The sequence below is a fragment of the Molossus molossus genome, unplaced genomic scaffold (assembly GCF_014108415.1).
Source record: "Molossus molossus isolate mMolMol1 unplaced genomic scaffold, mMolMol1.p scaffold_m16_p_13, whole genome shotgun sequence".
NCBI classification, from domain to species: Eukaryota; Metazoa; Chordata; class Mammalia; order Chiroptera; family Molossidae; genus Molossus; species Molossus molossus.
Genome location: NW_023425348.1, coordinates 19,623,585 through 19,695,673, shown reverse-complemented (window position 1 = coordinate 19,695,673; position 72,089 = coordinate 19,623,585). Strand labels below are relative to the sequence as shown.

Below are 72,089 nucleotides of genomic sequence, written 5' to 3'. Positions count from 1 at the left end.
ACTCTGTCGAAGATGAGATAAATGAAATGCAGTTAAGCAAATTATCAGAGGTAATGATCTTGAGGAAGCTCAACAGCATGAGTAAGGACATCAGCACCATGAGTAAAGATATAGAAACATTGAAAACCCAACCAAGTGGAAAAGAAGAATGACATAGCAGAAATTAAGAACACATTGGAAGGACTAACCAGCAGAGTAGAGAAAGCTGAGATCTGGATCAGTGAATTAGAAGACAGGGTAGAAAAAAATCAACCAATCAGAAAACCAAAATGAAAAACAATTAAAAAAGGAAGATATCTTAGAGAACTATGGGACAACTGGAAATGTAATAACATTCACATCATAGGAGTCCCCGAAGAGGAAGAAAATGGGCATGGGTTAGAGAATATATTTGAAGAAATAGTGACAGAAAACTTTCCTAACTTCATGAAGGAAGAAGGCATTCAAGTTCAAGAAGCACAGAGAGCCCCAAGTAAGAATCCAAACAGGCCCACACCAAGATACATAATAATTAAAATGCCAAAAATTAAAGACAAAGAGAGAATTCTAAAGGCAGCAAGAGAGAAGCAACAGCTTACCTACAAAGGAATCCCCATAAGGCTGTCAGCTGACTTCTCAACAGAAACACTGCAGGCCAGAAGGGAATGGCATGAAGTAATCAAGGTCATAAAAAACAAAGATCTGAATCCAAGACTACTCTATCCAGCAAGGCTATCATTCAAAATAGAAGGTCAAATAAAGAGTTTCCCAGACTAAAAAAGATGAAGGGAATATATTAACACCAAACCAGCACTGCAAGATATGCTAAAAGGACTGCTATAATTAGTAGAAGAAATAGGAAGAAAAATAGAACCACGCTAAACAAAAATGGCAATAAATAAGTACATATCAATAATCACCTTAAATGTAAATGGTTTGAATGCTCCAATAAAAAGACACAGAGTAGTTGAATGGATAAGAAAACATGACTCACATAAATGGTGTTTACAAGAGACCCACCTCACAACAAAAGAGTCATATAGGTTGAAAGTCAAGGGATGGAAAAAAATCTTCCAAGCAAATGGAAAAGGAAAAAAAGCTGGAGTAGCAATACTCATATGTGATAAATTAGACTTCAAAATGAGGGCATAAATAGAGAGAAAGAAGGCCACGACATAATATTGAAAGGATCTATCCAACAGGAAGATATAACCTTGGTAAACATATAGGAACACCAAAATATATTAAAAATCTTCTGGAGGACTTCAATGGAGAAATCGACAGCCATACAATCATAGCAGGGTACTTCAACATCCCACTGACATCACTGGATAGATCATCTAGACAAAAAATTAACAAGAAAACACAGACTCTAAATGAAGCACTAGATCAAATGGATTTAATAGTTATTTGCAGAGAATTACACCCCAAAACTGCAGAATTCACATTCTTCTCAAGGCACATAGGACATTCTCAAAGATAGACCCCATGTTAGGGCACGAACTAAGTCTCTACAAGTTCAAGAAGATTGAAATCATATCAAGCATCTTCTCAGATCACAATGGCATGAAGCTAGAAATAAATTCTAACAGGAACATGCAAAGACATTTGAACACATGGAGGCTAAATAGCATGTTATTTAACAATGAATGAGTTACCATGGAGATCAAGGAAGAAATTAAAACTTCCTTGAAACCAATGAAAATGAACACACAACAACACAAAATCTATGGAATGCAGTAAAAGCTGTTCTGAGAGGGAAATTCATAGCAGTACAGGCCTACCTCCAGTAACAAAAAAACTTCTAATAGCCTATCTAACCTCACAACTTAAAGAACTAGAAAGCAAACAAAAAGGAAACCCCAGTACAAGTAGAAGGAAGGAAACAGTAAAGATCAGAGCAGAAATAAATGACATGGAGACTCAAAAAACAATTCAAAGGATCAATGAAACAAAGACCTGGTTTTTCGAAAGATAAACAAGATTGATGGACCCTAAGCTTGACTCACCAAGAAACAGAGAGAGAGAACCCAAATATACAAAATCAGAAATGAAAGAGGAGAAGTAACAACTGACACCATAGAAATACAAAGGATTGTTAACAAATATTATGAACAATTATACGGCAACAAATTCGACAATCTAAGCAAAATGGACAAATTTCTAGAAACGCACAGTCTCCCAAAACTGGACCGGGAAGAGATAGAAAACTTGAACAGACCAATAACATCTAAGGAAATTGAAGAGGTAATCAAGACTCTCCCAGCAAGCAAAAGCCCAGGCCCAGACGGCTTCATGGGGGAGTTTTACCGAACATTCAAAAAAGAACTAACACCCATTCTCCTCAAACTATTTCAAAAAATTCAAGAAGAAGGAAGCCTTCCAAACTTGTTTTATGAGGCCAGCATAATTCTAATTCCAAAACCAGAAAAAGACACTACAAAGCAAGAAAACTACAGGCCTATATTCCTGTTGAACATAGACACCAAAATCCTGAACCAAATACAAGCAAATCTGATCCAGCAATACATCAAAAAAATTATTCACCATGACCAAGACCAAGTGGGATTTATTCCAGGGATGCAAGGCTGGTACAATATTCGCAAATCAATAAATGTGATACACCACATAAACAAAATGAAGAATAAAAACCACATGATCATATCAATAGATGCTGAGAAAACATTCGGCAAAATCGAGCATCCATTTCTGATAAAACCACTCAGCAATGTGAGAATAGAGGGATCATATCTCGACATAATAAAGGCCATATATGAAAGACCTACAGCCAACATCATACTAAATGGGCAAAAATTAAAAGCATATCCCTTAAGAAAAGGAACAAGACAAGAATGCCCACTTTCGCCACTCTTATTTAACATAGTACTAAAAGTTTTAGCCACAGCAATCAGATAGGAAGAAAAAATAAAAGGGATCCAAATTGGAAAGGAGGAACTGAAACTGTCATTATTCGCAGATGACATGATATTATATGTAGAAAACCCTAAAGACTCCATCAGAAATCTACTATAGACTTAATAAATGAATTTGGCAAAGTACCAGGATACAAAATTAACCTTGAGAAATTGATAGCATTCTTATACACCAATGATGAAGTCACAGAAAGAGAAACTAAAAATATTGGTAGACAAATGTACACTTTACTACTCATGGGTCAAAGAAAAAATATATTTTGAATTTTAAATTACTTTTATCTAGACAATAATGAAAATACTGCATTTTAAAACTTGGGAATTGAATAAAAACAGGAAAATTTATAGCCTTAAGTGCTTATATTAGGAAATGAGAATGACTAAAAACGAATTTGTCCAATTTAAGAAGTTAAAAAACAAACAAATCTATAAAATAAATCCAAAAATAAAAAAGGAGAAAGATAATAGAGACCAAGCAGAACTCAAACAAATAAAAAAAATATATACAAAGAAATAAATGACTCATTTCTAAGGAAACAAATATCTGGAGAAATTGATCAAGAAAAAAAGAGAAGGGATCAGATATGCAATATGAAGGTGTGCAAAGGGGAATTATTCAGATACAAAATTGAAATAGAAAAGCAAATTAAACCCAAAGTAAGTAGAAGGATGAAAATAATCAAGGTGAGAGTAAAAAATCAATAAAATAGAAAATGGACATACTGGTGAGAAAAATCAATGAAAATAAGAGGTCTTTGATAATATAAATAAAAATAACAAATAATTAGCAACTGATTAAGAAAAATGGAATAAAAATACAACTCAGAAATTTCTGAAATTAAAGAAGGGGTTTTATATATTTATTATGCACATTAAATGGATCATAAGGAAATATTTAAAAACTTTATGCCAAGGGATTCAACAACTTGTTGGAAATGGACAGTATCTTTGAAAGATATACTTTCTGCCCTGGCCGGTTTTGCTCAGCGGTTAGAGGGTCAGCCTGCGGTCCAGAGAGACCCGGGTTCGGTTCCCGCTAAGGGCATGTACCTCGGTTGCAGTTTGTCCCCGGCCCTGGTTGGTCATGCGGGTGGCAGCCACTTGATGTGTCCCTTTCACATCGATGTTTCTCTCTCTCTCTCTTCCTCTCTCTCTCTCTCTCTCCCGCTCTGTCTGAACAAAAAAATGGGAAGATGTCCTTGGGTGAGGATAAAAAAAAAAAAAAAAAAAAAAAAGAAAGATATACTTTCTAAAACAGACAGAGGGAAAATAGAAAATCTGAATAGCTCTATGTGAATTAATTGGATTTGTAATTAAAACCTTTCCACGAAGAAAACTCCAGGCCCTGGTTGTTTCACTGGTGAATTCTATGAAACATTTAAAGAAAAAGAATACTGACTATTGACAAACTCTTTTATGTAACAGAGGAGAAGGACATACTTCTCATCTCATTTTAGGAGACCAGAATTAAACTGATATCAAAACCAGACAAACACAAGAAAATAAAATCCCAGGCTAATACCTCTTATGTACGTAGATGCAAGTATTTGAAGCAAAATAGCCAAATAAACTCTGCCAAAAATAGTTAATACATCATAACTTAGTGGGGTTTGTTCCAGGAATGAGTACAAGGTCAGTTTAATATTTGAAAATTATTTTATAAATTGTGAAACAAAATCTTAAAGCCTATTTAGTCATTTCAATATACAAACAATCATTTGACAGAATTCAACACCCATTCATGATAATAGAAGACAAATTCCTCAATTTGACAAAGAACCTCTACAATTAACAAACAGTTAACACCACACTTAATGGTGAAAGACTGAACGCCTGCCTCTAAGAATGAGAACTTGGCAAGGATGTCTGCTCTCCTCACTTCTAGTCAACATTGTAGTGGAGGTCCAAGGCATCAAGACCGGAAAGAAAAAAGTGGAATGATCTCCACATAAACATAATTGTCTATGTAGAAAATCTTAAGAACTTTATAAAAAAATCTACCATAAGTATAAAAGTAATTTGGTCAATCTGGCCCATGTGGCTCAATGGTTGAGCATTGACCCATGTACCAAGAGGCTGTCGGTTCGATTCCCAGACAGGACACATGCCCAGGTTGTGGGCCCGATCCTTATTGGGGGGTGTGCAGGAGGCAGCCAATCAATGTTCTCTCATCAATGTTTCTCTCTCTCCTTTTCATTTCCTCTCTCTCTACGATCAATAAAGGGAAAAAAAAGTAAATTGATCAATGTTATAGAATTCAAGTCTAATGTATAAAAAATCAGTTGTATTTCTATACACTACCAATAAAGAATTGGAAATTAGAATAAAAAAGAATACCATTTGCAGCAGGATCATATATATGAAATCGTGATAAATTTCATAGGATATGTTCAAGACCAGAACACTGACAACTACAAACACTGTTGGAAGACATTCAGGAAGCGGGAGATAGCTTTCCCTATCAGGAGCCCGTTTGCCATGTGGAATGGGATCAAGGCAAGAGCAGAATATGGGATATGGAATTGGGGAGTAGGGACTCACTGCAGTGATTTTGCCATCAGTATTGACAGCAATAGGGGATATCTTCAGATACTGTTTGATGAAATAATAGGGGAGCAATAATTTATAATCATTCATGAGAGACCCTCTAAAAACTCCCAGAACTGGTTATGAGGCATTTGAGTTAGGCTGGGTTTCCCTGAGATGATAGGGGGTAGCTCATCACCATGGTAGGGGGATCTAGGAAACACAGTTTATACAAAGGGCATAAATCTGGATTGACATCCCTAGAATGTAAAACTATCCGAGAGCCAGCATCTTTGGTTTCTGGAAAGGCTTTCATTATGGGAGTTCTGTTGTCTTGTAAGTAGGTAAATAAATATCCCAAATGAATGAAGAAAGAAAGTAATAAATCATTCTCTATCCCCCCTTCCCATATTGATAAAGACAGAGCCTTGGGTTGATGTGTCGAGGACATACAGACATATTGAAAGATCCAGAAACAGATTGTTAGAGTTTTTCATGTGCTCATCGCTTTCTTTGTTTGTCTTGGTGAAATTACACAGGTGTTTTCACTATAAGAAGAAAATGGATTTAAAAAAATATTGAAAGTTCTTTACCCCTATTTAATAAGTTCCTAGGCTACCAACAACTTTCTTCTAGAAGATAAATCCTTAAGATTTTGTGTTTTCCTTTTAGATTTGTGTACTAAGAAATGAAAAACCAAGGAAAAAAACCTTTCAAAACCTAAAAACTCTTGTTGAAAATTATGTGATGTTCTTGAAGAGGAATAGAAGAATCGATTCGTAGATTGACTGCTGAATAGTTATTAAAAAATTTGAGGTTATTCTTATCTGCTTTCTTATTCTTTAACTCATTTTTGCTTCGATTTCCATGGTAGTCTTGGAGATTGAGGGGGTGTGGACTCAAATGTTGCAATAACAATACAAGGACTATGATTCCAGAATTTCTATCTCCAGCTCCAAATTTTTCCATGAACCCAAGCTTTCATATTTATCTACCTAATTGGACATCTCCCCTTGGATGTCTAATAGGCAACTCAAGCCCAACAAATTCAAAATTTCAGTCTTGATTTCCTGCTCTTCCTCTAGTCTTTCTCATTTCACCCCATTTTCTCACTTGCCAAGGCCAAAAACCTTGGAGTCATTCTTGACTCCCCTGTTTTTTTCTTAAATCCCACATGCATTTTAGGAGCAAATCCTGTTGGCTTTACCTGGAGAAGTTTCCTCAATCTGACCATCCTTAACATCTTCCTTGATACTTCCTTGGTCAATGCTATCATTATCTCTACCCTGGAAAATGCCACTATATCCACTCATAATGGTTTTACAAGCTGCATGCCACCCAGCAGTCTGAGTGACCCTTTGAAACACAAGGGAGATCATGTTATTCACCTGCTCAAAAACCCTTCTTATCTCATAAGTATGAAATCTGACCTCCCTTGGTGGCCCACATGGCTCTCTATAGATTGACTGGCTTCCTCTCTAACCTCACCTCTTCTACTTTTCTTTTCCCTCACTGCCTCCAGCCACACTGGTCTTCCTGCTGTGCCTCAAATATGACCAATCCCTTCCTACCTCAAGGTCTCACACTTACTGCTTCCTCTACATGAAACCTAACCACACCTTCCTTCCCTTTACTCACATCTCTGCATAAGTATCCTTGACTCAGTATGTTCTTTCCCAAAATATGCTTTTATAAAATGACACTCTAACACCCTTTATCCTCTTCCCTGTTTTATTTTTCCAAAGCACTTTCAATATCTTTTATTGTACCTAAATTTGTTTATTCATTTTGAGTGTCTCTTCCATTAGAATGTAAGCTCCTTGAAGGCAGAAGTTCACACTAGAGAACAGCTGAGCCTAGGTTGGTGCCAACATAAAGTAAATGCTTAATAAATATTTTTTAGTAAATTAAAAATGATGTATTAAGTGGATATGGTGGGATACTTAGATTTCTCAAAAAAGATTGAACTGCTTATTTGTGGAGGTAAAACTATTTTAGGGAAGAGATAAAATCTTTCAAAAACTGCCAATTCATTTATGGACATATGTTTAAAATTTAGCAGTGACACATTACAATCATTGAGCAGTCTGCAATTCATGTGGAATGTGCTCTAGTAGGACTTTTGATGTCCCATCCTTTACAGACGCAGCTGTAAGCACATTTACTGTCCAGCCTCCAAAGCTTACATTACATTATATCATTGCATTAAAGGCCTGGGATTTTCCAAGAATAAACAAATTGCTGACTATCTATACAGACATTTATGTTTCTCAACTGCAGATGATCTAAAATGGATATAAATGTTAATTTCTCAACTGGTCTTTTGCAACTGTTCTCTTCTTGACTTCCTCCAGTCCTTGTCTCTCCTGAGCACTCCTATTCTCAGAACAACATGCTGCATTGTGTAACAGAAGTTTAATTTTGTCCCTGACCATTTAAAACAACATATTGAATTAAAGGAAAGGATGTTGGATTAAAATTAATGGAGAAGAGATTAAAATGAGGATATGTGCATTAAAAAAGTCTTTGTTTAGACCCCAAAGTCATTCACTAAGTTCCTACTATAATTTATTTACCAACAAGTTTTCCAATTTTATTTCTATTTAAGATCTGAGTTGAGGTGGTGAGAACAAGGTGGGGACCAGGGATCATGGCATTCTGAGGATAATAGGATGCACTTTAGTCTGGTCATGTTAATAAAGCACTTGGTAATGGTACCAAAGACAGACTCAGGAGAGGAAAGATGATCAGAAGATGCTGTTTCTTCCTTTCACTCAGGCTTATATCAGAGAAATGCAAAAAATCTTCATCCTAGACTTTCCTATGCTTTATCATGGGAGTCTAAAACTACAACCTGTTGACCAGCATTATGTATGTCTTCTCAAGTGGCACTTCATTGGAATTTTTTTTTTTATCTTCACCCGAGGACATTTTTGCATTTATCCTCAGATAGAGAGGGAGGGAGAGATGGGGGGAGAGAGAGAGAGAAACACTGATGTGAGAGGGACACATTCATTGGTTGCCACACACATGACCCCAGCTGGGATGGGGACAAACTGCAACCGAGGTACATGCCCTTAGCAGGAACTGAACTAGGGACTCTCTGGTCCATGGACCGATGCTCTAACTGCTGAGCCAAACTGGCCAGGGCTTCATTGGGAAATTTTAGCTATAAATATTCACAAAGAACCTGCAGTACCATTGCCTATAGAAGGAAATGACTGAAAACAGGAATAAAGACAAAACATCTGGATAATATATATCACTCTTGAAGATCGATCGTGTGATAATTTAAAAATACATCACCAGAATTCCAAATAAAAGACCTCATAGTTTGTTTGCCATCTGTTATGTGAAACTGACATCCAAGGTGTTTCAAAATAAACATGTGAGAACACAACAGGGTACTTAGCAGACAAAGTTGGCTCTGCTATTTCCCACTAGGCTAAATGGAAGTGAGCTTGGTTCCAGCCACAGACAATTTAATGTGGAGCTAGCTGTTAGGGAAGCTCCCCACCCAGGTGAATCCATTCATCCTTTAATAACCTTTCTGGTGCTTTCCAAGGGCTTATGGGCCACCCATAAATAGTCACTGAGGTTAATAGGACAATATATAGAGGTCATCAGAATGCAAACCCAGATCCCGAAAGGAGCAGTTCAACCTCACTGTGCTAAAAACTGCTATTCAACAAAACATTTTTGCATTCAGTTACTCTGAAGCCAAGTGAGGAGTCTATGTTGTAAACTATTTCTGCACAAAATTATTTTAAATGAGCATGTAAATGTTCTGATTGAGTTTTGACACAATCACTATTTCTTATGCATTAGAAAGACTAAATCTTTCCAAAATACATACAACTATATCTGGGAGCCAGGAGTTCTCTTATTCAGCAAAGAAATGACGATTTGTAAGAATTAGTTTTTGAGGAATGGGGGATACTCACAGTCAGTATATTATTTTATTATTGACTTAATTTGGAAAAAAAATTTCAGGTCACTGGTGCTTATGGTGCTAACAGCTCATCATGTCTTCAGCTATCTCAAGGGAAATATACAAATTCTCCAAAATATCTCAAAACAAAAATAATTCTAATTGCTTCAAAAACAATAATTATAGAGCCCCTGTAAAGTACCAGGGACTATCTATAAGCTTTGTATGTTTTGACTCATATACAGGGTGTAGCAAAAGTAGGGTTACAGATAAGGGGTTAATTTCCAATATATGTAGAGTGCTCATACAACTCAACAAAAGGAAGACAAAGAACCCAATTCAAAAATGGGCAGAGGAACTAAATAGACACCTCTCCAAACAGGACATACAAATGGCTAAGAGACATATGAAGAAATGCTCAACATCACTAATCATCAGAGAGATGCACATTAAAACAACACCTCACACCTGTCAGAATGGCCGCCATCAACAAATCAGCAAACAATAAGTGCTGGCGAGGATGTGGAGAAAAGGGAACTCTAGTACACTGCTGGTGGGAATGCAGACTGGTGCATTCCCACGATGGAAAACAATATGGTGTTACCTCAAAAAATTAAACTTCCATTTGACCCAGTGATCCCACTTCTAGGAATACCCTGAAACACCAATCAGAAAGAATATATGTACCCCCATGTTTGTAGCAGCACTGTTTACAATAGCTAAGATCTGGAAACAGCCCAAATGTCCATCAGTAGACAAATGGATAAAAAAGCAGTGGTACATATACACAATGGAGTACAATGCAGCTGTAATAAAGAAAGATCTCTTATCCTTTGAGACGACATGGAGGGACCTGGAAAGTATTATCCTAAGTGAAACAAGCCAAGCAGAGAAAGACAAATACCACATGATCTCACTTATTTGTGGAATATAATGAACATAACAGTCTGAGGAATGGGGTAGTCCCAGAGATGTGGAAGTGGGGTACAGACTGACAATCCCCAGAAGAGGGGGTGGTAGGGGAGAGATAAACCACAGAACTTATATGCATGTACATATGAACAATGGACATGGACAACAAAGGTGGGGGCAGGGTGGGGAGGGAGGGGGAGGGGGGAATCAGTGGGGAAAAAAGGAGAAACATCTGTAACAAAAATAAATAAATTAATAAAAAAAAGTGGAGTTACAGTTGTGAATACATCAAACAGTTTATTCTTTTATTATTTATCAATTATCATATTATTTTCCATAGGAACGACTGTAAACTACTTTTGCCCAACCCTGTATTTAAACTTCTAACTATCCCCAGGACATAAGAACTATTCCTATTCTAATTTTATAAAGGGGTAAATTGAGACAGAGATTAGGAATCTTGAACCAACATCACAAAGCTAAAAATAGGAGATATGGGATTTGAATCTAGAGAGTCAGACCTCAGAGCACATGCTATTTTTGTTTTCAGAAACATTAATTTATTTAGTGAGGTGTCTAAAATATGCATGTTCCTGGGCAAGCACTGAACACGGGGAAGGTAGAAGGTTTATTGAGATATAATTCACATACATACAATTTATCCATTTAAGGTGTACAATTTAATGGCTTTTGGTATATTCACAGAGTTGTGCAACCATCACCATCACTTTAAGAACACTGTCACCACCCCACAAAAAAGTTCCACACCCAGAAGTAGTCACCTTCCATATCCTCTCCCCAAACGCCTGACAAATCTCTATGGATTTTTCTATTCTGAATATTTCATATAAAAAAAATCATACAATATGTGGCCTTTTGTGTCTGGCTTCTTTCACTTAGTGAAATGCTTTCAGGATTCATCCATGTTGTAGCATGCATTAATCCTTTTTTTATTATTGAATAATATTCCATTGTATGCATTTACCACATTAAACAAATCCACTCATCATTTGATGGACATGTTTCCACTTTTTGGCTATTATGGATAATGCTGCTGTGAACATTTATGTGAGCATTTTTTGTGTGGACACGTTTTCATTTCTCATAGGTATACATGTAAGAGTAGAATTGCTGGGTTATATATATGGTAACTCTAGTTTAACCTTTTGAGGAACTGCCAGACCATTTTCCCTCCTTGTTTATTGATATTAAGAAGTTTTCCTCAGCTGATGGTTTTTGCAAAAGTGACTTTTCTAACTCTATAAAGGTAGTTGACACTGAAAAACTATACTTTCCTTCAATAGTCAAAGATTTAATATGTGGGCTGTAAATAGCTACTTCCAGTAATGGAAACCAAATGGAGAGCTTAGCATAACCATGAGTAACTGCCCCATACCTTTGTTAATACTAAGTGTTTTAGTGAGTGTATGACACAAATTTAATAAACGATGCTAACAATACTAGCTAACATCTGTTGAACACTGCAGATATTCCAGGCAGTCTATGGGGTATGTTAAATTTATTTTATTATCTAATTTTAGAACCACTAACATGTTTTTGAATTCTTACATTCTAGAGGGTAAGATTTAAAAAAATATCATAATGACAGGAATATTTTATTGGTATTAATGAATAGGTAGAAAAAAAAAGTTTAGCTTGAAATAAAAAAAAGTGAAACAAAAGGTGAACTACCTTCAATGAAAAACTGTTCATAAGAACCTCATTTAATGGGTTTAATTGAGGGTATTTTATTGTCAGGAAGTAGGAAATACAGTGAATTACTGTTATTTATTCTGGGTCTGTATACTTACAATACTATGTCAAGGTTTGAGTTTCTTATAGATACATAGAATGTGTTGCCAAATAAAAGATGATAAAAGCTACTAACTATTAACTGAAAAGACAAGTGAGTAATTGTTCTTACACAACTTTTAAATTGGCTTTTATTAAAAATTTTCCTGTTGCACAATGCCTATCTCTTGCCTAGTATGAAAATTCATTTGAATAGGTTTTTCCTGCCATAACCTACTTCAAAGACCAGTGAGTACACACAGTTAAACAAGCAAACAAACAATGAGAAACAAAACTTACACAGTATTTTGTTTGTATTATGTTTAAAGTACAAAGGATGCATTTATATTCATTATAACAAATGTTAAGGCTGCAAAAGCCACCACTTGTGAAGAATAATTATAATTTGTAGTATAATGACATTTCCTATAAAAAATGATAACACATGGCAGGCAACCCACAAGTAGGCTCTTCTTGGAAATAAAATCCAAAGTTATCAATTTGCTTCAAGATATTAGCTAAGAAAAAATAATGGGTGTCTAACTGAAGAGTATGCTGTGTTGATTCTGATTTTGTGTGAAGTTGACCACATAGAAATTTCTCATTTGGATTAAAATTATGAATCCACAATTATGGAAAAATTTAAAAGCATAGTTATTTTCAGTGAACTATAAGTTGCTCTTAGAATTGAGGCCATGGGAAGAATCCCTACCCTAATTTCTGCTTTAGTCCTTGGATCCAGCTACCAGCTGCTTGCAGTCATCTTCATTCCTTAGGAAAGTCTAGACCTTTCTATTTAGCAGCCAATCCAGGAACTAGCTTTCAGCACACTAACCACATCTTCCTTCTCTATATCATACTTGTATGCTTTTGGTCCTGAAAAGAAGTAAATGTAGCCTAAAAGAGACAAAGTTGAAATTATGGTTACTGAAAATGACTTGCAAATTTGTAAATAGGAGGATTTGTAACTGTAATTTTCTTGGGGTGGCACCAAAGGGGAATTGGGAATGTGTCAGATGGCAGCTAGCCAAGTCCTCTGCACAGTTCTCACTGAGCCCTATGACCTGACAGCCCCAGCTTCTCAGTCATCTCACATCTTTTCCTCTCTCCCAGTCAGGGTCCAGCCTTCTCCTTGGGGTCATCGATGGGTCAAGCTCAGTTATGCCTAGTGTTCCTGCTCAGGCTGTTTCCCTCCAGGAAGTCCCCTCCCCTTTTCTTTTCCTAGTCGGACCTCTCACCATTCTTTAAACCTAGCTGAAGTCCCTCCATGAAATCTCCAACTACGAATGCAATGTTGATCTTTTCATTCTCAGATCATCTTTTGTTATTATTGCGAAGACTACCGCACAACGCAATACCAAATTATAGATTATCTTGTTTTCTACTAATTTCATCAGTGTTGGATGAAGGGCCTTTCCCAAAGATACTAACCATTCTGCAAGAGCAGAGACCATTATCTGAAACTGTCTTTACACTTCTGAGGTGTCAGATCTGTGCTATATTCTCAAAAAGAATGTGTTGACTGACTGGTTCAAAAATTCAATTAAATTTATTTATTTATTTATTTTTTTACAGTTTCAAATTTTTCTTCAGAATTTTTGAGCTATAGTTTACATACAGTAGAATGTACACATTTTAGTGTACAGTTCTCTGAAGGTATACCACTATCATAATCAAAGTATAAAACAGCACCAAATGTCACCAAAAATTCCCTCATGAACATTTTAAATCAGCATCCCTCCTCATCCCCAGTTCCTGGTAACCATTGATTTTTTTTTTTATGTCCTAGAAAAACATTAATTTAATGGGGAAAGGGAGCATCTATAATACTTTCAACAATAAAGATAAAATTTTAGAAAGAATATGATATATCTACTCATTATACTGTTAGAAAATTATTAAAATAATGTTTTTCTAGATTTAATTAAACTTATTCAACACAGTTCAATTCAATTCACCTTTCCAAAATGTGCATTGAATTTCAGGAGTTGAGTGGTGGAGTGCAGAAAGACACTGAAAAAGTTGAGTATGTGCATTTTAAAGATAAAAATGGTAATTTTGACCAGGTAAGCCTTATAATGTAGCTAAAAGATTGAATTTATACTTAAAAAAATTTCCTTTCTCAAGAAAGAACCATGATGGTAGACCTTTTATAGTTATTTTTTCTAGCAGTTAATCTGGTTAGTTAAATTTATAAGGGACTCAGGGACAAAGATAAGAATGAAGGACTCCCATTTGGAAACCATTTTCTGTTATGTTGAAGCAGAGCCCAGATTTCTTAGTACAATTCTACAAAGAAAGTTTGGGGTGAAAACACTCACCATTTAATTCCACAGCAGCGTCTATTTGTCCATTTACTCCTGAAAATTCCTCTTCAGTATTCTTTGGATAGTCTTTTTCCATTTTCCTTTTTCGTTCATCATAGCTGTAAGAAATATTATTTTATAAAAGAAGTTTTTATTGATTGTAGATGACATGGTGCTGGTCAGGCATATTTAGTCAGGCTGCCTTATGACTTATTTTAAATCTCTCTCTCTCTCTCTCTCTCTCTCTCTCTCTCTCTCACACACACACACACACACACACACACACACACACACACACTCTATCACTACTCTCCCAGGTTCCTGAGATTCTGGAACTACCTTTCACTAAAGAGTTTCTTTTTTAAAAAATCCTCACCTAAGGATATGTTTCCATTGATTTTTAGATAGAATGGAAGGGAGGGAGGGAGATAGAGAAACAGAGAGAAACATCAGTGTGAAAGAGACACATTGATTGGTTGCCTCTCAAATGTTCCCGACCAGGGCCTGGGATCGAACCTATAACCCAGGTATGTGCCCTTGACCGGGAATCGAACCTGAGACCCTTTTGTCCACTGGCCAATGTTTTAATCACTGAACCAAACCAGCCAGGGCTAAAGAGGTTCTTTAAAAATTGTCAGCTATATTGCTTAGAATTAGTTATTCTATATATTATAGCAACATGTTTTCATAATTTAAAAAAATATTGCCTTTCGAAAGGAACTCCACATATATTTTTCATGCTTTATTTACTTTTAATTATTCTTTCTCTCTCTCTCTTTCTCTACCACTTTCCACGTATGAATTTCTTGGCTCACCAAACAGGTGAAGGTCTTCCATTAAGGGCTTTTATTCATGGGCTTCTTGTTATGCTGCACACATAAAGGTGGGATTGAAAAATTAATGCACAGTGAATGAACAAATGTATGAAAGACCAATAGGTAAAGATAAGAAACACTGAATAATTGAGCTCTGCTTTTACATTAATGTAATTGAACTAAATTGCTTTTGTTTTCTGGAAAGATTACATGACTGACCAAATAGATTAGGTATCTTTTTCTGGATCAGCAACCACCATTCTGCAATAATTCTCGATTGGTTAATCTCTTTGTGATCAAAATTACCCACCTTGTAGAAAAGACTGTGACTTGTATGAATCATTGTATGAATCATTGTATGAGTCCAGCACGTACGCAGAGCAGGTTCTCACCTCTTTAAAAAGGCTTCATTTAAAGTGCAAGAAAGCCCCTTTTTCATCAGTACAGAGCTCCCAATGATGGCATTCCCGGGGTGGACACGCATGTCCTTTCCCACCAAAAGGTTAGACAATTTTTTCTGGTGTCTAAGCCACTGGGCAGTTTCCTGTGGCAACAGATCACCCCCACTTTCTACGGAAATGTGCTTCTCATGTGGCTATAAATACGCAGGCCAGGGGACAGATCTCTTATGATACTGAGCAGAAGTTAAACATTGGGAAAGAAGTCAAGCTGAAACTAGTCAGACTGAAACTGAGTTGATGACTGAGATGCTTTATGGTGCTCTGAGGATAGGAGTGACAGCGAACTTTCTCAAACTCCCTTTCCAGGAGAGCCATTACTGTGGCACAAATAAAAATGCAAACCATTTACTGTACTTCATCTTCAGATGTGCCAACACAATGTGTGGGGACAGGGCACCTGTGCACTATTAGAAGGAGTGACTGCAAGGTATCAGAGTGGGGTTACGGAAAAAAGGAATAGTTGGCTCCCTCAGGGCCTACATTTCTTTTGTTCACTTTCTTCCAGAATCTGAAATCCGGAGTCCTTCATTAAATATGGAAGTACAGGATGTTCACATGGTAATCTTTCTTTTGTTTTGTTTTGTTAATCCTCACCTGAAGATATTTTTCCATTAATTTTTAGAAAGAGTAGAAGGGAGGGAGGAAGAGAGAGAGAGAGAGAGAGAGAGAGAGAGAGAGAAAGAGAGAAACATCGACACGAGAGAGACACATCAATTGAAGCCTCCCCTGAGCAGGGCTGAGGATCGAACCTGCAACTCAGGTACATGCCCTTGACTGGAATCGAACCTGAGACCCTTTGGTCGCTGGGCCGCTGCTCCAACCATTAAGCCAATAATGACTATTAATTCAATAGAAAGATCTGAGAAAGAAAATTTTCTTTTTTTATCTGTCTGCTTAGTTCACTGAGGTGGGTGGTGGTAACACCTGAAGTCTTATATGTATATATGTTCAGAGGATAATGGAGGTGATAATATTATATGTAAATAAAATTTCAGAAGAAAATTTAGAGAAGCAATGTCTAATTGCAAATTTTAATTATCAATCATATTTATAAAAAACTAGGCAAAGTCCTTGGCAAAATTATGGAATTATTGTTTCTTTTCTCCATCTCTTCTACCATTTATATGTTCAACAGTCCCTCTTCCTTTCTGTCCTCTTGCCTCCTATCCTATAACTGCTTTCCAGAGAGTATTATTCTCAACAAACTCCATTTCAAAGTATAGCTTGATGCAAGGATCACCATTTTGAGATTAGCCGATAATATATTAATATTTCATTTGAACCTTTTATGTAGACATTATGTAGTCAGGGTCTATATAACTAACATAGGGTTACTCACTTTTCATTTTACCAAATGAGAACATTAACATTAAACCATAAAAAAAAATTACCACCTATTTTCATATTAATTTCACAAAGTAAAGGAACTTTAACACCAAAAAGGTAGAAAGGACATCATAATCTCAGAATAAAAGATGGTTCTTGCTAATAATGTTTCTCTATACTGACACAGACACTGACATGTATAATAGTGTGCTGTTGTTCTTATTTTGCTGTGGACTTATAAAAACTTTATGATGAGTTAGCCCTTAGTTTGTGGACAAACATTTGAGGATTTCTGTTATAGAGCAAAGAGCACATGTTCAGTCACATGGCTCTGGATTTGAATTCTGACTGTTATTTGTTGGCTCTCTGATCAGGGGACAGTGCTTAGAGCTGTGAGTCCTTGGCTTCCTCATCTGGAAAACAGTGGTCATGAGGATGAGAGGCAATTTACATACATGCACAAGCACACACATATGCACATGCACGCATGTGCCTGGCACATGTAGACACTCAAGGTAGGTCCAAGCCATAAGAGTTTGTGGTTTATTTTGGTACCAAGAACCATTAACTCTGACTGGTTAGTATGAGGTTAAGTGAACTTTGTGATTCATTCTGGGATTCTAAATCATCAATGAGTTCAATGTTTAATCTTTAAACAGACTTTATCAGGATAACATTTTGCAGTGTTGAAAAAGGTGGAGAAAGGAAGCTGGAGAATGTTGGAGGTAGTCCAGAGAATTTAGCAAGAAAGGGATTAAGGTTAAGAAGGTCTCCTGGTATGTTGAGGATATTGCTGAGGGTAAAAGGAAAGGAAATGATATAATGAGGTAAGAATCATGAGCATGGGTATTTTAATTTATTTTAATCAACAGTAAATAAATACATGATGAAGAGAATGAAGAATGATTATATGGGTGAACGGGAAGGACATCTGAATTTGGATTCAGAGTACATGAAATCCAGCCTTAGATGGACCATATTTAGTTGTGTGACCTTGATCTAATTACTTAATCTCTCTGGTTTGATGTTTTCAACTGTTAAATGGAGATCTTATTTCTCAAGATAGTTTAGAAAGCAGATGAGAAAATGAAAGAATATGAGAACATACTCAGCATTGTTTATGTGTTTGAAATCTATGTGTTAGATTCCAAACACATAATAAATAATCAATAAATATTATCTGAATTGAAATTTTAGAAAAAAAGAACTGAATTTTTATTGTGAATATACTAGCTACCTGCTAAAATCAATTGCATATATTTTCTCATCTCTGAGGTCTTGTCTGTGAAACAAGAAATATCAACTAAATTATCTAAATACCAACTAAAATTAATTGACCTATAACTAAGTTTATTTCTTTATGGGCTTTTGTTTCATCATTTAATATTTATTATATGAGTACATATTAAATAAATCATTACTGACAGATAAACTTTACTAGCCATTTCATGATGCCATAGATATTTCATGTAGTTTCTTGAGATATATTATCCTGCTCTCTACTCATATAATACGAGGATTTGGGGACTATTTTGGTAAAGTGCCGGCGTGTTGATTTTATGCTCAGAACTCAGATTTGTTAGGATTTTGATTGTAATGCTGTTTATGGCATGTCAATGGCAAAACTGACTCTATTCTGCCTCCTTTGAAGTACTGAATGAGGCACTGTGTCTGCTAACAGGTGCCTTAAAAAATGTGAGGAAGGATTGCAAAGAAGTGGAATTTATTGATAAGGTATCTAAGATACATGTCTTCAGGAAGTTTCTTTAAAGAAATTTTTCTAGTGAAATGGAAAACTGGAATCTTCTCTGAAGTTAATAATCCACTTCTAGCCAGGCTTTCATAAAGGGGCCTTTGGAATGTACACCAGAGAACGGCAGAGGGGCGAGTGGTCAAAATAAAGGGAAGAGAGAAGAGTGAGAAGCTGCCAAGTACCATCCCAGACAAGAGTTCAGAAACCAGGGCCCCATGAGGTGAGAAGACTTAGAACAAAGAATTTGTAACAACATGGAAAAATATTAATGGCCTCAATTACAACCTGATTATATGGTGGATCCAACTCCAGCCTGAGTTCTCTGAGTTTAAGACCTGTATGTCCCTTCTCTTCTGGACATTTCTATTCTTGGGTCTCAACAGCATATTCTTTCCCCCACTGAATGGCTATAGCATCCTTTTACTTTTAATCTATTTGTATTTTTATTTTTACTTTTTATCTTTCTATATTTTATTTTTCATTTTATTTTATATTTGTTACAGATGTTTCTCCTATTTTTTCCCCATTGACACTCTCCTCCCCATTCCCCCCACCCCATCCCTGGCTTTGTTGTCCGTGTCCATTGATTATGTGTACATGCATATAAGTTCTGTGGTTTATCTCTTCCCTCCCCCCACCACTACCTCTTCTGAGGGTTGTCAGTCTGTACCCTACTTCCATATCTCTGGGTCTACCCTATTCCTCAGACTGTTATGTTCATTATATTCCACAAATAAGTGAGATCATGTGGTATTTGTCTTTTTCTGCTTGGCTTGTTTCACTTAGGATAATACTTTCCAGGTCCCTCCATGTTGTCTCAAAGGATAAGAGATCTTTCTTTCTTACTGCTGCATAGTACTCCATTGTGTATATGTACCACCACTTTTTTATCCATTCGTCTACTGATAGACACTTGGGCTGTTTCCAGATCTTAGCTATTGTAAATAGTGCTGCTATGAACATGGGGGTACATATATTCTTTCTGATTGGTGTTTCAGGCTTCTTAGGGTATGTTCCTAGAAGTGGGATCACTGGGTCAAATGGAAGTTCAATTTTTAATTTTTTGAGGTAACACCATATTGTTTTCCATAGTGGCTGCACCAGTCTGCATTCCCACCAGCAGTGTACTAGAGTCCCCTTTTCTCCACACCTCTATTTGTATTTTTAAATCTAAAGTGTGTCTCTTGTAGATAGCAAATAGTTGGATCTTGTATTTTTTTAAAAATTTTATTTAATGTGATAATCTCTGCCATTTAATTAGATTGATCCACTTACATTTAATGTTATTAATATAATTGGACTTACATTTGCCATTTTATTTTTTGTTTTCTATGTGTCTCATGTCTTTTTGGTTCCTCTATTGCTTTTTAGTGCTTTCTTTTGCATTAGTAAAAAAAATTTAATGTACCATTTAAATTTCTTTCATAATTTTTTACTATATTTTTTAGTTATTTCTTCAGTGGTTGCTATAGGGCATACCATATACATCTATATTTACCATAATTTGCTTCTACTAACTTAATTCCAGTGAGATATTAAAACATAATTCTTTATAACTCTATTCCCTGCCCCTTTCTTTGTAGTATTATTGTTATACATATTATATCTGTATATTATTGTTATTTTTATATACATATTATATAAACCCTAAAATATATTATTATGACTATTTTATATAAGGATTAATGTAGTCTAAAGAAGCAGAGAGAAGAGCAAATATATTTATAGCGTTTGTTATTATAACCTCTTATTTATCATTTCTGGTTCTCTTCTTTTGTTTGTGTAAATTTTTTTTTTTTTGGTATGTGCCCCTAGCAGGAACCAAACCCCGGGACTCTCTGGTCCACAGGCTGACACTCCAGCCACTGAGCCAAACTGGCCAGGCGTATTTGTGTGAATTTGAGTTACTATCTGGAGACATTTTCTTAGCTTAATACAGTTTTTCTCCTATCCAGCTCCTTTGTGCTGTTATTGACAAATATATTTCTATATCTTATAGGCCTAACAATATAATTATATACATATTATTTTATACAGTTAATTTTAAATCAGTTGAGAGAAGAAAAAAGAAGAAATATACATTTCTAATATCTTCTATAATTACATAATTACATTTACTGGTACTCTTTTTTTAAAAAAAACGTGTATTTAAATTAATGCCTAGTAACATTTATGTTTAGCCTGAGAAACTTCTTTTAGTATTTCTTGTAAGGCACATGTACTAGCAACAAATTCTTTCAGTTTTTGTTTAGTGGGAATGTCTTTAGTTTGCCTTCACTTTTGAAAAATAGTTTTTCTTTGAACATTTTTAATATGTTTCCTTCTACCTTCTGGACTAACTGGTTTGGCTGACTTTCAAGCTTGCCCTCCTCAAATGTAGTCACACTGCTGTCAAAGTGATATTTTTATAACACAAATATTATTGGGTCCTTTCTTCATTTAAGATATTTAATGATATCTATCATATCTAGAGAATAAGACCTATGATCTTCCTATAAAAACATGAGTAATCCATGATCTACATCATGCTTATCCTTGGGCCACCTCTCTCATTCTATCCATGTTTTAGTCTTAGAGAACTTCTTCAGGTTTTTCCCATACACATGGGCTCTTTGATACATCAGTGCCTTTGCTTCACTGCTCCCTGCCTGGAAGCCACCACAACCCCTCCTGCCTCCTGACTGGGAAACTCCTACTCAACTATCAAGATAAAGTTCAGTCATTGCTTCCTCTAAGAATTCTTTCTGGGCTATTTCCTCTTTGTTTTGCCCCACTGATCCCTGTGCAGCCTTCTATCAGGGCACTTGAATTGCTGTTAATTATTTATCCGTATATTAACTCTCAACTGTAAGACTTGCTGAGAGCATTAAGAGCAACCAAATGAATTGAGAATATTATATGACAGGCGTTTCACATTTTTTCATTCATTCCCACAACTCTATGATGTAGATATTATTTCTACCTCCATTTTGAAGATGATAAAACAGAGACAGAAAGGTGATCCAGGTTGCCAGATGATTGCCATTTGAGTTGAGATTAACACTCTCTTACTCCTACTCACAATCCAAACAGCAACTCTATGTCTCCCTTTTCAGTTCCTAGTACAGAGCCTGACACATAACTATGCCCGATGTATGTAGGTTGAATGTGGTCATTTGGTAATGCCTTTTTCAAAAATTTAAGATTAAAAAACAAGATTTTGAACTCTACTCATCTTTCTTATTTTTGTAATTTCCCTCTGGTGACTAACTATAAAATCTCTAAATAAACCTACCTATTTCCAGTATTCAGAAAGGGGAGAATGTGAAAGATTGTGTCCTACTTTGCATCAATTATGCCTTTAGTCTGTCTACATAGAAAGAGTGACTTAAGGGTGGAAAAGGGTTGAGACCTGCAGATTTGCAGATTGCTTTACATTAAGTTTAGAAGACATTAACTACCTCAAAGAATGATAGAGTTGCTGCACCCCCAGAAACTCCTTGGTGTGGCCTCTGCTCTGCTATTGGTAGGCGAGGAGAAATTAGCTATAGGTGGTGGAAGCAATGTAAAGAAAAAAACAAAAACAAAAACTGGCTGAATTATTGGCACCTGCTAGAAAGAGGTAAGAAGGAGTAAAAGTAGATGAACATATGGGGAAGTAGCTTAGTTTGTAAATTTTAACCAGTATGTCATTTCGTGATGTAGCATGTAATGGCATCAGCATGGTAGAGCCCCTCTTTTGGATTTCATTTGTAGTTTTCTGGAGGCTGCTCCCCTGTAAGTTGCTAATATGTTTATATGTGGGTTCTCACTCTTAGAATCTAAACCAACCTGGCTCCAAGCCAACCCTTAATCCTCAGCGGGGAAAGTTCCTCAATAGTTTTCTCAAGGCATTTCATTCATTAAATCTGGTCCCATGCCCTAGGAGTTCATGGAGAATTTCCCTGACAACAAGCATATCCATAGACTTTTCCTCCCTTGGCACATTATTCATGTCACAGACTGAACTAGCATGAGGACCAAAGAAGAACCTGAGGAATAACTAAGGGAAATAAGACCCACCAAGCTGTCAATGGATGTCAATATAGTAAATTCTTGGTCTATCACTTGAGGCTGTGGCCTTCTGAATCACTTGAGGTCTATGACTTGAGGCTTTGGCTTTCTGTATTTTTTAGTGTGGCCATGTGCTTTACATATTAAACCTCATTAGTTTGCCCTTTCCTCCTAGCTTTCTTCCTCTTCCTTCTTAGAACAGAGATGTAATGACTGAAGCTCCATTGGTCACGTCAAATCACATGGCAACTGTGAGAATGGAAACCATGTGTTAAGAATAGTTGAATAAGCCCAGCCAATGTGGCTCAGCGCATGAAGTGTCACCCCATGAACTGGGAGGTCCTGGTTCTATTCTTGGTCAGGGCACATGCCCAGGTTGCAGGCTCAATGCCTAGTAGGGGGCATGCAGGAGGCAGCCGATGAATTATCTCTCACATTGATGTTTCTATCTCTCTCTGAATAAGATATTAGAAGGGACTTGGGTTCCTAATGACTATGGACCCACCTTACCACCCCAATATCTGTTAAATTTCAGACATTTTACATATATGAGAAAAATAAACTCTTTCTATGTTTAAGCCACAATATTTTTGAGTCTCTGTTACTAGAAGTTGAATGAAATTTCTAGCCGATATAGGGCTTCACCTGACAATAAGATGTCATACAGGTGAGGCCCTGCTAAATACAGCATGTAAAATTCAGGCATGGGGGTTATTAATAGAGTGATGCAATAGTTTTTCTGAACTTTTGAGCTGTAAGTCAGGGGTGTTTGTCTTATTCCTGAGTGCATAAACCAGTGTGCGTGTTGGAGTGTGTAAAGGAGAATATTCACATTGTTGAAAGGATTGCCTACGCTTTGCCAAAAGCAGTCATTTCGGTGCAATGTCAAGGCCCTTCAGCCTTTAAAAAGAAAACTCCCATTGACAACCTCTTTGACTGCATTGCCCCTCAGAGAAATACTGAAGTTTAAACAATCATTGGTTAATTATCACAACTTTTTTTCTTTTTTTTTTAATCCTCACCCAAGGACATTTTTGCATTTATCTTCAGATAGAGCAGGAGGGAGAGAGGGAGGAAGAGAGAGAAACATCGATGTGAGAGAGACACATCAACTGGTTGCCACCCATACGACTCCAACCGGGGCCAGGGACAAAATGCAACCAAGGTGCGTGCCCTTAGCGGGAACTGAACCCAGGTCTCTCTGGTCCACAGGCCGATGCTGTAATGGCTGAGCCAAACTGGCCAGGGCTCAACTATTTTCTCTTTATTGATTTTTTTTAGAGAGAGAGGAAGGGAAAGGGAGAGAGAAGTAGAAACATTGATGAGAGAGAACACTGACTGGCCAACTCCTGCATGCTCCCCACTGGGGATCGGGCCTACAACCTGGGCTTATGCCCTGACCAGGAACTAAGCCGGCGACCTCTTGGTGCATAAGTCAACACTCAACCACTGAGCCACACTGGCTGGGCAATTATCACAACTTTTAATGCAATTATTTGTTAATTAGCATATATGCTTCTACTGTTACTGAACAATTTGAGCACCTACTATGCGCCAGGCATTGTGCTAAAAGTCTATATGCATTATTATATCACTTCATACTTTTAGTAACCTAAGAAGGTTAATGTTAAAAGTGCTTTCCATTGTTTTTGTCCCTTACCAGCAAACTGAGCTCTTTAACATTTGAGTTAATGCTATAGACCAACTTTCAAATGAATCTACTAATGGCTTTTCTTTAATAGACACTTGCAGGGGCCCAGTTGGAAAGGTTCAGTATTGTTTTGTCAGGGGACATCAGACATCATTAACATCAGAGACACTTTCTTTCTGCTAACTTAAATTTACAGATAATTTTAAACCTTTCCATCAAGCCTCTTGTGTTGGCTGTTAAGCCTCAGTCCTCCTGGGCTGGAGTTGCATGCTTTACTGTGGGTGTTGGTGGCTGGTGGATTACTCCAAAGCCAAGGTGATAAGTAGAGGTGAGATATAATGGGAGAATGGATAATTTCCTCATTGGAAATCAGGCTGGGAATGAGTTTTGATAAATTAGTTGAATAATCATAACGTAGCCCTGGCCAGTTTGGCTCAGCGGTTAGAGCGTCGGCCTGCGGTCCGGAGAGACCCGGGTTCGGTTCCCGCTAAGGGCACGTACTTCGGTTGCAGTTTGTCCCCGGCCCTGGTTGGTCGTGTGGGTGGCAGCCACTCGATGTGTCCCTTCACGTCAATGTTTCTCTCTCTCTCTCCCTTCCTCTCTCCCCCTCCCACTCTATCTGTACAAAAAATGGAAAAATATCCTCGGGTGAGGATAAAAAAAAATAATAATAATCATAATGTAAATGCCTTCACATTCCCACAAGCATGCTCATACATGTATTTCTTGATCTCATTCTCTAAAAATCCACAATGGAAATTGAGTTTCTTAATACTTATTTTTTTCTATGTCAGCACTGTGATTACAGCCACCTTATCTTAAAGAAAGACTTTGGAGAATCTGCCCACAGACATCAGAGGCTTGCCTAATAAATGAATTACTGTCCCTTTCAGAAAGAAAGGTCTGAAAGGAGACTAGCTGGCTTAATGGTTCAAACACTGGGCTGGAAGTGGCAGCACATGATACCACACGATACTTGGCGTAATGCTACCAGAGCTCTCAGTGACCCAGAAGAGTCAGCAGGGTCCATATTTGTTTGGCATTTATTTTTATAAAATAAAATTTCCTTTTAATGAAATATATCAATGCTCCAGTTATATTACCTTCTCAGATCCAAATTGAGGAAGATAATATGAGCCAGGCAGAAGATGACAAATATATATTTATAAATTTCTTTTAAGCCACAGAAATGGTTATTAAAAGTAGGTGATGTAAAATAAAATAAAAACTCTTAGGCCAAAATGTTTCTTCCTGCTTCCAACTAAACCCTAAGTCTAGTTCAACTGCTTAGAATATATATTTGCTTCTCTCTTTTGAAATTGAGGGAAAAAAGCAATGCTAAAGTGAGAACTGGGAATAGAGGGGAGGTGTGCAGAGGCAAAGCTTGGCAAAGAGCTGTACTCATCCTTCAGCACGAATCAATTCAGGATAGAAACTCAGCAGGTGATATGAGATGTGACCCTGTGCACAGTGACTGGATGACATCTGATACCTTATTCATATTTGCTTATAATAACCTCCTGCAAGACAGGCATGGAAATTATTAATTCATTTTGGATAAAAAGAATCTTCATGTTCTGTGTCGGATGAAAGGACTTAGTTATAAGGCCTGTTCTTTTTAGCAGAACTTTCTTTCAAAGAGCCCCACAGTCATGACTGTGTCCATTTTGCACAAAATCACAGAGTATTCTGAAATGCATTAGTACTCACATAACAGGGAACCAGTTCTCCCCTCAGGCATTCCCAGTGGGTAGTTATGCATTTGGGGATGTTGCATCCACTCTTTTAGGTTAGTGGGGCTCCAGTAAATGAGTGCATTGAAAGATCAGGATGTTTGGTGTCCTAGAGACCAAAGAATCATATTACATATTATTGAATTGATGTTTCACTTATTTGGATGGTTCCATATCTTGAAGACAGTGTCAACCATCAGTAAGTGGCACCCCAGTGGCCAAGAAGAGTCAATGGGCCTATTGCAAAATTGCCTGACATTTATGTTTGCAAAATGTTTTTTTCTTCCCATTGAATACATCTAGACAATCAAAAGGAGAAAAGCCGTACCTGTAGTATTCATCTCCCACAAAGAAAAGGGTCTTCTGAGCATCCTTGAGATAGACGGCAGCATCTATTCGCTGCACGTACCTTGGAAACCCAAAGTCATAAATAGTCCGAGGAGGGCCTTGTATTTGGAATCCTCTTGTTATCCAGTAGTGGGGGCCTGAAAACAGAAGTTAAAGTTTACAAAAACTCTGCACCCTTAGTGGTGCATTTCACTCGTGAGGCTTTCTATGCAGGACCATAAATCGGGCTAGTTTCTGGGATATTTGCGATGACTATAACCCAATAGGAGATATAAGCTTCTAATTATTCAATTCAGTAAAAGACTTAAAATCTGCCCTGAAGGCATCTTCCAATCACAAATAAAACAAAGATAAAATACCCTTGCATAGCAGCAGAGGTATTGTTCTCCTCACATCGAGTGCCATGTTGGCTTTTGTTAATTAGAGGCTCTCAGGAGGGTACACCATGCCATTCTGAGCGGAGGTCCTGGGGGCAGGAACCAAGTTTCTAGCTCCCTGGGCACTGTCCCTTAGCATGAAGCCTCACTAGGGTAAAGACTTGGCTCTGAGAACAGTTTGATAGCCATTGTCAGCTCTGCCATTGCTACAATGCAGTGACGTGGCATTTCATACCCCATCTGATGAGAAGGAGTGACCAAAACATGCTTCATGATCACTGAGCAAATGCCGGCAGTGCTACATGTTCTAAACACAGCAGGCACTGCAGCCTGCCATTTCTCCCTTTGAGGACTCTGTAGGGTACCTTTAAAGAAGTAAGCGGTGCCCCTCTCAGCCACTTCATAAGCTGCGTCCACATTGGACATAAGCTGGGGAAAGGAGCTGGTAATGGTGCTGGGCCGGATCCCTGCCATCAAGTGAACCTGCCGACGCCAGAAAATCCTAGTGGGCAATGCAAAAGAAATCAAGATCAAGATTGATTTAGATCTTTGACTGAGCTGAGATGCACTGCAAGCCGCACTTCAGAGTCCATTGCTAAATGCCTCTTGCCCTTGTCTTGTTTTTAAGGGGAACATATATTTTTTTAACCTTAGTAAACAGTTTCTTCTCCCTTTTCATTCTTTTAGCATCTCTACAATCCCCTCTCCATCACTTATTTAAGGATGGTCAAAATACTGCAGGATAGAGCAAGGAAATGACATAAGTGTTTACACATTTAAGCTGTGCATCTTCCTATTTGAAATATCATTTGATACAAATTTCTTTTTCCTATCATGATCATTTAAAAATTAAAATTTCACAAAGATAAATATGATCCAGGTGAGCATAATGCACATTATATAAATGAACTAACTTTGTGGTTGGAAGATACTAATTATTCCCAGTAAAAACAGCAAAAATGTTAATGATAAATTATCATGTTGCTTATATACTTATCTATTGAAAGTGTTTATATTTTTGAACTTGATGTCTAATTAACAGAAAATCTGGTAGCACACAAATTAATTTAAGGTTTAGCAACTCATACATCCACTTACCCAATATTATTTCCATAAAATAATGGCAGTAGACATGCGGGTTGTGGGTTGAAACTTTCAATGTAAATGTGGTCCATTTTGATTTTTTAGATACAAATTATTTTTATAAAATATGAATGGTTGACTTGACTCTATAGAAGCTAGAGTCAATACAGAAAATTATTTCTGGACAGGGAAACTGTAATAAAATTTTTACATTTAACTTTCCATGTAGTGACTTAAGGAACTCTACAAATTTTATGTTGGATTTTCCTATTTAATTAATTTAACAAGTATTTATGAAACACCAAGGATGAAACATTGAATGAGACCCAGGCCCTGTCCTTAAGGAGCTTGCAATCTAGTAGTAGAGACAGACAAGTGATTAGGACATTCTAATTCAGAGCAATCAGTTCTATAGAGTTAGGTTGAAGATGTTCTGGGAACACACAGAAGGATTACCCTATTGTACTTAGGGGTTTTGTGAAGGCATCCCAGATGAGGCAATTTAAATTGATGATGAAATCTAAAAGAGAGCTATATTGGGATGAGAAAAATAATTCTTTGTGTTTCCTAAGTGTCATCATAATGCAAAAGGAAAAGCACATTGTTTTAGAAGATGTAGGCTAGATTTCCAACTAATCAGTGTCTCCAAGACTCAGTTTCATCATCTCTTAACTGCAAATAATGCCTGGCCTAACTCATGACATTGTTGGGGATCAAACGAGAGAGTGCATATGAAAGTGCATTATAAACATTATATTTTATAATTATAAAAAATATTATTTGCTTAGGCCTTAGCTACCCACTAACTAGGCACCCACCACAGACCATTCACAGGTGGCAGGGGTCCACTTAGGATATACTGCCTTGCCTCAGGCCCTAAACATCACAGCCTTATCTAGAACATATGCATTACCAAGTGAAAAACTGAGACCCAGAATGACTGACAGACCCAAAGTTCATCTGGTGGTTAGGGGGAGACAGACCTGAATTAGACTTCAGCTGTCCTGACTTTCATCACATACCCTATCTCATCTACTTGCTCACTCTCAGCCTGTGATTTTGGTTTTTCTTTGTTTATAATTTGACCCCTTGTCCAATCAAGCCTAGCCTATTCTGAAAGCAAGAGGGACAACTTTCTCTTCTCTTTTTCCTCCACCACCACAAAATGAGCACAGGTTGAAGTATCCAGAAGAATTGGGTAGTGAAAAGAGATAAACAGATCATGTTGATAGTCCATAATCTGATCTTTGATAAGGTGGGCAAAACCACGGATTAATTGGGAACTTGAGAAAGAATCTGAAAAATAGGTATTTTCCAATTAATTCTATTCAATCCATAGTTCTGAAATACTGGTTCTGTTCAAGTCACTGTGCTAGATGCTCATGAAGGCAAGAAGTGTGCTTTTAAGGGGATTATCATGGTGGGGATGAGGAAGTGGGAAAACCGGCAGGGAGAGGAGAGGACACATCCTCTGATAAATAGGCTCAGTCTGAATTTTGTCTCTGATGAGGTACAGCTGACTTTCTCCCTGGGCACCATGAAGCTGTGATGCATTTTTTTTTTTCATTTCTCATTTAAAAACTGATGTGACTCTAGGCAAAATTGAACTCTATCTTTTATTTAAAGTCACGAGATACTGATGTTCCAAATGACTCAATATGAGATGTAGTAAAGTGTAGTGATTAAGAGTGCAGGCAGCCCTGGCTGGTTTGGCTCAGTGGTTGGAGCATCTGCTTATAGACCAGAGAGTCCTGGGTTTGGTTCCCACTAGGGGCACATACCAAACAAACAAACAAACAAAAAAAGAGTGCAGGCAAAGTAAATCCCTCCCATGCACCTGCCAACAGTAATCAAGACTCACTTACAACAGAAGGGTGTACAGTCCATACTAAGGGTGCACCTCAAAGGCCCAGCTAAGGTGATCAGGGATTGTTGTGCCACTGGACCCTACAGGACACTTATAACAATAGACCACCCTACGAAGCCTAGGAGACATAGTAACTTTACCTAATACATGGAAACAATCACAGGGAAGCAGCCAAATGGGGAGACAAAGAAACATGTCTCAAATGAAAGAAAAGAAAAAAACTCCAGGAAAAGAATTAAACAAAATGGAGATAAGCAATTAATCAGATTCAGAGTTCAAAACACTGGATATAAGGTTGCTCAAGGAACTTGGTGAGACATTCAAGAACTTAGTGAGACCTTGAAGGAACTTAAGGAGACCTCAATGAGAACATCAGCAACATAAAAAAAGACCAGTCAGAAAAGAAGGATGCACTAACCAAAATAAAGAATAATCTTCTGCCCTGGCCAGTTTGGCTCAGCGGCTGGAGCGTTGGCCTGCGGACCAGAGAGTCCCGGGTTTGGTTCCCGCTATGGTCACGTACAAAAAAACCAAAAACAAAATAAATAATCTTAAGGGAATCAATAGTAGAGTAGGTAAAGCCAAGAAGCAAACCATCAAATTGGAATATAAGGAAGTAGAAAGCACCCAATGAGAACAGAAAAAAGAATCCAAAAAAATGAGGATTGTGTAAGGAGCCTCTGGGACAGCTTCAAGCATGCCAACATTTGCATCATAGGGGTGCCAGAAGGAGAAGAGAGAGAACAAAAAATTGAAAACCTATTTAAAACAATAATGACAGGAAACTTCCCTAACTTGGTGAAGGAAACAGATATACAAGTCCAGGAAGCACAGAGAGTCTCAAACAAGAGGAACCCAAAGAGGTCCACACCAAGACACATCATCATCAAAATGCCATAGGTTAAATACAAAGAGAGAATTTTAAAAGCAGTAAGAGAAAAATGGTTAGTTACCTACAAAGGAGCTCCCGTAAGACTTCTTTCTCAAAAGAAACATTGAGAAATTTTCAGCTGATTTCTCAAAAGAAACATTGCAGGCCAGAAAGGAGTGGCAAGAGATATTCAAGGTGATGAAAAGCAATGGTCTATGACCAAGATTACTCTATCTTGCAAAGCTATCATTTAGAATCGATGGCTATATTAAGAGTTTCCCAGACAAGAAAAAGCTAAAGGAGTTCATCATCACCAAATCAGTATTATATAAAATGTTTAAGGATTTTCTTGATGGAGAAGAAGAACAAAAATATGAACAATAAAATGGCAATTAATACATATCTATCAACAATTGAATCTACAAACAAAATGAGCAAGCAGAACAGAAACAGGCTCATAGATACAAAGAGCTTTTTGTTGCTTGCTAGATAGGCAGGGGCTGGAGGGATGGAAAAACGATGAAGATATTAAGAAGTACAAATTGGTTGTTAAACTGATGAACCTCAAAGGGAAGGGGAGAGGGAGGGCAGGATGAGATAACCAAAGAACTTCTATGCATATATGTATAACCAATGGATACCCACAATAGTGTGGGGAAGGCTGGAAGGAGTTGGGATTGGGGATGAGAGGGTCAATGGGGAAAATAAGTGGAGACATCTGTAACACATTCAACGATAAAGATGTGAACAACAACAACAAAAAAGAGTGCAGGCAAACTGAAAACATACATTTTACTGGAGGTAGAATGTTAAATTCCTTACCACATAAACCTGGATTTAGATATTGTGGGTTATTGTAAGTACTAATTTGAAACAGAGTAGTTGTTCTAAACCAAGAGTGATTTTGTGCCCTGGGGGACATCTGGCAATGTCTGGTGACAATTTTTGTGTTACACCTGGGGCTGGGCAGTGCATTGGAGTCTAATGAAGGCCCAGGATGCCGCTAAGCATTCCATACTGCACAAGACAGCCCAACACAACAAAATATCAGTAGTAGCAAAGTTGAGAAACACCAGTTTAAACACTGTTACGATGTATTATATTGTATACACTGTCTGCCTAAGATAGAAATAAACTCTACCCATCACTTATATAAAGTATCACAAATGCCAAAAGGAATCCATAGCCATAACAATATTTAGTACTAATGAAGAAAACGTTTGTCTGGTGGTTAATAAAGCAACAGAATATACCTCAGAGGATTAACAACCTTAGAGCTGTAGAGTACAATGATAAATAAATTAAAATGGACAAAAAAGAGTATAGTAAGTAACCTCCTAATACAGCTGTACATGGACTTAAAATATAAGCTGCCCCCCCCCCCAAATCTATGAGCCAGTTGGAAAAGAACAGCTGCAGAGTGTATTGAAACTGGTAATAAAAACAAATAGATCATATCAATAGTCTGTAATCTGATCTTTGATAAAGAAGACAAAGCAGCCTGGCCGGTGTGACTTAGTGGTTGAGCATTGACCAGTGCACCAAAAGGTCACTTGTTCAATTCCTGTCAGGGCACATACGCAGGTTGTGGGTCCAATCCCCAGTGGGGGGCATGCAGGAGGTGGCCAATCTATGTTCTCTTTCATCGATGTTTCTATCTCTCTCTCTCTCCAAAAATTATTAATAATCAAAAGACAAAACAATGGAATGTATTGATATTGTGAACCTGCAGGTTAGATATTTAGATGTACTGTTTATCTTTGTGTGCCCAGGGGCCAATACTGTACCTGGAACATAGTCAGGGTTCAATAAATATTTGTTGGCTTATAAATGGGTGCCAGAGGGTTGAGTAGAACTTATTTGATCATTGATTTTCATGGTCTCTGAAATTTTTATTCCCTTTTACTAAAGAACAACAACTAATTCATCAAGTTTAAGATTAGGTCACTGGTAAACTTCACCTGGCCCTTTGTGGCTCTATGCCAGTCCTGTGAGATCCTTGGGGGCAGGGTCATGTATTAGTCATCTTTTAAACCTCTGTTTAGCAGAGTGCCTGGCACATCTAGGGACTTGATCCATGTTTGTTAGACTTGTGTCCTTTCTTCTGTTATACCCATCCATCTTTACTCTCACCCCCCTAAGCTGATCCTATCAGTTTTTCATTTTCAGGAGGTGCCTTCATCTCTGATTTGCTGGACTGTCAAGGTTATTCACACAAGGTGACGAGCACCTCAATTTTCCATTTTCTTCAACCTTTTACTCTCTTTGACTCTGTTCTTCTCTGTCATCCTGTCCCCCAGTTTCTAACCTTTTGATGCTCACAATTGAACTGCTGCTCCTCTGCCCTGAGGTTGGGCGATGTGGTGCAGAGACAGAAGCAAGGGATACTTGAAACCCTGTTTTATCATCAGATATATGACCTCATGAAAGTCATTTAATTTTTCTGAGGCTAAAGTACCTCTGTCACATAAGAATGAGAACAATAAAATTTGTGCGAATGCTTCAAAGGATCAATTGAGATAATGCATATGAAAGCATTTTATAAACTCTGGACTACTCATAATGATTTGTGGATACTTTAAAAAGACATGTTTTCACTCTACAAATTCATTAATTGATAATATATAAAACTTAAATTTAGAATTTATCAATAGAGCCAAGTTTCCTTCTAAATGTATCTCCCTGATAAAAAATATTTCTGTCACTGGCAACTGTGAAGTGCAAACTGTCACATCATTGGCTGAGAAGCCATTCATTTTGAGGCATTCACTAACCAGGTTTGCTTCTATCAAAATACTTTAGAAGCCAAGAAGTCAATCATGCATCATCTCACGAGTCCAAGCAAAATACAGCTTATAAAATTGAAAACTCATCTTGAGTCAGTGCTGTGGGTTAAAAAATAGTCAAAGCTGTGCATAGTGCTCTTAAATTATCTGTTTATAACTATCTGAGAAGACTACATTTATAAGTAAAAATCTGTGAAGATGTAAAGGACTCCCTTCTCAGACAGAAAGAGGGAGTTCAGAAGAAATAATGAGTCATGGATCTTAGTACAACTCTGCCTCTTTGTCTGAATTCTTAATACACAGCAGAGAATTGGTCTAAGTCAATACAGTGCCATTTGTTGACTTTCAGTGATGCAACCTTATAGAAAAGACACACTCCAGGGAGACTGTGGAGGAGGATGACTTCCTCTTCAGTTGTGTTGTTTTTCCTCCAGCCCACGGGACCCTGGGAAATACTAGATTCCAGACATAATAGTAGTGGTTACTGAGTTTAGAGTCCTTTCTTCCCACGATGCTTTGCATTTCTTTTCTTCTACTGGCTTCTTTTCATGTTTTCAAATATATCCAAGTATTTCCCATCTTTAAAAAAATCCTTATTTGACCCTATTGTCTATTCTAGCTATTGACTTAACCCCGCTTTGTTATCAACAAGATTCTCAAATGAATGATCTCCATTGGCTCCCACCAATGTTCTTTTATGCCACATGATCCGGTCTCCTTCCTCACTGCTCCACTGAAACTACATTCCTTAGTTGTCCTGGCCAGTCAATCCCTCTTCTTCAGTTCAATCTGGTGACCTTGGGCAGCATTTCCACTGTTATTCACTTTTTAAAAAAGCCTCTTTTCTCTGATTTATTTAGGACTCCACTATAGGGATTCTACTTGATATCAAGTAGACCTAGGTTAAAATTCCAGCTGGAGATAAGAACAGTGTGGATTAAATGAGTAAATATCTGTAAAATGCTTAGCATAACACACAGCACATTGAAAATGAGCATAAATTGTCAGTTATTATTGTTATTATTATTGGAGTGTATTTTCATGTCTTTAACTGTCTCCTCCATGTGGGAGATTCTATAACCTATGAAACCCTCAGGTCTCCTCTGAGCTTACTTCTATAAAACCCCTTAGAATCATCATCACCTGAAATTCAACACATCAACAATAAAAATTCAACATTAAATTTTTCTTCATGTGCCCAACAAATCTTGATTTTCCTATTTATGTAAATTATGCTGCTATTTTTGACTTTTTTCCCCATTGTTTCCCTCACCAAATTAGTGTCCAAGTCCTGCGGGTGCCTGCCTCAGAGTACCTTCCCATTCATCCTTGTCCTCAATTCCTTTGAGTACTTGCATACCCTTAAACATGGCTTTCTTTGCATTCTAATCTAAAATAAATAGCATCTCGCAAAGTGTGACAGGAGTGACTGTCATGTTTTTTTAATAAATAATCCTATTTTGAAAATAAAACAGAATGAGGAGAAGCCTATCAAACGTTTTGGGAAACTTAAATAGTCTAAGAACATCCTCCTCCTGTGGCCGTTTAGCTGACCGGCGGCCAAGGGCCCAAACGCCCAGGAGCAGCTCTGAGTGCTTTCCTGCTGATTCAAGGACATCAAGTCAAAAGGCATAAGTTCATCCAAGTCACTCAGTGCTTCTATTGGTGGTTCCCTTGCATAATCAGAAGGTTTTCTCTGTGAGACAGGACTGACTCGGGACTGGGAGTCAGAAGACCAGGGTTGCAGTGGAGGGTCTGCTGGGTGGGGAGACCTGGGTCTAGCTTTCTTACCTCTAAAACGAAAAATGTGGATGTGATCAACATGTATACTTATTCCATGTGCAAATGCTATTCTTCTTCTAAGGTCTATAGTTGATTGTGATATTCTTGATTTTATCCTTAAAATTATATTGTATAAAACTCAGAATAATCTGAGAGATACAAATATAATTTTAATATGGCTGTAATTCATTTACTACTTCTCCTCACTAAGTGCCTGAGGAAATATGAAATAGACTCAATATTTTGTCATCTATTATGAAGAATAAACATATGTAAATGAAATATATATGACTTTCTACTTATTACACCGGAAGTTCATTTCTCTCCAAACAGAACATCTGAATGTACCAGTGTACCTTAATACACTATGGAGAATATGTAACAATCTCACAGTGACTTTAAAAGCGACTACATTCCATCTTGCTTTGGAAACAAACAATGTGGTTATTACACCCACAATTTGAAATGTCTCATTAACAGATTATTGTTGGAGATGGGGAATTCCAGGCTTGTGGGTGGGAGAGAACAGACCCGGAGTACTTCCATAATGGCCCCCGGGTTGTCATTGTAACTGTGACTTGAAAGAATTTCTTTGTTCTTTGTCCAGCTTAGCAAACACTCTGGGACTTTTGGGGACAGCCGATAGGGGATCAGAGCTATAGCGTCATGGGATTGTTTCTCTGGATGACACAGGAGGAGGCAGTAGAGCAGGGGTGAGGAGCACAGGCCCTGCCTACTCATGTATATGTGGGTCCCAGTTCTATGCCTCACCAGCAATGTGTTCTTGAACAAGTTGCTTATTATTGCTGTGGCTTATAAGAAGAGAATAATAATTCATACCTCATAGGGCCGTTGTAAGAATTTGATACCAAAGTGTTTAGATAGTAAGTACTGAACACATTGAAGTCAAGATGAATGTCAGACAGAACCTCATTTTAAAATGGAGGAAGAGAGGTTCAAGTTCCCATGGCATGTTAGTGGCAAATTTAGTGCTAGGAGACCACTCAAAGTCCCTCCCTGACCATCATTTCTAAATATCTCTTGCATCTATGCCTCCCTCTCTATTCTGTTACCGCCCTCAGTATTTATAGTCAAAGCTTTGTCAAAAGACGTATCTACTTCAGATAGTCATTAGTAACTGCTAAATGCTCAGTTTAATAGAAGGTTTTTAATTTTTTTTTCTTTTTAAGAAAACAATTATATCGCCCTGGCCAGTTTGGCTCAGTGGTTGGAGCGTTGGCCTACGGACCAGAGAGTCCTAGGTTTGGTTCCTGCTAGGGGCACTTACAAAAAAAAAAAAAAAAAAAGAAAGAAAAAGAAAAGAAAACAATTATAATTGCAAAGAAAGACATAACATCCTTAACCTCACTGTCTCCTTTGTCCACACCACAGCCACTGATATTTGCCAAAAAAATAAGCTACATGCTACACCACGGCCAGTGTGTCATTTCTCTGTCACTGAACGAGTGTCACATGCACCTGTCTGGGCAATGTAAAACCTGACAGCATTATCCCTAGACACAGCCAGTGTTACTTAGCACGGTGTTCCAGGCTCCTCCTGCTCCATCTCTTCACACTCAGAATCAGGAGTGATTTGCTGTTGCTAATAGTCAATAAAAATGTCAATAATCAATGTCTTAATAAAAAGAACCAATGAAAAGAAATAATAATAAAAAGTACCTCAAGTTTTTAAGCCTCAGCACATTGTACATAATTTTTGATTTCCACTCCCAGATATTGAGTGATCACTATGTGTTTGGTGCATTAATTGCCCAGCATCACTTAATCAGTAAGAAACATGGTCAGAATTTAAGCCAACTTAGCTTAATGGGTTCCTGGGCTCTGCTCTAATTTTGCTTTGAAAAGTGAATGTCCCTCTATTGTTAAATATTTAATTTAAGCTATTTCTAATTTTTAAAAATTAGGAATAACCTAGATGTTCATAAGAATGGGATTAGTCATTGGAATGATATACAGAGTGAGGCAAAAGTAGGTTTACAGTTGTTCATATGTAAAAAAATACAATCATTAATAAGTAATAATACAAGAATACATAGTTTTGTGTACTCAAGACTTTTGTGCTCACCCAGTGTTCATATTTAAAATAAAGATAAAAATGGAAATTCATTGATATGGAAAACTAAGATGTTGTCGAGTGAAATATGTTTATAAATTATTTTCTTCACACTTCTAGGACAACCTCGTGGTCTTAAGCACATGTCAGGCTTACCGGTCCCTGAAGAACAGCAGCTCCTTCCCCAGCATTGTCACTGCATCAAAAGATGAGGTGGAGTCACAGAGGTCAGGATTATGAGGGGGGGCATTTGGCACAGTGGGCTTTCCTGGGAATGTCTTCCGAGGTCCTAGGATTCAAAGTGACTTGGTCAAATGGCATCAGGACTCTAGAGTCTGCTCACTGTATTTGACAAAGTGATAATGAGTGTGGCTGTCAATGGCAGGCAGACCCGGGTTCCAATCCAGCTTCACTAGGGACTGAGTTGTGTGATAAATGGGCAAATGATTTAACCTCTTGAGGTCTCAGTCTCCTTATGGGTAAAATGGGAGGGTGCAATAACAGTACCTACTCAGGTTTTTGTGAGAATTCAATAATGTCTGAAAAGACTTAGAGTGCTTGGCACATGGTAAATATTCAAAGAATGGTAGCTATTCTTTTATTATTAGACATAACTTTTTTGATAGCTACAGGGGTTCCAAGTTGAATGGAAACTGAAGGTGTTTGCTATTTAAAGGTATCACCTCTGATACGAGTAACTTCTGTGCAGAGGATAACTTCCCTAAGCTTTTGAACATATGGATAGAAGTGAAGCACTATGTGGTGAAAGGTAAAGGAACTAGAAGAAGCCTGCACATTTGTGTCACTACATGGAGAAAGGCTATCCAACAGTCATGCTCTCTGAACTAGTCTTTGCATGAGCGAGAAATAGATTTTACTGTGCATTGTTCTGAGCCACTGAGATCCTGCAGATGTTTATTTAGCAGCCAGGGCTTATTATTCTCACTAATACACCTCCTTCCATCCCCTGCCATATACATAAGAGGATAAATGAAAAGGAAAAAAAGGCACCTTCTGGTGGATTCTCTTTTAAAACAAGGACCCACTTCTCAGGAGAATTGCTGGGGAGTTTTTATCTCCCGCTCTGTGTTCCTGAGAGACTATCTACCAGCGATAGAAGACTGAGCTGGGGCTGCCTGAGCCATTGCCTCTGGGGACAAGACTGAAAACCTGCTCCAAGGCTTAAAGGAAAATCATTTTCTAGAATTTTCTGCCTTTTGTCCATTAAAGAAAAAGGTCAAGATCTAACAGTGTATCAAAATTTCTTCTCATGCCCAGCTGGTGTGGCTCAGTGGTTTGAGCATCATACCATGGACTAAGAAGTCCCAGTTCAATTCCAGGTCAGGGCACATGCTTGGGTTTCCGGGCTCGATCCCCAGTGGGGGTGTGCAGGAGGCAGCCAGTCGATGTTTCTCTCTCACATTGATGTTTCTATCTCTCTCCCTTCCTTTTTCTAAAAAATCAATGAAAAGATATTAAAAAAAAAGATTCCTTCTCATGAATGAACGAATTTGTCTTTCTGTTAAGGAAGTTGGATATAGAGTTTCTAATAATCCTTGATTACGTTTAAAAGAATGTTAGGACTTGAGATAATTTTGAGTATCTTGGGATACTTACTGTCTTTGAGCCTCAGCTTTCTCAGCTATCAAATAAGGAAAACACTTCACATGCCAAAGGCGGTAATGAGGATAGTGTAGGGTGACTCATGACACATTTTTGTAAATTGCAGATTGTCTATGCAACTGAGTGATGTAGTTATTATCATCATAATTGCTGTTTTTAGAAAAATAAGGTAACTTATCTGAAAATGAGTAAGTACCATATATTTGAATGATGAAATATATCCATCTTCTCCTAAAGTCTAAATCCTAACCTACACCCAAAAAACCAATGATTGCATTTTCTGTGGTCATCATGGGACCAATATGCTTCAGAGGAAAGATGTAAAATTTAATTGTATATCTTAGAAGAAAGCAGTGTTCTAATCTGGTAAATAAATTCTGCATAGCTGGAGTTTTGGCCTTTAGCTTAATCTTTACCTCTGCAGGTGACTCCTGGCAAAGTATATTTTCTCTAAGTTGGAGACTAAATGCTTGTCTCTTTCAGTTAGTTAACAAAGAAGTGTAGTGATTGTACCGTACAATGCCTGGATCCCTTTCACGTCATCCTTGGGGAGGTGAAATCCATAGGGATGCTGATACTTATAAGTTGGGTACATCAGTGCTGAGGGGTCTGTGGAATGGGCTAGGCCCAGTGCATGGCCAAATTCATGAGCAGCAACGGTGAATAAATTGAAACCTAGACAATATGAGAGAAAATAAAACAGCATCAACGCAGGGTTTTATTTTCAATACCTTCTGTCCTTACAGAGAATTTACACCCAAATCACAGTTAACTCATTTTCTTTTCATAACTAAATTATTCAGAAGTTGGTAGTTTATTCTGGCATTTAGCTTTGCTTATTTTAGTTCTTTTTGGGGGTGGGGAGAGAGGGAAATGTAAATGAACCGCTTTTGTTCATTGTCAGTGATACTTGGTAGACTGATAAAAAAAAGGGTCTAACTAGAGCCAAGAGTGGCAAAATGATAATAGTGGCAGTAATATTTAGATTTAGGTCACAAATGCTTAACTAGTTCCCTGCCCTTGCAGACTACTCCTTTTTATCTACACACGTTTCACACTGAAAAATTCCAGAGGACATGCTCAATGTTCTGCACTTTCATCCCCATCCCCCTAACTTCCCAGGAGAGCACTAATTCCCTGCAGTCATTTCTGAATGTAGCCTACTTCTAAGTACAAGTAAGAAACAAAATACTGTGGAGGTGAAGAAACAGCTGGATGGGGATTGCTGCGTTTGAGATGATATGCTATGAACCAGAGACCAGACAAGTCTATAGCACGACTCAGGGAGGGTCTTTCCCTTAGTGTTCCTTTTGGATTTTTGGCTTACTTGTTTTTCCTAGCCAGCCCCCCTACTTAAAGGGTGGCTTGGGACGTTGAACCTCAGGGTTTCATGATGGAGGCCCAGAAGAAGGTACAATATTTTCCAGGTTATGGTGAATTGTGCATATATACCATTCATTCCCATAGTCCACTTCTCAGCATTGTCGAAATGAGTATCTCCTCCCAGGCCTTCTCCAGGTGCAAATGCATGGGCTAGCGTCCCGCGGGGCCCATCGAATGGGTAGGAATCCCCATGATCTAACAAGTGGGGAGAAATGCCAACAGCATTTAGTCCTTCTAGCAACTTGGAAGGGGGACATAACATTACAGGGAATAGACAACTTTTTGAATAGCACTGACACTTCTCATATAAATAGATTTTCAATATTCATTTTTTTAAATAATAAGAAGTTCAATATCAATGAGTAGTCTGTCATCAGGAAAATTAAAAGGAGTATTTTGTATTTCAGAGAGAGAAAGCATTAAAAAAAATGTTCTTCTGTTATTGTTTTTATTGTGGTATCTGTTAATTGACACATGGCATACTGTGAATTGTGCCCATGCCATAGATTACAAAAGGAGAAAACACAGATGGTCCTTTGATAGCGGACTCCTCCACTGATAGGAATGTGAGCATGTTGATAGTGCACAGATTTCCACATCTGATTTAGCTAAGAGAGTGACAGCAAAATGAGCATGTGTGTGCTTTCTGTTTGTACAGCACAATATAATACAATTTGAGGAGTGCCAAAAATTTCTCTGTAATTTTGATATACTTTCATGTGCAAAACTCATGAAAGTAATAAAGGTGTTTATAAAATCCTAACCTTTATTTATTTATTTATTTATTTTTAATGAATTAATTTATTTTTGTTACAAATGTTTCTCCTTTTTCCCCCACTAATTCCCTCTCCCCCCTCCCCTCCCTGTCCCCAGCTTTGTTGTCCATGTCCATTGTTCATGCATACATGCATATAAATTCTGTGGTTTATCTTTCCCCTACCACCCCCTCTTCTGGGAATTGTCAGTCTGTACCCCACTTCCATGTCTCTGGGACTACCCCATTCCTCAGACTGTTATGTTCATTATATTCCACAAATAAGTGAGATCATATGATACTTGTCTTTCTCTGTTTGGCTTGTTTTGCTTAGGTAAAATCCTAACTTTTAAAGCTTCATATATTTTGGCTTTATCATCTCTATTTAATTAACAGTTCATTACAAACTTAATAGAAAAGGAGGAAGAATAAAATGGGGGATGGTGTAGAAGTTATGTTTCACAGTTTTCCAGGATTTTGGTAAGATACACTGTTTTATTAAAAACCAACACATATACATAACCCATTGACACAGACAATAGTGTGGTGATGGCCAGAGTGGGGGTCATGGGCTGGGTGGAGGTGGGCGAAGTGGTAGAAATGGGGACATCTCTAGTAGTGTCAACAATAAAAATAAAGTAAAAAAAAAATGTAGTCCCTGGCAAGTGTGGCTCAGCTGTTAGAGCATCAGCTCGTGCATCGAAGGGTCCTGAGTTTGATTCCTGGTCTACGGCATGTACCGGGTTGCAGGTTTCATCCCCCATCTCAGTTGGGGTGGGTGTGGGAGGCAACCAATGGATGTGTCTCACATTGATGTTTATCTCTCTCTCTCCCTCCCTCCCTTCCATTCTCTTTAAATATTAGTGGAAAAAATATCATTAACAACAACAACAACAAAGTAAAACCTCAAAAAAAGCTCCCCAAACCCCCAAAGTTCTGGTGTGTCATTTCCCAGGTCTAGGTGCAACACAGGTTACATGTTCTGAGGTACCTAGTAAAATGGCAGCACAGTCCCTAGTCAGCTTGTGTTTTAGGGGACAGGACACAAGAATAAAAGATATTAACTCCATGGTCCCCAAAGTTGCTCTGGGCCACATTGTACTGCCACTTTATTGGGGGTGGCCTTGGTCCTCTGTGAAGAACAGGACCCACCATGGGCCATCTCTAAAGCATTTGTATTCAGGACTTGCTTGATCTTCTCTTTCCTAGCTTCAAAGCATGGCTTTCCCCAGTGACATCAGATTAAAATTAAGATCAAGACTTGAAACAAGAGGGACACTTAGAAACGTTATCCTTGGAGGGCAAGAGGCAATGGAATGCACTTACCTTGCCCATTAGGAAGTTAAGAAGAAAAAGTAATTTCATGGCCTCTCCTTTCCGAACTAAACAAGCTTTCCCTGCAAAGGGCTCAGAGAGCTCCACCAATCTCTTTGCAAAGTTATGCCTCTACTCCTTACCAGGGTGAGTGGGGGGCAGAGAAGTGGGCAAGTTGGAGGCAGACCTGGTGATTCCCAGTCGTCTGCAAGTGGGGGTAAGACAGCCATGCCGCTCTCCTACCCACTGCTGCAGGGGGGAAGCTGTCAAGGCTACTGTAAAATTTATTTCCTTCAGTGAGGATTCAAGGTGGGAGATTCCTGGCTAATATTGAAGGGGATATAAAAGCAATGAACATCATCATAGGAATGGCATGAGGTCATATGCCCCCAAACTCCCAACCAATGGGAAAGCTAAATCTGACTGAATCTGTCCCTAATGGGGCAAAACCACAGTGAAAATGGGTTCCACTGTGTCCATTCTACAGCTCAGTCTAATGATGACAAGAAATGCTGAGAACTCCTCTGGTTCTATTTTCTGACCAGATAAAGGTCATCTGCTCATCACACTACTGTGTGAGGAAGGGTTGTGCTGATCACTTGGATTAAATATTGTAGAAGGAAAAGTATTGGAACATTTCTCCTCTGGATTAGTAGACAAAATCCAAGAAGCATCACAGTACCTCCTGTTTCAAAAGATATCATAATATCTGCTTCTCCTGAATTTATTCTCACGAAGTTCAGAGGAACAGCGCTGCTCCAGGCCTGCAAGGCCATCTCTACGGCTTTGTCTACATCAGCAGAAGTCATGGAAGATGTGTATTTGGATATTCTGTGAAAATAGAAGGAACATATTTTTCTTTTAGTAAATGCTCCTCAGTGAAGAAGCCAAGAATTATGTTTGTACTAAAATTTTAAATATTGAACATAAATTTACCATGCATATTTTCCTCTTCAATACAATACTTATTTTGCTTTCATATTTGTTAAATTACTGAAACATGTTAAACAATAAGAAAAATAAAGTGAAGAAATGAAAGAGTTGAGATAATCTGGTGCTGAAACAGTTTGGCTTTCATTGTTACTATATTATCACTAATTCTGAAGAATAACATCTTGTGTAAATTTGCAAGTGCCGAGAAGTCTATCTTCCCTAATGTGGTTTTAATTGAGAAGAGATCTCTTTTTCCCCTTAAAGGATTGAAAATTTTCAATTGTAAAAATAAAAATGAAATAATGTGGAGTTTGGAGGTTTTGCATACTCTTATTGAAAGGCCATCAGAATTTCCCCAGGGCCATAGGGGGATATTTCTTTTTCTTAAAATAATGCATTTTAAAAGAGGAAGTGCTACTTGAACTGAAAATGCTTGAGTCTTTTATCAAGTCCTGGTGTGACAGTGGCATCTGCTGGCAGAAAATTATAGAGTTTTTTGGGGTGTTTGGGAGACAAATAGTTGTGGAGAGAGACAGTTGGTGGCTTTCTAACACATGCTGGCCTGGAGCCTAGAGGCAGGGGTTCTGGCAGCATTCGAAGAAAGGGCTGGAGAGAGGAGCTTCCACCTGGGGTCCTGGGCTGGGAAGGAATACAGATGCAGACCGAGAAACTGGGTCTCTGAGAGCCAACCTTGAGAGTGAGACTGAGTCTACTTTCTCTCTTTCTCCAGCTCCTAGTCCAGTGCCTTGTTCATAATAGGTATTTAGCAAATGTACTTGATAAATGGATGAATGAATGAATAAAAGCTAGTGGTTTTAGTGCCTACTCAACAGTTCTCAAATTTTAGGACCCATGGTAACTACCTAGGGAGATTTTAAAATTTACAGATGTGATCCAGAAATCTGCATTTTTCCCCACATCAGAATAACTTAGTGTCCTAAGTTATTCTGATGTGGGTGGTACAATCTCAACCAGAAACTAACAGAGATAATCTTGGGGGCCTAATGAAAGGGATCAGGTCTCACAGAGGGGATGGTAAATAGCTCAACTCAGCACTGGAAAGGGAAGGGATGAGATCTTTAATTCCAGGGGTTGGGGACAAGAACTACATGCTTTCAAAATACACCAAGTCCGCTGCATAACAAGAATCTGTGATTTTTCACAATTCTGTGTAGTTAGTACCTTGAGATTCCCTCACATCATAGAAAGTCAGCCATGTCTTTGAGCTGGCTATGTGTTGGGTTGGAGAAGGCAGAGACAGAGAAAGGAAGAGCACCAGAAGCGAATGAAGTCCTGACCCAAGGTCTAGAGATTGATGAGCAATAGTGATAATAACTAATATTCTTTTGAACACATACTAAGGGCTAGACACCGTGCTAAGCTCTTTTAAACATGATACACCATCTAATTCTCACAACGCCTTAAGAGTTCATAATAATAATTCTACATTTTATGATTTGGCAGGATTTGAGCCCAGTTCTATCTGATTTCAAAGTTTATGCACATAGGGCTATGATATATTTTGTCTTTTTAAATCCTCCATTATAAGTGATCTCACTTATTTGTGGAATATAATGAACATAACAGTCTGAAGAACAGGGTAGTCCCAGAGACGTGGAAGTGAGGTACAGACTGACAATCCCCAGAAGAGGGGGTCGGGGGGGGGGGAGATAAACCACAGAACTTATATGCATGTATGCATAACCAATGGACATGGACAACAAAGCTGGGGACAGGGCAGGGAGGGAGGGAGAGGAGGGTGTTAATGGGGGAAAAAGGAGAAACATCTCTAACAAAAATAAGTAAGTAAGTAAGTAAGTAAGTAAATAAATAAATAAATAAATAAATAAATAAAAGAAGTTATTCTGGAGCACAGTAACTGTATAGACAGAGTACTAGGCCTCTTGTGAGGGGGCAGGAGAGTTGTTCAGGACCAAGAGTGGATATGGACTGTGAGCGTGTTGAGGCCATTTTGGGGCTGCCCGACTTATCACAAGAACATTCTACTTCTCCAAAGTGCCAAGTTATCCTGATCTATGCCCCTTGTTTTTGCTGTGCATATTCAGATTAAAATTATATGATACAAGTTATTTTAAGAAAACAATGAAAAAGAATCCATGGTTTTATATAAATTTTTCCTGTTTTACCCTTAATCATCTCATAATCACTGTGTGTTCAACTCCTTATGGATTATTTTCCTTAAGGGAGCAAATGCTTTGATTTGTGTCTTTCTGAAGCTGAAGCTGACTAATTCTTATGTTCAGAGCTCCACCTTATGGACTCATAAGCTCATGCCGCTAACAAATGGCCTAGTTCGGGCCCCCGTTTGATCACAGAGAGGAACTGGTACAGTTTAACAATCAGCTCTATGACAAAGATTCTTGATTTGCAGGGTTTGCAGGTTTTCATATTATAAACACTCTCATTATGGCTAATTTTAAGCTACCAACTTGCCACCACGGAACACAAAGTGGGGAAGAATTGAGCAATGGCACATCATTTTCACCATACAAGTAAAATAGATGTCAATGGCTTTGTGAACATAGATAAGTGTAGTATAATTTAAAAAGCAATGTTTTGATTATCTTTTTTTAAAATATAATTTATTTAAGTGTAAGTTCATCATTTAATTTTTAATAATGGCTCTGTTTGGCAACCAGCTCACAAAATTCTTGGAAATTTAACAACTGGCTGCATAACTGCAGAAAATGTAAGGATTGGCTCTGTGAGCTGTTAGCAGACAGCTCCGGTACACCGCTGCTGGGACTATTTTAACAGCCTGGACTTTCTCCATGCCCAGCTGTCGACCAGATAGGCTCATCCAGACAGTGAAGTCTGATACTGATCCTGGTCTGGCTCTCCAGTGCCTTGGGATTAAAGTCCAAACAGTTCAGCCTCACGTTCTAGCAGTCCTGCAGGCTGCTCTACATCCTGCCCTTCCTGCCCTTTACTCCACCACAAGCATTGCCCAGGGCCCTGCTGCCCCCGCACCAGGCCGTTCCACTCTCTGCAGCTATTTACTTGGTCTGCATTTCTACCTGGAAAACCCCTACGTTTTCGAGGCCTTTGGCAGAAATAGAAATGGAGGCTGCCATTCTTCTCCGACGCCGCCTCTGTCTAGCTTGCAAGAGGCAGGTCCACGCAAGGACTGCCTGCTTCCAACCCCAACCTCAGGCGGAGGGGTGGGCACCATGGATGATCCCCGTCAGCGGACCCTCGACGAGGCCTGTGCTGGCCTCAGAAGCGGGACCGGGCTGCGGGAAGGAATTCCTGTGTGATGACCTAGAGCGCTGAGAGGATGTCCCCTCAGAATACACAGAATCCTTGATCCGGGCAGGAGGAGGCCCGAGGGTGATCAGTGAGTGTGGAGGTGTGGGGGAGCATACGGTGGGGGAAGGGGGAGCCTGGGGCTAAGAGCAGTCGGATAAAAGACATGTTATCTCCAAAATTGAATGACTATGGTAGGTACTTAATAAGTCATCAATAAATGATTTTTTAAATCCATGAAAACAATTTATTAGTTTATCAACCCTTCTGATTGAACAGGTTCCTTTAAGATTACTGGTTGATGCTATCAGGTTATTAACCCTAGACGAGATTATTTTTCTTCAAAGATAAATGTGTTGCCCTGCTCGTGTGGCTCAGTGGTTGAGCATCAACCCATGCACCAGGAGGTTGCCCATTAGATTCCCTGTCAGGGCACATGCCCAGGTTGTGGGCCAAACCCCCAGTGGGGGACATCAACAGGTGGCCAATTGATGTTCTCTCTCATTGATGTTTCTATCTCTCTCCCTCTCCCTTCCTCTCTCTTTAAAATCAATTAAAAAAATTAAAAAAAAAGAAAAAGATAAATGTGTTGTCTCTAATGGGGAGCCATTGCAATAATCCCGAGATCGTATTTTCTAGTGAATTCTTCAGTGTCATTGTCTAAAGATCAGAGCTGAAAGTTCTTCTTTCTTGTGGTTGTGATGAGTCATGATATTTATACAGATCAGAAGGAAGATTTTTTAAAAGCAAAGGAGAGAGAGAGAGGGTGTTTCTCTATGAATTTGTAAAGACTCAGATCTCATTACCTGTATGTCAAAGTATGTTTTTTCCATTTGGGTTCCCCTGGGAAGAGGCGGTAGTTTGCCACGTCAGGAACTCCACAGCGAGGCCTCTTGATCACGTCCATTGTGGACCGGTCTAACTTCCCGGTGACTTGGAGGCCAAAGAATGCTTGTAGCTCCTTAATCTTCTTTACTATGGAATTGCTTCCTCGTGCAACCATCTCACCGACATGGTGCCCTTCTTTCTTTGTGTAATACTTGTCAAGATATGCCTGCAATGGAGAGGCAGGCTGACATACCTACAGCACAGTCTCTGTGAAGTACTCACGCGCAGGTAGTCTTTTCTGGATACATGAAAATAGTGTGTAGGGTATATTTTCATTTTTGAGAAAATTTAGATATATTTGCATAGATACAGCTTAGAAGGATATACAGGATGCCAAATTATTAACAACAATTTTCTTTTTGGTAGTGGGAATTTTGATTTGTTTGCTTATTTATTTATCACCTGCATTTTATAGCTTTCCTACAATGAATAGTTATTGTAAGAGAGAAAATAATGGATGGAAACTGAACATTTTCCCCCTCATGAATCATTTATTTGTCTTTGACATCTGTACCCAATTTGCAAAACAGACTGCCCTATTCTGGTAAGTAGTTATGGGTATCATATTTTCCTTATACATCAGCGTTTTGGACTCTCAGAAGCTTCCTATGCCAGGCTCTCATTTTATACAAAGACAGAGTGTCAGTCTGCTTCCCTACTGAGGCTTTTAATGAGTTCAGGTGTGTTCAGTATGTGGGGTTGAACTTGTTTCCATGGGACAGGTTTCCTGGGACAGGCTCTTTGTCCCTTGAGACAAGTAAAATTAACCATACATTATAAAGCTTTTGTTTGCACATAAAGGCTTAAACCTCTAATATATATTCAAAATACTTTCCCATGACTGCTTAGGTGAAGTGAGTGAGGTGGAGTCATGCAAATGCAGGATCAGAACCTGCTGTTGACTGAGAAATTTCACTCAACCAACTTATTTCAGGAAAGTAAACAAGGAGCAGCTAACAATTTTTATATACATTTTTATTACATATAAAATTTTATGTTTATACATTATATATATGGTATTTTTGTTGTATATAAATAGTGTTTATATATCCCATTAACTATATTTATATTCTACATAAAGTATGCATATTTTAATTTATATGTTGTATATACATATTTATATATGTAAATAATAAAACATTGGCAGCAATCTTAATGTCTAACAATAGGGGATTTGTTAGATATAGTATTATATATTCATGTGAAGTAATACTAGACCTTGGGTAATGTACTACTAGGGTAATTCTATCTTTGTAGAGTGAGTTTGGAAGTGTTCATTCCTTTTTGATGTTTTGAAATAGTTTAAGAAAGATAGGTATTACTTCTCTTTAAATGTTTGGTAGAATTACCTTTGAAGCCATTCGGTCCTGGACTTTTATTTGTTGGGAGTTTGATTACTGCTTCAATTTCATTGCTAATAATCCATCTGTTTTAGATGTTCTATGCTTTCCTGGTTCAGTCTTGGAAGGTTATATGCTTCTAGAAATTTATCCTTTTTTTTTAGATTTTTGAATTGGTTGGCATATAATTGTCTGTAGAATTCTTTAATGATTCTTTAATGTAGAATTCTTTAATGATTAATGTATTTCTGTGGTGTTGTTATTTCTCTTTCATTTATGATTTTACTTATTTGGAATCTCTACCTCTTTCTTTTTTTCTTGATAAGTTTGGCTAAGGGTTTTCCAGTTTTGTTTATCTTTTTCAAAGAACCAGCTCTTGGTTTCACTGATATTTTCTATTTTGTTTTTTAATGTCTATTTCTGCTCTGACCTTAATTATTTCCTTCCTGTTTACTTTTTTTTTTTGTTCTTCTTTTTCTAATTTCTTTAGGTGTAAAATTAGATTGTTTATTTGGGATTTTTCTTGTTTCTCGAGGCAGGCTTGTATGGCTATGTACAGTTCTTCTTTGAAGAATTATCCGATGTTTTGAGAGCCTAAATCATTATGGGAACTTTCTTGCCAAAGTTATTGACAGGTGTTGGCATACTTTTCAGGGTCAAAATGTTCTTTTAGACAAATAGATGTGCACTTAGAACTGCATTTGTGTTCATTCTAACACTCGCTCAACACCTGATTGTGACACTGGGTCAAAGGTTTCAGGACTCAACAGAATTGTCCCATCTGCTCCCTCCCTTCCCACTCTCCATGGTTAAAATCATAGGGTTTAAGGGTTTAGGTAGCCCTCTCTCCACTTCTCTTTCAATGTTTGACAGATAAAAATAATGGAGTCTGACAGGGTGTGTCCCGGAAAACCAGTGGCCCGGGTCTCCCCAACTCCTCATTTACTCTACTTTCCTAGGGAATTAAGAGTTCAAAACTCAGAGTTAAGTATGCTTCAATACAAGGCGAAGTTCAAGATATGGTTTCTTTAACATCTCTTTCTACTTTGGCTAAGTCACAGAAAGGGAGTTCGAGAACTTTTGATACTGTGTGATAAATCCTAGGTTCTAAGAGGTTTGGGGGAAAATTCCTCTAACTTCTTTTGATTTCAGCTTTCTCATCTATAAAATAGGGTCGAGCCCTGGCCGGTTTGGCTCAGCGGTTAGAGCGTCGGCCTGGTCCGGAGAGACCCGGGTTCGGTTCCCGCTAAGGGCACGTACCTCGGTTGCAGTTTGTCCCCGGCCCTGGTTGGTCGTGCGGGTGGCAGCCACTCGATGTGTCCCTTCACATCGATATTTCTCTCTCTCTGTCTCTTCCTCTCTCTCCCTCCCACTCTATCTGTACAAAAAATGGAAAAATGTCCTCGGGTGAGGATAAAAAAATAAAATAAAATAAATAAAATAAAATAGGGTCAGTCTCTGTCCTACTGACCCAGCAGTGTGAGGATCCAATGAAAAAAATGCTTTTAAATGTATCAAAAGACTTTAAAATGTATACTCTTTTACTCATTAATTCTACTTCTGGAAATCTACACTGAAAAAGTAATCCTTTAGATTAGGCTGATGTAGAAAGATGTTCATTGAAACATTATTCATATGGCAATAATTTATGTGGCCAACAAAAGAAGTCATTAAATTGAAACTCACTTATACAGGAGTGGGCAAAAGTAGGTTTAAGTTGTTTGTATAGAAAAAGACATGCAAGATATGATTATTATAACAGCTTTATTAACTCTGTTTTGTAAACTCACAACTGTAAACCTACTTTTGTCCACCCCAATGTTCTGGAATATTTGTAAATCTTCAAAATGATGTTCATGAAAATTGTATAAAAATTTTCTTGTGACATAATAATCACTGAGAAATGTAGGAAGCAAATATAATAGTAATTAAAAAATATCTTCATGCACAGAAGGTAAAATGCTAGTAAAGACACCCCGATTTAACTATTTGTATTTGGAAGATTTTTATTGTCTTTAATTATGAGTTCATAATAATGTGATAATAAAAATTAATATTGCTTTTAAGGACAATTTAACAACCTGTTTTAGATGTATTGATATCACTTATTTTTAAAAAACAAACAAAAAGTAGAATAAAAGCCTGGATTACGACTAAGTAAGCATTTCATCATCCATCATTTTAAAAACCTGTATGTTCATCTGTAAATCAGAATTTAAAGGGTATAAGTGGACATTAATTAAACAAACTAAAAACCTGTTCATCTTTTCAAGTGTAGATTCTTGTGTTTATGGTTTGAGAAGAAACACATGGTATTTGGAAATGTTGCTGCCGTGTTTCCAAGCACAAGAAACCACTTGTTCTCTCTGAGTGATTAAATAGGAGAGAGCAGTGTGAAAGCTCTTATCCTGATGCGGGCTCTTGGGCCCCCTGTGATCCCCTGGCCTTGCCTGTGTCTGGGACTCAGCCTGGATCCTCTTCCTGTGGTCTCTCGGCCCTCGCCACACTAGCCTGATGCTCCTGTACTTGCTGTTTCCTCTGCCCAGACTGCTCTGTCTCCAGATCTTCATGTGACTGGCTCTTTCATGTATTTCAGGTTAATCTCGAATGTTACTTCCTCAGAGAAGCCTTCCTGGACTACTCAGGTGAAAATGCCCCCCACCGTCCCAGTCACTTTATATCAGCCTGGTTAATTTTTTCCAATATCACTTATTACTTTCTGAAGTAATTTTGGACATTTATCAATTGACTACTTGCTTATTTCCTCCCAACACCTTCCTACGCCCTCTGTTACCCCCAAGTAAGCACCAGAAGCACAGGGACATTACTTGTTCTGGTCACAGATGTTTGTCTAGAACTTAGAACTGACCTTGGCACGTAGTACACAGTAAGCAGTCAATAAATAATTGTTGAATAAATGAACTTAAACTGCTTATTTTTAAGTTTTTTTATTTGTTGTATTTTAAGGCTGCCAAAGTTGTTATATGATTCTATAAACTAGGAGGTGGGACATATTTTTTTTTTAGTCACTGGGACCAATGTTAGAAGTTTGCCCAGGTCATTCTAAACAGTGATACCTGTTTTTGCCCAGAGCTGATGACTAGGGCTTTTGCAGACAGGAGAGGTGCTGTGTGCCTGGTGGCAAGGTATTGGCAAGTTTTCTTGGTCCTTGGTCCAAGGTCTTTCGGAGGGTATGTCATAAGGAAAACTGATGAGAGCTGACTTATTTTGGGGAAGAAGGACTAAAGGATCACTAAAGATCACCCACATTCCAAGGCCGCCTAATTCTTTCCAAATGCTCCTAGCAAGAATAGGTTTTCACCAAACGTTCTAGCCTTCTTGCTGTGTAGACTGATCAGAGGTTAACTAATTTTTTTCTGTAAAGGGCTAAAGTTAATATTTTTAGTTTTGCCATACTCCGTTGTGGTACAAAAGAGTAATAGCTAATATGTAAGTCATAGGCATGGCTGGCATTTCTGATGACCATAGTTTGTCTGAACCTGTGCTAGAATCATGGTTTTCATCCACCTCAGATCAGTTCTGGCTGCATGATCCTCCTCCGGAGGTCACAAAGCCTCGCCAGTTTCCGAATCAGAGTGGCATGAGGCTCGGTGAAGGGACCCAAAGGTAGGTGGCACCAGTAAAATACAATTTAAAATAAACCCCTGTGTTTGATATATGTTATTTTGAATTTAATTAATCTAAGAGTGGTCTCAAGTCGAAAGAAGTTAAATTCAGCAGACCTGTATTTGGCAGTCACCATCCTGTTTACATGGGGGGCTGATTGATGTTCAAAATGTTTAATGACTGGTGTGGCAGGGGGACTGACCAGTCAGAATGGACCAGTGGTGTAAACAGCCGATCGGGACTAGTTGATGTATGTTTAGGCGATAATCAGCCGTGCAGCGCAACTAGGAAGCAGTACACAGGTGTGGCCTGGCAGGTAAGAAAGCACCCAGGAGGCAGGGTTGCTGATCACAAATGTGCTGTCACTTTGCCAGACTTTTAAAAGAGAGGCTCTGGTGCGAAAACATCTCATCCACACAACTTTCATTCATGTTGGGAGTTCCATCATTAGAGACTTGTTATTTTAGGTTAAAGATTGCAACTTTCCACCCTGGCTGGTTTGGCTCAGTGATTAGAGCATTGACCTGCAGACCACAGGTTCAATTCAAGTCAAGGGCATGTATCTTGGTTGCAGTTTGTCCCTGGTCCTGGTCAGGTCATGAGTGAAGCAACCAGTCGATGTGGCTCTATCACTTCAATGTTTCTCTGTCTTTCTCTCTCTCTCCTTCCCACTTTATCTGATAATAAGTAGAAAAATATCCTCAGGTGGGGAATAAAAAAAAAAAAAGATTGCAACTTTCCTATTAAATGCAAAAAAACCCTGAGAAGCAAATATACAGGGGCGGGCAAAAGTAGGTCTACAGTTACATGGTGACATTCTTTTGAGTTAATAAAGGTATTGTAATAATCATAACCTGGAAGTCTTTTTCTATACAAACAACTGTAAAGGTACTTTTGTCCACCCCTGTATATTGAATCACTTTGAGTCACACATAGTCTTTGCAAAAATTCTGATGTGAATTATTTATATCAGATCCCTTCCAACAGTTATTTGGGAGAGATTTTAAAAAGGGAAATATAGAAATTTTAAGTAAATAAGGTACTTGGGGAATATGCTTTACAGAGGAAAGACTCTCAAATGAGAAGCAGGTAGGCACCCAGGAAAAACTGGGTTCACTTTAAATTTTGACCAAGTTTTCCTGAGCACAAGGGGACTGCCAGGAAGCTGACCGCTATGTGCCAAACTTACACCTCAGTTTTTATTATTCTGCCTGTATTTTCCTCCTGTATTATTTCTCAGATACTTCTTTGTTTTTTTGTTTTGTATTGCATATATTTTTGCAAGCCACCTCAAATTCTATAAGAAACAAGATACCTGGGTAAGTAATTATCCATTTATTTATGTAGTCATGCAACACGTACACCTCATGAGCACCTGACATCAATCTTAGTTGTACAGGAGATAGTATCTATTAGACTTCAATGGATTTATAAGATGATTTAAAAAAAAATAGCAGGTTTTTCCCCCTTATTTTCTTCCTATACGCTTTTAGTTTTCGGGGGTAGAAGGAAGAGGGAATTCTGCAAAGATTCACAAACCTGTGCGAGGTGGTAGTTGTTCCTTGAGGTCCTGGGGGTGGCTGCAAATAGGGAGGGGGCTGCAGTAGAAAAGTTCAAAGCCGTGGTGAGGAGGAGAGCGAGGCCAGATGCAGGGAGCACCTTCATCTCCTCAAGGAAGCTCGGTAATTATATCAGCCTCCGGGACGGCAGACAGAGCACATTTGCACTTCCACCTTGAGCTGCTTTTATAGAGTCAAACAGGTCTGGACCCTCAGAGCAAGGATGATTCATGTCTCAAAAGGTAATTATACAGCTTATTTCTCTCCCTGATGACGGGGTAGCACAACAGCACACAGGAGTCAGGGAAAGCTTCATTCTTTGCAATTTACCAAGTCACAAAAGGAGATAAGCAGCCACTTTTAATGAATTTTGTCAGCTACTTACATAAATTGGGGTAAACTTGATTAATTAGAACTCAAGCAAACTGAATCATTTGGTTAGTATCAGTTTGGGGACCCTTTTCCATTCTGATTCCAGAAAAGGTAAATGATTGGAATATAATTTAATTTGTCCACAGTAATTCTGGGTTCCCTACACATTCAGTCCAATTGTCTGTGTCTTCTGCACCCACTTTGATATTTCTCAGTAACAAATACTGTTCACAATCATGGTTGTGGTGTATGATGATCCTGAATCATCAGGGAACCATTACTTTATACTGTGTTGACTTAGGGTGCACAGTGAACTGATAACTGTTAGAAAGTTAACACAAGAGATGTCTAAGTTAACCAAGACATTGGACAGACCTACCCATTCTCTGCTCTCTCTGGTTAACTGAGGAGCATATAGTTTTTCCTGGTTCTGATTAAGAGTGATCTTGATCTGGAAACAGATCAAGGACAAATGGTATATATAGTGGGGAAAACACTTTGGCATCAGACAAACTAACATTACATTTTGTTTGAGATACTTCCTAGCTGTGTAACTTTGGGCATGTAATTTAACTCTCCTGAACATCAGTTGTTGTTGTTGTTTTTAATCTGCAAAACACTGACAATAATACCGTAAGCTTCTTAGTGTTACAGGGGTAGCATAGCATATAGCATGGTGTCTGGTGGCACCACTTGGCATCCAATAGACATGTATTCAAATCCTAGTTCAGAAAGCTGTCCATGTGACTTTGAACAGGTTACTTAGTCTCTTACAGTTGTGGCATTATCTTCTGTAAAACAGGGAGAAAGATACCTACTTTGTAGAGTTGTCATAAAGGAGTAAATCAGGTCATAACAAAGCCTGTAGCAGAGTGCTCAGTAGACATTAGCTCTTATAAAATAATGTTCAATTAATCTTTTTACTTTGGTGCCAGGCACCTGGTAGGCTTTTAATAAATATTTTTTGAGTGGAAGAGTGGAAGACTGCATCAATGATTCTCAAAGTGAGATTCCTGGATAAGCAGCATCACTATTTCTTGGGAATTTGGTGGAAATGCAAATTCTCAGTCTCCACCCAGACTTACTGAATCAGAAATGCTGGGGATTGGGCCCAGTAATCTATGGTTTAACAAACCCTTCAGGTCATTAGATACATGCGAAAGTTGGAAAACCACTGGATTAGTCGAGTAAATAAGATCATGAGGTCTGGGATGAAATTAAAAAAAAATGCATAAAAAGTGCCAAGAACATTCCAGTCACTAAAAGTATTCAATACTGTCTTTACCTTCCAGAACAGTATTTTTCAGTGGTGACAAACATGGTATTTGAAAGTCATTTGTGAAGTCTGTTGCAGATAATTTATTACTAATACTTGTTCAGCCCTGAAAGTGCAGTAGGCAGTTAGTTAGGCAGGAGTGGAGAAGGAAGAAGGATGGGCAGATGCAGAGGGTCACCAGGGCAAAGAGCCCTGAGTGCCTAGCAATGGCTAAAACTACAAGCCCTTGGATGACCACTCCCTTAAGCATTAACCCCTGGAAGATGACATATAGGCTACAGTCGTGTTTCAACTCCAGGCCCAGAGAAGCAGCAAAATCAGATGGAGTGATTCCATGGCTCAGATCAGGACCAGCGACATGGACTAATAACACTCTGGCACCCACCAATCAGTGGATACCACGATGGGGCACACCTTGAAAGCTGATGAATATTCTACAGTATTGGGATTCTCCCCTAAGGCCTCCAGCTAAAAGCTGGAAGACCCAGCATGTAGGTCTGTCTATGGAGAACAATCCGAGCTTTCCCCCAGCCCCATCTTTCCCCAGAGTTTTCTCTCTCTCCCTCCTCTAAGCTCCAAGGGCCCTTCTTTTGCTGTAACTTGTTTCCCGAGCCCATTTCTTCTACAGCTCACTTCTTCTGCCTTTGTGGCTTTTAAAATAAAATTTCTCTTATAATTTGAGTCTTGGCTGTGATTTCTTTCTTAGTAAGAACTCAAGAACTGAGGTTGCTGAACCAAGGTTAACAACTGGTGCCATTTTTCTGTCACAAACAAAAGTATGTGAATGACCTTCACGTTTAGACTAGATTTAAGGTTATTCCCATAGTGATCTCTATTGCTTTCACTGTTGCATTCTGATGTACTTTCCTGTGGGACAGAGAACACGGTGGAGTCACAGTGATGTATGAGGTCTAATGAATAACCCCAGATACTCAACAAGGGTTTGTTGCACATGTGAACATCATCACTGTCACATACTCTGAGGCACACAACACATGATTTTCAGAAGAAAAAAAAGAAAGAAAACCAGAGATCTAGTAGACTCATTCTACTTGTTAAATTGTAAGGTTCTTGAAAACTAAGGGATACAAAAGTCACAGTTGAGTTTATTTTATAAATAAATGAATGAATGCCCAAATACATACCCGTGGTCACTTTTTGGTTTAAGAAGAGGAAAAAAATATTACAATAATCTTTTAAAATTTGCATATATTATGCTTTCCTGTCCTCTGCAGTGCTAAATATACCTTTATAGAAGCTGCCCAAATTGAAGACCAAAGACTGAATCCTTGACATTTTCTCCATTTGGTCATCTGTTTCCTTGTTTTCTCCCAGCCACTGTTCCAATTCATGGTAAGGACCCCAGTGCAAAAGCAGACAAAGAGGGGGAGTGTTTGAGTGCAAGAAATGACAGTAAGAAACTCTGGGGCCAATAGAGAGACAATATCCTCGCCTATAGAACTCTAAAGAGTATGCTAAATTCCACGTTTGAAAGCAGATTGAGGTAAAAAAACTGCCTATAAGGTGCAATACAGATATTTCTAGTAGGTTCCAAAATCCACTCTTCTAATGCATAAATGTAATCAATTCCAATATTCCCAAGTATGACATTTCAATTGTTAATTGCAAAAACTGAAGAGGAATAGCAGTTCATGTTCCTAAGTCACTTAAACATTAATGTGAATAAATTTTAGCTCAAGGCCAGTGATAGGCAACATCTTTACCCTTTCCAAAAAGAATGACAAACTCAAGCTGGTGATTTCTCCCTAGGTGTTTCCTTTTCTTGATATTTTTCTCTTCACAGGGGAGCAAAGTCTCCTTTCTTTCTATCATTATTGTATCAAATTTAAATCCAAATCATTCCAACCTAAAAAGATCATATCAAAGCAAGTCAATGACTACAAGGAAATCACATCAGAGACCATGTCAAAGAGAACTTTAGAAAGCATCTATAGAAAAATTGGATGATAAAAATAACATACATGAAACAGCTATTCAGGCAAGCACTTTATGTGCATTTTTCACACAAAGTTAAGACATCTCATTTTTCAAGTGAAGAAACTTGGGCTTAAAGAAGGCAAAGACTTGTTGATGTACATATAGATATTAAGTGGTGACTCCAAGATTTAAACCCAGATCTGTTAGAGGTCAAAGTCTGTTTTCTTGACAGTCACAAGAAGCATATCTACATTGGTGTCTGTGCTGAGCAGTGTCCTTAGGGACACTGGACCCCTTGTTGGTTGGCAGGCAGATGGACCACTTGGTTGACTTCACCTGCCAAGCAGCTCTCTAGCTCTCCTGTGAGTCTTGCCTGCAATGAAGATGAGCCAACCAGACTGCCCAAGCTCCCTGATTGATGGAGACATTTCTTATTGCCAATGATCAGTTGTTATTCCATTTTCTATATTTCAACCTATAGTGAATTTAGTTTTCATAACTGATTACATTTCTGGATTTCCCAGGAGTTTACTCACGATCTGGAAGAAGGTCTCCAGTGAGTCAGGTTTCTAGCAATCAGCCACCAGCTGGCCTCCTAGCCCACCAAGCCTTATCACATCTTTCTTTCAAATGCCTCTAGTAAATATACTCCACTTTGAATGCCTGATTTTTAAAAAATGTTTATTTATTTAACTTGTAAATCATATCACACTCTATTTTGTAATTATACTTTTGAAGTTTAGACATTTCTATTAAGACTAGAGAATAACATTAATGGGTATTCTGAATATCTAGGTAAACAAATATGTTAGAATAAGATGGAATAAAAAAAATGGAATAAAGAAATAGTATATTTGAAACCAAGGACTACCCCGCAGAATCTCACACAGCAAATAAGAATTAGAAGCTCATAGAGGGCCTGGCAGGCTCTTATTCAGAAGCTGACTTACTTGTTATCTTCACCAAGTATAGGAAAAGAAAGAAAAAGAGGAGAGAGGAGAGGGTGGGGAGAGGAAGAGAGGGGAGGATACTTACCTTGTATCCTGGATGATTTTTGTTGGATAGAAGGAAACAAATAACCATTTGATCTAGAAATTGTGCATTAAAATGAGCTATTAAAGGAGTTTGTGAAGTTGCATCTGAAAGTCTTTGACCACAGGACAGAGGACCGTGTGTTTAGAAGGGACTAAGTCATGTGGGGCTCTGCTAGCTTGAGTTCAGGGTGTATGTAGTCTTTCAAACTTTATATCTATCTCTCTATATAAAAATACCTATATACATTTACATATTCAATAAATATTTATTGAGCATTAGTTATTTTTTTAGACACTGGAAATACAAAGATACAAGACACGGTTTTTATATTCCAGGAGCTCAAAATTTACTACTGCAATAAGACTGAGAACTTGGAGTAAGATCTTTGATAAAAATGGATTGATTCTTTGTGACAAAAAAAAAATGTGCCTTTACATTTCAAATTGGTAGAAACCTTAAAAAAAAAAAAAAAAAAAAGAATTATACAATACATACCAAGAATTACTTTTTGGTCCACATTTGATTCCTAATAATTTTAAACGAATGATATAAAAAAATTGGTTAAAAGAAAAAAAGCAGAATGTTTATTTTGTGCTTAGTTATAACAGCAAAACATCTTAGAAACAACCTAAATATCTAAAAATAGGGAAGTGGTTATGTAAATTATGGTAACTCCATGTTACATAATTTAGTCATGAGAAATGAGAGAGCAAATCATAAAATATTAAAAGAACAATTTAAACAAAAAATCAAAATACAAATTTGGACAAATTTGGTTCTATTCTGCTGAAGTATGTATATATGGGCAAAAAGCTGGAAGGGAACCCTGAGAACTGTAAACAGTAGTGTTGAGGCAGTGAGACCTTAGATCTAGCCATGCTTGTAAGTTTTCCTTTAATGCTAACACACATTTTAAAAAACAATAAGTGAAATTTTGAAAGACTATGTCAATGTATCCTTTAAGTTTAGTTTGTATTTGAGAAAATGGAAGACCTACACGATGGGTTCTGTGGCCTATTTTACTTATTCATTTGTTTACCCGTGCTTCATTCATTTACTCAGTCTAAACCTCTTGCATGTATTCTACATGCTGGTACTAGGCTTAGTGTTCTAGCTACAAAAGTAAATAAAAACCTGTTCCTGTCTACCAGGGTCTTAGTCTGCAGAAAGAGACTAGAATATAAACTAAAAATATCTTACAGTGTAATTAGTGGAATAATAAAGGCATTTAAAGGTCCAATTGAGGGCAGAAGAGGAAAAGCCTGTTTCTGCCTGGGCTGTTGAGAATGAGAGTGAGCAGGAGGGTGGGCTTCCATAGGCTGGGGCTTCAGTTGAGTGCTGACTGATGAAGGAGTTAGAGTTCACCAACAAGAGGGGTGAGGTGAGAAGGAGAGATGGTGAAAGGAAATGGGGAGGGAGGAATTCTAAGCTAAGGAGATAACAGAGTGGGAAAATGTCAAAGAGCTTCCATTCTTAGGGAATTGAAGGTCTTTTTATGCACAAAGTGGGTTGGTGGCAGCACCAGCAGGTGGGGCAGAAAAGGTGAGCAGAGATCTGTCTGTTGGAGGATACCTCTCACCCACAGTTCCGATGACTGAAACAGGAAGGCAGAGGCCAGGAATTGTTCGCAGGGTGAGCCATGGCCAACGGTGAAAGCCGGGAGAGAAGAAAGTTCTAACCCAAGTTGCAGATCCAAAGGGCAGGGCTGAAATGAGGTTCCGGGGCACAGAGCTGGAATATGCTGGCAATACCAGAAGGCAGAGGTGAGCGGAATGGCACGGAACAAGTCTGGAGCAGCCACAGTAGCAACAAGGGCTACTGAGGGCTTGCTGAGTTTATTTAAAGGGCCCAGAGAGGAGTGGACTAGGCAACGTCATGGGAGCCTTTTGTGCCAGGCATCTAGACATTAACGGTTTGTGATGGGAAACCACTGGAGGGTTTCTTCCTCAGGAATGACATGATTGGGTTTGCACTTACACAAAGACTGCTCTGAAAGGAGCATGCCGCATAGATCGGAGGGGAGTGAGGATGGAGGTGAGGGGGTCACCGAGGGGAGGGGTGGGGTGTAGGAGGTGTAGGCCAGAGGGCTAACAACTATATTTATCTTAGATCATGAACTGTGAAAGACAAGTATAGTGTCAATATAGTTAGCATTTTGTTTATTCTTGTAAAATCTCAGGCCTATAATGCAATGATCACCAATGTGAGCTTTTGAGGTTGGACAGTAAATATGTTTATAGCTGCCTGTATAAGGGTGGGATGTCAAAGGTCTCATTAGATCACATTCCACTTGCCTAATCGTTTTAGTGAGTCAATTCACTAAATTATAGACCTATTCCATGCTATGAATCAGCAATTTCTGGTTGATAGTTTGCCCAGCAGTTTCTTTTGAAGTTTTCATTTTTCCTCTAGAGTTTTCTTTCCTTTCTTCTTTCTCTTCTCCCTCCTTCACCCTCCCTCCATTCCTCCCTTCCTTCTCAAAAAGCCGTTAAACAGGGCCAAATGGGGATGGTAACCAGGGGAAAGCAGCTCAGCAGGGGTCAAGACATGAGTATAAGGGACAGTGAGAGGCATCAGTCTGGCAGGATGAACAGACTGGCTACTTGGAGAGGACTAAGATAATGGGAGCCTGGTTCCTCACTGTCAGGGACCATTGGACAAGACAGGGACCGATTTGGACAGGAGAAGAGCTACAGTGATGCCCGAAAAAATGGGAATGAGGGTGTTGGTGTCAACTCATATACACAGAAATAAGTATGGAGTGGAATGTGCATGTGTATGTGTACTTGCATACATACATATTTTCTGTCAATGGCCATTGAAAAGGTAAAAGGACCTGGGAACAAGGACCCAACAGGCACACCGTGCACCCAGATTGTGGTTTCCAGAACCACCACCACTAAAAGGAACCAGGCTCCTTGGAAATGGCAGTTTGTAGAGCTCGAGGAGGGAAGTTAAAAGGCAAACCTGAAATACTGTGTGGTGCCAGGTAGTAAGTGGTCAAATAATGATGGAGGCATGTCAAAAGGACCAGGCAGCTGTTGGAGCCTCTAGGTTAATTTGGCACATTCTGAGCATCAAGATACATAATGATTGTAATGGGCAGTAGTCCACTGAAGAAAAGGGGAACCCATGAATCTATATGATATAAACAAACAAATAAACACACAATGGGGAGAAGAGAACGTTCTTCCTTCTAGTAGAAAGCCAACTAATACATAAATGACAAAAGAATGACAGCTTTAGAAACTAACCATTTGGAAACCATCTTTATGAGAATTGATCAAGAAACATTCAAGGGATGCTAAGAACTAGTGTGAAAAAGTGGGGTAAAGAAAGATTTTTACATAGTTTCAAAGTATCACCCCACAAAATAGAGATTATTACCAAGAAAAAAAGTTACCCCCATGTGAAAAGGATAAAGCATCATGTGCCATCTAATAGGTCGCAGGGAAAAAAACAGTTTCTGTAATATTCTGGCCAACGGTACATAACCTGAGTCCTATTTATTGCAGCTACATCAGACAAACCCAAGTTGAGAGACATTCTATAAAATAACCACCTATAATTAAAAAAAATAATGTTATGGTCATGAAAGTGAAGAAAAGACTGAGGAGCTGTTCCAGGTTGAAGAAAACTAGAGGGACTTGACAACCCAGAGCCACACAGGATTTTTAAAGGACATTACTGGCGCAATTGGCAAAAACTGAATGAGGTCTCTGGGTGAGAGTGCTTTTTACTATTCTTGCAACTTCTTTGGAAGTTTAAAACTGCTTCAAAATGAAATAGTTAAAAAAAAAATCAGCATTTAAAAGATGGTCATCTAAATAATTCAAGATCCTTCTATTATACTGGAAAATAGGACTGAGACTCACACAACAGGACTTACTTCCCAGTGTTGCTCTGAGGAACTAGTGAAAGAGTGTGCGAGTTAGTTGTAAATTAAATTGTTGTATAACCAAGGAAAAGGTAAACACTCTAGAAAAATAGGAATAATTTTGACAACACTCAAGCCAGAAAAAAATATTATAAATAATCTGTAAAACCATATTCATGTAAATTGTCTCTAGCTTTGCTTAATTATGTAAGTAAAACACTGCAATAAAAGATGAATCCAAATAAGTAAATTTTGAGATTCATTAAGTGCTGTGATAAATCTCATTTTATACATAAAAGAGATGATGTTTATTCATAGAAGACATGTTTTTTTTTCTGATCTCCTTTAAATAAGTATTGAAGAAATATTCAAAGATTATAAATTTGAAAGGGTGCCAAATCGTCAGGCTAAATATTAGTTTAGCCTTGATCTAGCCCCAGTTGAGGAAGGAGAGGTATATGGATGACTTCTAAAATTCCCAATAAAAATGACAATGGTCAGGCCCAGCTGGTGTGGCTCAGTGGTTGAACGTCAACCCATGTACCAAGAGGTTGCTGGTTTGATTCCTAGTCAGGGCACATGCCCAGGTTGTTCTCCTGATCCCCAGTGGAGGGCATGCAGGAGGTGGCCAATTGATATTCTCTCTCATCAATGTTTCTATCTCTTTCCTTTTCCCTTCCTCTCTCTCTCAAATCAATAAAGAAAAAATTATTTTAAAAAAATAGCAATGGGCCCTGGCCGGTTTGGCTCAGTTGTTAGAGCGCCGGCCTGCGGTCCAGAGAGACCCGGGTTTGGTTCCCGCAAAGGGCACATAATTCCGTTGCAGTTTGTCCCCGGCCCTGGTTGGTTTGTGCGGGTGGCAAGCACTCGATGTGTCTCTTTCACGTTGATGTTTCTCTCTCTCTCTCTCTCCCTCCCACTCTATCTGAACAAAATATGGAAAAGTGTCCTCGGGTGAGGATAAAAAAAAAATAAATTGGCAATGGTCAGAACTGTGATCTAATTTTAAATGTACCTAGAAGTCATTCCAAATTGGGAAAATTAAATAATAATTCTATTTGTTCTTTGAATTTATAAATATGTCAGAAATTTTATCAAGTTATATGTAAAGACCAGAAATTATGAGTACATTTTGTATGTAGCTCTACCACTATCACGCTCACCCCATCAGTTCAGCCTATTACACTATATTTCCCATGTCTCGGTGCTCCTCAGTCTTCTTCTTTTTCCTTATCCAGTCCTATAAATGTTGGTTCTCTTCAGGGTCCTTCTTTAATGATCTTATTTGAGTATTTTGTTCTACATATTCTTATCTTCTATGCATTCTCTTTGGGTGACCTCATTAATTATTGTTGTTCAGGATCCACATATATACTTAGAAAACCTAAAATGTTATCTTTAACCAAGATGTTTCTTTTAAGATGTATCCAATGGTCTCCTGGAATCTCCACTTGACTCTGTTCCTGTAGGTTGTATGTAGTGGGCATTTACTGTATTGTGTGCTTAGAGCAGCCATACTGCTCCATGGGGAAGCCTTCCTTCCAGATATGCATTTTGAGGGAAGCTTCTTCCAGGCCATGTCTCCCTGGAAGGAAGAAAGTGCCAGGTAATATTTTATTATTATCATCATATACCATTATATATATTATATATTATATAGCATTATATATTATCTACATGTATATAACATAGAATTATAACATCATACGTAGTAATTATCATAATCATAAGCTACAATTTATCTGCAAAGCCTCTCAACATCACTCTTTTTTGACTTAGATCCCTTCAAATGTGCTTAGAACTACTAAGCAAATGTGTACAGCTTAATGACTGGTTATAGGAGAACTCTCTGTTTTTCTTCTTTCTCCTTTTCAATCTTTTAAACATATCCTAAATGTATCTCCCCTTCTCCCACCCAACCACACCACAATTAAAAAGCATTCTCTTTGAGAACATAGGGCTTACTGTGGATTTCCTCTTTTTCTCCCCCTTGGTTAGCCCCACAGTCTCTAAACATTGCTTACGGAGTTTTTGCCAATAAAAGTTGAAAGAATAGCCGATTAAAGTGTACAAATATCCCAGTTACTCATTCACTTAAGAAATGGCCACACAGCTGCACCAGTGATATCGTAGTAACCTCAGCTCTGTCCTTTAGGACAGTCCCACAAAAGAGCAATTATAAACAGGGGTTGAGGGCAGATATATTATGTTCTTGTAGTGCTATTGCAGAGGTCAGGAAAGGCTTCCTGAGGGTGATGGGATGGGCAGCAGTGAACCGGTCAAAAGAAAGAAAGGTGGAACTTTAGGAAGTGGAACATTATGAGATGGCTTGGCTTGTGCAAGAACATGACAACCCAGTGTTTCTACAGCCGTTAGGCCGAAGAAACAGGCATGTCTTCTGTGTCTCATAAGTGCCTGGGCATGTGGAGTGAGGGGTAAACAATGAATGGTGTCACTTTAACTGCTTAACTTTTCCTGCTTATATTTACCTTCTTCTATTGACTCTAGTATCAAGAATAGAATCTTGGCTCTGCTGAAATTGTGCATTCCTGAGATATCGGAACCCACCGGGGGCAAAAAGAAACTGTTGGCATGTTCTCATCACCTTCTGCCTCTAGGCCTGGGCTTACAATGCACTGCTGGCCTTTCCATGGGCGGGTGCTGGTTTCCTTTGGCGGCATCAGGGCCTTTTATCACTAAAAAAAAAAAAAAAAAAAAAATCTGTTATGTTTTTCTTGCTCTGCTCATGTGATAAGTTTCTGGAGTTTATCATGTCTCATTTCCCTTATTGCTGTTTTAAAAGAAAATTTCTGACCTTAAGAGTGATTATTCTATTACTATAATGAGCAAAGCCACCACCCAAAACAAAGTTACTTATTGTAAGATAGGTCTTCTCTTCAACAGTCACTTACTCCCTGGACTTCAGCTGAAGTAATATGCATGCATTTGATTAAGTCTTTTTTCTTTCTTCTCAGAGTTTGACTTCAAGGGAAATTTTTGTTAGTACTTTTATTTTTCATGTCATCATTGCAGTTGGTGTTTCCCTCAGAACTGGCTGTTCTGTGGTCATATATTTGTATACTACAGCATTTGTAATCCCTTATTTCATTGTTTTGATTCTTTTATTTCTTAAAAAAATGTTGTTTCTGTTGCCTTGGAGCAATGAATTTTGAGAAAGTCTAGCACATGTCATTTAAAATTCAGAGTCCTCCCTCCCCCACTCCTAATCATTAAAAAAGAGTAAGTAAAATGTGAAATGAGAAAGAAAGGGTTCCAAGAGTGATTTTTGTGTAGTGTTTTCACACAGTAATTATAATGCATCCTTTTAATTAGGATAGTAAACTCAGATGTGTTTGCACATTATTAATATAAATTTTTTTTATCCAGAAACTCCTTCAGCTAAAGCATTAATTTTAAATGAAGGGATGTAATTTCTTTCTTTCTTTCTTTCTTTCTTTCTTTCTTTCTTTCTTTCTTTCTTTCTTTCTTTCTTTCTTTCTTTCTTCCTTCCTTCCTTCCTTCCTTCCTTCCTTCCTTCCTTCCTTCCTTCCTTCCTTTCTTTCTTTCTTTCTTTCTTTCTTTCTTTCTTTCTTTCTTTCTTTACAGTTTAATTGTTCTATGCACTTATTAGTGCATATTAATGCAGCAAAGAGGGGACAAAAAACTCACAAACACTCTGCATAGTTTCATAAGACTGCAGTAAAAAATGACTAAGGGTTAACAGTATCCTAGGGTCCTGGTGGACGCATTCCTGGGGTGGTGGATCTCTAATTCCTGGTGGACGGGGGTCTCAGTTCTGGAGAGGGCATGCCTGTTGGCATCCATTCAGCAGGGGGAAGCCCAATGGGTGGAGGAGCCATAATGCTTGGAGGTGGGGTTGCTTAGCCCACAGGTGTGGGGAGAACCCACTGACCGGGTGGGTACTGAGTTAGGGCTCCAGCAATGCTAGCAGTGGCTGCAACTGCAGCAGCTGCTACAGGAGCCTCTTTCCTGTGGAGTCATTACCTGCTGGGATGGTTCCCCAACCCTCAGACAGGACCTGCAAATCCAGCAAGAGCTTGAGGAATTAGAACACCAGCTGGTATTCCTCTGCCAGTGGCCCTGCCAACCCCAGGGCCTCCTGCAGTTCCAGTAAGTGGTACACAAGCAATGCCAGTATCTTTGGGGGTGGGGGAGTCTCCCCACAGTCCTGGACACCAAGTTCTCCACATGCAGCAATGCCACACTCCAAACACGCTTTTCTTCACGCTCTGGTTGCTTTGTATTCTTTGGCCTGATGTTCCTGAACTCATCACAATCACAGAAGATCAAGTTCATATGTTTGTCAAAAGCCTTAAAAGTGCCAATGGAGCCTGACTGGTTTGGCCCAGCAGTTAGAGTGTCGGCCCTATGACCAGAGTCTCAGGTTTGATTACCGTCAAGGGCATGTACCTGGGTTGCAGGTTTGATCCCCAGTCCTGGTCAGGGTTGTGTGGGAGGCAACCAATCAATGTGTATCTCTCACATTGATGTTTGTTTTCTCTCTCTCTCCCCCTTCCACTCTATCTAAAAATCAATGGAAAGTATCCTCAAGGGAGAATTAACAACAACAATACAAAAATAGAGCCAATGAAGATTCAGCTGTCTTGCAAAAAACATCTCATTCTATAGTCTATGTATTGCAGAACTTGCTGCTCATTCCCTCAGCCATAATTGCTATTCCACCAAATCCAATGTCCACAGTAAAGTGTTGGGATCCTGAAAATCTAAGAGAAAGCTACAGATAAAGGTATGACACAGGTTCTGCTACAAACAATGCAAGCTGGGGCAGAAGCTTCAAGCAACACGGTTCTTCTCTTGGAATCAGCTATCTGGGATGTTCTGACAGCTTTAGCCACCTCTTGGTGTCCCAGCTAAGAATGCCTGCCTCAGCTCCACCTGGAAGTCCACCATAGGTACTTGCTGCTGCTGAGATCACCTTGGGTACAGCTGATGGTCAAGCTGACAGTGCTGGGCATGACACTATGACTTAGCTGGAGGGGCAAAAATGATCTGCAGCAATTGCATTTGTTGCTCCCCAAGACCATCATCACACCAAAGTCATTTTCTACTCCCACACACCAGCCTGAGGAGAGGTAAATTGCTCTTTCATGGTTTCTTTTCCTCTTATTGGTGTTTATCTTGACCTGACTTCGTCTGAATGAAGTAGTTGCAGTAAGCTATACCTCCTTAGGGTTGACTCATTCTGGGGTATTTTTTTTCTCTTCTAACCTTATTTGACCACTTGAATGGTGAAGCCACACTTTGGCTTACTGCAAAATACTCTGATCACCAGGCTGGTAGCTTTTATGGAGTTATATCCTAATTTCTGGTTCAGAGCCTTATTCTTTCTCTCATTTGGCACTATCATCCATTGTCATAGTTTTGTTGTTTGTCTCCACAAGGCTAAGTTGATACAGTTGACATTTTAATAAGAAGATAACAGGATATACTAGTACCACAAAGCACAAGGCTTAAGATTTACAGTGGATGCATTTTTCCATGCCTTAAATAAGAATTTCTTATTAGGTAGTGTTTTCATATAACTCCAGTTTTGTAGTTATCTCCTTTTATTTGGATTATTTATTGTATTTTCCTGTCCCTCAAACTAGATTGTGAGTTCCCTAAGGCAGATATCATATTTCACTCATCTTTGACAACCCTTCCCCATAAAATCTAATACAAACTACAGAGGACAGTTTAGCAAATAGTTGTATCAACTAAATTATAGCAGCAGCAAAAATATTGACTTGGAACCATAATCATGTGATAAATTCAGAAGTATTTTTTTTTTCCCTTGAAAACTCAGGATCTTTTTTAAAGTGCTAATTTGCAGTTTGAAGCTGTTTAGGTGAAAAACACAAGAAGCAGCAACAAAAGAGACGAAGCAGGCACTTTTGGGTATTATAATTACACCTAAAGTTTGTTTTTATTATAGTTCTTCAGGTTTAATCATGCTCTTGATTCCATGAAATGTCATAGAATCACAAGACTGAGAAGGTCTCAAAAGGTCTTTTAGTCTCTGTCTCTAAGGAGACTTAAAGTTCTGCAAACATTTGCTTACCCTATAGTTTTCTTTTAAAATATCTGGAAAAGAAGGACATGTAGAAGTCTAAATGTTTTTTTTGAATAAATAATATTTTATTTAAGTGTCTTTTGGTTATAGTTTAACCATCTGATGTATCTATTCTTCCCACTTCTCTGTCTCTGATCTCTTTCTCCTCTTTTCAAGCAGAACTTTAAATTAATCACATCTCCTCTATACAGAACAGCTGAGTAATCAGTTCTTCTTTTTTGAGCATGTGCCTATAGGATATGGGTGATTCTCACCTTTGACCAATAGTGGTTAATTAAGACATTTATTTCAGGACAAATATAGTGCTTTCTGTAAGCAGGGATTTTGGTGACTGATTTTTCTTCATCTCATGTACTCTTCTTCTATATAAATGACTTCATTCCTTCATTCTTTCACCATACTGCTTTCTTTCCAAAATGTAATATAACCTTGTTTCCTTTCCTTTTGATCCTCTTCTCAGGTTAACACCCATCATCTAGGTTTATACTCAGAGCTGATTATGGGTTCTAAAAAAGGCTAGACCACTCCAGATTGCAGCATTCATGGGCAGGTGAAAGTTGGCGATTCAGTTCCTAGGATTTGCCAAATACCACCATTTTCAGTGCAAACTATATTTAGTCATTATTATTTTTAAATCTTCATCTGTTTTCCATCAGATTTCTAGGTTTTCCATCATACCCATTTTGTTCTATTCTTGGCCTTAGTAGAGTAGGTTTATCTGTTCCTTTTTCTCTACTCTTCAAAGCCAAAGAATTCTAAGGGTTAAAACCGTGCATATGCTGGTTGTCTGACTAATTTTTTTTGGTCCATTCAAGGTGTATAGATTTTACAAACTCTGCTCATTTAGTTGTGGACTTCCTGGTCTGATATCTTGAAACTTTTGATATACATGATGATAGGAGTACCATGTAGTGTGCTAAAGGAGCACCATAGGAGGGGAACTTTTAGATATGGGGAGTTAGGAAGGCTTTTCAGAGGAGGGGAACTATCTGGTGTCCTAAAGCCTGAGAAGGAGAAGGACAGGTGAAGAGGACAGGATGGTAGAGGGAGAGAATTCTGGGGAAATAGAAAGCTAGGGCAAAGGCCCAAAGGTGGAAGAGAACATGGCCATGTTCAGGCAAATTTGTGAAAATTCAGCATGTCTTAAGCATTAGACACAAGGCTGGGTGGGTAAAGGATAAAGATGAAACAGGGTATAGACCTTTGTCACATTGGGCCTTATAAATCATGTTAAAAAGATTAAGAGTGATGGAGTTCAAAACACTGGTTATAAGGTTGCTCAAGGAACTTAGTAAGACATTCAAGAACTTAGTGAGACCTTCGAGGAACTTAAGGAGACCTCCAAGAAACTTAGTGAGAACATCAAAAAAGACCAGTCAAAAATAAAGGATGCAGTAACTAAAATAAAGAATAACTTACACAAAATCAATAGTAGAATAGGTAAAGCCAAGAAGCAAAACATCAATTTGAAAAATAAAGAAGCAAAAAACACCCAATCAGAACAGCAAAAAGAAAAAAAAAAATTAAAAAATGAGGATAGTGTAAGGAGTCTCTGGGACAACTTCAAGCATGCCAACATTTGCATCATAGGGATGCCAGAAGGAGAAAAGAGAGAGCAAGAAAATGAAAACCTATTTAAAAAAATAATGACAGAAAATTTTCATAACTTGGTTAAGGAAACAGACATACAAGTCCAGGAAGCACAGAAAGTCCCAAACAAGAGGAACCCAAAGAAGTCCACACCAAGACACATCATCATCATAATGCCAAAGGTTAAAGACAAAGACAGAATCTTAAAAGCAGCAAGAGAAAAGCAGTTAGTTACCTACAAAGAAGCTTCCATAAGACCGTCAGCTGATTTCTCAAAAGAAACTTTGCAGGCCAGAAAAGAATGGCAAGAGATGAAAAGCAAGGTGATGGAAAGCAAGGACCTAAAACCAAGATTACTCTATCCTGAAAAGCTATCCTTTAGAACCAATGGACATATCAAGAGTATCCCAGACAAGAAAAAGCTAAAGGAGTTCATCACCACCAAACCAATGTTATATAAAATGTTGAAGGGTCTTCTTGGAGATAGAACAAAAATATGAACAATAAAATGGTAATTAATACATATCTATCGACAATTGAATCTACAAACAAAATGAGCAAGCACAACAGAAAAAGACTCATAGATACAGAGAACTTTTTCTTGCTTGCTAGATGAACAGGAGCTGGAGGGATGGATGAAAAAGATGAAGGGATTAAGAAGTACAGATTGGTTGTTAGACTGATGAACCTCAAAGGGAAGGGGGGAGAGAGGGTGGGATGAGATAAACCAAAGAACTTCTATGCATATAAGCAAAACCCAAGGACACCAACACTAGTGTGAGGAAGACCAGAGAGGGGTGGGATTGGGGAGAAGGAAGTCAATGGGGAAAGAAAGGGGGGACATCTGTAATACATTCAACAATAAAGATGAGTTTAAAAAAAAGTGATGGAGAACCGCTTAATGCAATTAATTGGTATTTTAGGGGGCTTACTATGGCTTCTTACTTGGTGTGAAAAACTGGAGGCAGTGGGATTCCATCCAGTAGCTGGATATAGCAATAACCCAATAGAGAGATGATGGTGTCCTGAACTGACGAGGAAAAAATTAGATGGATTTGAAAAACATAAATGAGGTAAAATGGAAAATGAGAAGGAATGCCCTACCATTCTCATTATATTTGCAATTAAAATTACACAAGATTTAATCCTAACCAGTGGAACTGGGGACTGTAGCAAGCTCTTTGGGTGAGACACACTGAAGAGCAGGAGTTCCTTGGTTTCTTTGGTTGACAACTTCCTTCTGAATAAGCACTGTCTAGAAGTAGCAACCAGTCTTATGGGACAAGAGATGCCTGCCTTGCATGTGTTTTTGGGTTGGGAAACCATCCTGCAAGAGATGAAGTGTCAAACCAGATGAATCATTGATCTTAGCACTGATGAAAACAAACCTGAACCATAGTGACCAGTTTTAGAGTTCACATTCTAAAATGGTCATAACTAGAACCTCTATAGAGAGAAATCAAAAGGTAGGAGCACTCAAAACACATTACATAAGGAATGTAAACTTATTTAAAAAGAGATGATCATACACAAGAATAAGCTCAAAATGGGTAACTCATGAAACCATAAAAATTCTAGAAGAAAATGTAGACAGAAAAATCTCAGACACCATACATAGTGGAATTTTCATTGATATATTGCCTACAGCAAGAGAAACAAAGGAAAAAAAAATTAATAAATGGGACTATATTAAACCAAAAATCTTCTGCATGGCAAAAGAAACAAACAGCATCAAAATGAAAAGGGAACCCAGCCTCTGGGAGAGCATATTTGCCAATGATATATGAGATAAGGGGTTAGTATCCAAAATATATAGAGTACTCATACAACTCAACAAAAGAAAGACAAAGAATACAATTAAAAAATGGGCCCTGGCCGGTTT

The 72,089-nt window shown here is 38.3% G+C and overlaps 1 protein-coding gene across 1 annotated transcript; it reads right to left on the bottom strand.

The window, feature by feature from the left end:
* Positions 1–12,378: 12,378 nt before the first annotated feature.
* Positions 12,379–54,132, bottom strand: MMP20 (matrix metallopeptidase 20). The gene is made up of 10 exons (XM_036259509.1): positions 54,006–54,132; positions 47,418–47,665; positions 43,094–43,242; positions 40,413–40,538; positions 39,474–39,635; positions 37,494–37,626; positions 27,240–27,376; positions 26,478–26,634; positions 14,394–14,497; positions 12,379–12,969 (listed from the first exon to the last, which is right to left on the bottom strand). The coding sequence occupies exons 1-10, from the start codon at positions 54,129–54,131 to the stop codon at positions 12,869–12,871; spliced, it is 1,443 nt and encodes a 480-aa protein (XP_036115402.1). The 5' UTR covers position 54,132; the 3' UTR covers positions 12,379–12,868.
* Positions 54,133–72,089: the final 17,957 nt, after the last annotated feature.

Excerpts from the sequence above, each read along its gene's own strand:
- MMP20 (XM_036259509.1), bottom strand. The coding sequence starts at position 54,131 with ATGAAGGTGCTCCCTGCATCTGGCCTCGCTCTCCTCCTCACCACGGCT. Across the intron at positions 43,243-47,417 it reads AAACATACTTTGACATACAG|AATATCCAAATACACATCTT; the intron begins GTAATGAGATCT and ends CTATTTTCACAG. Across the intron at positions 12,970-14,393 it reads CGCTGCTGTGGAATTAAATG|GCTACATTTACTTCTTTTCA; the intron begins GTGAGTGTTTTC and ends TGTCTCTTTTAG.